Consider the following 72089-nt stretch of genomic DNA (forward strand, 5'->3'; position numbering starts at 1 on the left):
GCCTAAAATCAAGTAGTACACTAATTAAGTTAATAAATTTTACCTATTATCCACATGTAGTTGGTAAAATTACCGACTAAATTGCTGACCAACTTTTTAGTCGATAATTGATAGATATATGATCGATATTATCGCGGGCTAATTGTAAGAATGAGAAAATTAGCTGCCATTTACCAACCATTATTTAGTCAGTCATTACTGATTAAATTAGGATTGTCAGTAATTACCAACTAAATAAATGGTAAATAATGTTTTTATATTAATTTTTATTTTAAATAATATAATATTAGAATAAGGTAATAAAAAAATAATAACTATTGTAATTTAGTTGTTATTTTTTATAGTTTTTTTAATTAATTTCTGATCAATCTAAATGGTCAGTATTTTTTTTATTTATAGTTTCTTTTAAAACTTTCAAATTTTAAATAATTTTATTGATTTGAAAATTAAAAATTTATCAAAACTACTAATAATACCCATATGATGATGATGTTAAAATGGGGGTAAATTTTAACAATTGTCATATAGTTGTGATACTATAGTCCTTCAATTTAAAAATGTAACACAAAATCCCCCTCAACTTTTAAATTTTACACAGTAAAATCCCTCTAACCTCCAATCATCGGTTTTCCAATTAGATCTTGACCTAGACAGTTCCAACGTAACACTTAGTCATCATTTCTCGTTCCTTTCTTAAGCCATGTGCAAATTGAATCTTTCTACTCTTTGTAGAGAAAATAATTTTTCATATGCAGAGAAAATAATTTTACACTTTGCATAAGAAAGGAAAGAAAAATACTGACTAAGTGTCTCACTAGATCTGTTCACATCAGCATCTAACTGGAAAATCAGTAATTAGAAGTCAGAGGGATTTTACTGTGCAAAATTTGAAAGTTGAGGGGGTTTTATGTTACATTTTAAAGTTGAAGGACTATAATGTTACAACCATATAAGTTCAGGGGCAGTTGTTAAAATTTATTCATTAAAATGGATTTATACAACTTGATTTTTATTGAGATGCTAATGGTTACAAAGAAGTTGATACAATACAATGATTACAAAACTTTCCTAGCAATTTGCTATTCACATACACAAGCATAATTTTACAGAAGGTATCATGAAAAATATAGTTCAAAACAATCTTTTAGTTTTTGAAATGTGATAGCTTTGAGATAAATGATATAGCTCCCTAAAATATATACTTGACCTAGAAACTCTAGTTCTTGGATAACTTATGGGTTAAACCATATAAGAGATTCAGCCATAAGTAGATCAGCTAGTTCGGTTTAGCCATAAGTAGATCGGTTAGCTTGGCTTGACCACAAGTAGATTAGCCAGCTCGACTCAAACATAAGTAGATCAATTAGCTTGGCTTAGCCACAAGTAGATCGGTCAGCTCGGCTTAGCCATAAGTAGATTGATTAGTTGGCTTGGCCACAAGTAAACCTGCTTAGCCAAAAGAAGGTTGGCTAGCTTGGCTTAACCACAAACAGATCGACTCAACCACGTGCAAATAGAGATTAACCACGCATAGTTTAGATCAGCAAAACAAAGCTCGAGCTCATCCTAATAGGTAACTCATCCAGACAAATAGATCAACCAGACACATCACTAAAGATAATGCATATAATTATGCATTTTAAATGGAAATATATCCCTTTGATTATGCTAGCTAATTTTATGCAGTTGACTGTTTATAACCAACCACCATCTAAAACCTTTATAAAGGAATCACATCATATTAACAAGGTATGTTTTTCTCTCTAATCAATATGATACACTATTCTCTCATATCAGCTATAACTTTAGTGTTAAAGGGTCCTCACCGGGAACACCTCCAACGGACCGCTAAACCATTTATTATCTATTTTGCAGGTCCATACTCATAAAGAATTTTCATGGACCATATCAGCGGCACCATATGTAAAAAGAAACACAAAAAGCCATGTCTTTCCCTCTTTATCTCAGTAGGAAAATTAGATTCAACCACCATTCTACTTTTTATGTTTTGAGTTCAAAACAGGAGAAGGAACCAAACGAGTGGATGGCTTATGCTTAGTGACAACCTAACTATAAAATTTTGTTATCTTGCTCAAAAAAAATTATTTCGAGTTTTGTCCAAGTATGAACTAAAAAATTTATTCACAACTGTATCCAATTTATTGAAATTTTTTGGGTTCTCAAACCTATAGAAATATTATTTTTTTAAAATATTCTTTCAAGAAATTGGTGGATGCTTGTTCCCATACATATTCAATCTAACCATGACCAACCTTGGCTCCACCTAACAATACTACACATAGATGTTGTTTCTTGTTAAAAAAAAAAAAGAAAAAAAAAAGAAAGGATTATGTGTCTTTTAACTCAAAGAAGAAGATGGTAGCTCATTTTAAAGTTCCCATGTTTTTCATCTCATTTACTAAATCGTCATTGTCATATGCTTTTTTATTTATTTGTAAGCTTGCCACTATAGTGTGTGTCATACCTTACCTCTCCGTAAGGCATAACATGATCTCGTAGTACATCTAATGAATTACCGTACTTCGCCTACCGATAACTCATTAAATATACTACAAGGGATTTTAAAATAATTTTTGTTCATTTTGAAAGTGATGGATAAATTTTTCATAAATACTAAAAACTTTTATTTGACACTAAGTCATAAATCAAATTTTCAGGTAATTAAAATTTTAGCAATTTTTACAAAAATTTCGACAGAGCATGCTGTATTTTTGATAAAATAGTTCTTCAAAACCTACAAAGAAACACACTTCCAATATTTTTGCTCAACCATAACTCCATTTCAAATCATTTCTCAATACAATTCAATCTCAAAAATGTATAAATCATTTGCATCAACTATCTCAATTCATTTTCAACCTAAAAATCATCATAAAGGAAACCATACATAAATTCAAACTCAAGAAGAAATTAAATAGTACATTCATTAAAGTACTAAAATTAATATTACAAATAATTTTCATTTCAATTACACACTAAAATAACATTATAAAAGTTTTTGTACAACTGCTCAAATAATTTACATATATATAATTACATGCATACATCAAAATCTATGTACAAGGGTATACCTATGATATACCCAGAGCTAGTCCCAATGTGTCTTCAAAGAAGCTTACTCAACTACTTTATGCTCTTTTCACCTATGACAGCATGCAAAGCTATCGCTAAGTGATGAACTCAGTGGCGCACAACTATAATTTAAAATGTAATACAATATACATTGACAAAATTATATCAATTAATTTGGAAGTCTCGAAATTCAACAAAATTTCAAAAGTCAAAATCTTCGTTGCCAATAATATAAATCATTTGTTATAGTGACCTTGATCAAGAAATTCAATTTATTAAATCACAACTGAACATTTAAATTAATTCCAGCAATTTATGGAAATAAATATTAATTTTCAATAAAATCAAATATATATAAATCCTGATTGAAATCTTAATTCAAAAACCATTCTTTATCTCACTAACTCTGCAAGACTAATCCGAAAGAGCCATCTTCGGGACGATTCTAACTCCCTATGGTCGGAGAGGTCGAATCATGGTGCACAGTACACAACACAATAATGAAACTTCCAAAAGGGCCATAAAAAATTTAGATCTAACCTCTAATAAGAGGAGAATCTAAGCTTGTGCACGTACCATGGTAATCAAAACAAAGCTAACTCCATTGTCTCCTCAACAAATGAGAGAGACCGGTAATAACCTAGTCAAACATCTATAGTGAGATATAAAACAATATCATAAATCTCTTTATCCTTTTCATGAGCATAAATCACAATACAATTCAATTCAAAATCAATTCCAATATCCAATAATTTTTATGCTCATCATAATTCAAAACATATTTTATCACAATTTTTCCAAAACTAATTTATTCAATCCACAACAATGCTCAATAATTGTTGAAATACTATTTCACAAAGCTAAATTCATACATACTATAACAATTTCAATAATCATTGAATTAAATCCAATACTTGATAAACATAATACATAAAGAAAATAACGTCATTTAATCATATGAAATATTCAGAACAAAATCAATTAAAAACTAACTGTGTACAAACCTCTTATTTACTTCAATTCTTGTTTTTCCTTCGAAGATCTCTTTCCAGTCTCTTTTTTAACTGAAACACACAATTTTTAGTGTTTTAGTACCATATCTCACAATTAATCCAATTATTTATTTCATGCCTACTTAATTGTAGCCTTAAATTTGCTTAAAATTATATCCTTTGAATTTTGCATTTTGAGTCACTATTTTCTACTGTGCCATTGGTCTGATTATTGTGGGAATTTGGCTAAATATCCCTCATCAAAGTTGTTCCTTATTATCTTAACTTTAATTTCCTTTTTGAATCACTCCATTTGGAGTTGTATAACTCAAGTTATGGTCAATTAACCATAACTAGGTCAAATCTAAATTTTGGTTTCCTTAATAGGCAGATTTAATACTGAAATTAACTAATTTATTTGGATAGTTTGTAGTAATATTTAGGTTTAACATTCTTCATAGGATTTGTTATCCTATGTCGTAAAGTCACTCAGAATTTTTTGTTACAATTTTTCATGTTTTCTAGAATTAATTATAGCCAAGATATTGGACTTGACTCAAGTTAGCTAATACTCATGTGATTCTCAATTAGGTCAGTAGCTTTGACCTTCTTACATTCATAAATTGTGGGAGGTGTCTAAAACAATATTGTAGTTCTATTTCTTAGCTTTCCAAAATGGTATGGCTCATTCTAATTGAATTTCTCTAGAGGAAGATAAGCTTAAAACATCATTCTGGATTTATTGGTCAATTGTGCAAATTTCCAGAATTGGTATGCTGGCTTTACCTAATTAATTGACTTAGTTCTTTTGATTTCTGGGTTTTGGTCAAATTACCAATTTTGTAGGTCTATGTCTTATTGAAATTTTGGCACTGATTTTATGTCATTTGGAGTTTCCTAGACCAAGTTATGGTTATTTTACTAATGCTGGTCAAGTTGCACTTATTTGACGAATTCTGGGTCACTTTTAGGTAAATTTCAAGTCTGGTAGTTTTTATAACCCAACTTGGGCAATCAATTTGACTTAATAAATGGCATTTCTAGATTCTTTGATCTTCACAAAAGATGTAACCCTATGTCTAAGCTTTCCATTGATATAAATTTCAAGCCATTTGGACCTGTTTTGAGTGAGTTATAGCCAATTGAATGGCTACTGTTCATATGGTCAAATTTTGGGTTCTTATGTTAGGCAATTCCGGATTTGGTCATCTTTTTTAGGTCACTTCTAGGCAGAATTTTGGCATGACCTCTACATGAAAGTTAGCCCATTTTATGTCTAGTTTTGCCTTCAATTGGGCTCACACCAATTGGGGTCACACAAGTTCAATTATGGCTTAAAATGTACACTGCCCTTAAACACAATTCTCAAACACCAACCAAATGCACATTCACCTTGCTATAAGTTCATTTCTCATACCAAATTCTGAATTGGTATCATACCATAACCATTCATCACATGACACTTTGGTCACTTTGGGCAGAATATAACAATTCTTAATACACTAAATACAACTCAAAATTACAAAGTCTAATTTCAACAATACATACACATAACCACACCTAATTAACACATATACTTCCCAATAACATTTACATACACATTCCTCAATCCTTGGTACCATAATTCACCAAATAATTAAATGAAATTGAAGCTCTCTTACATACATTAAAGCTGCCCATTTGTACATATGTTTCTAATTTCCATATTCAATTCACAAGCTCACTTCAAATACCCAATTCAAGCATACACAAAACATCAAATTACTAATACATGTAATTGGCCTAATTAACTTCATTACCCACCAATTACATGTAAAAAGAAATCAAGCTCCTTCAATATCCAAGGCTGCCGAAAATAATACCTTGTCCATACTCATCAAATCCTCAATTTTTCATAGCAAATCAACTCACCTCAACCTTAATACAAAGTTTAATGAAGCAAGGGATGAAAAATTAGCACTAACCTTTATTTGGAGCTTGCTAACCTTAAGATTTTCTCTCCTTTTTGCTGCCTATGTGTTGCCCATGGTGTATAGATCAACTTTAATGAAGACACTTGCAAGAATTTATGGCTTGATCATGGAGAACTTGAGCTCCTTGCATGGTGCGGCCATAGAGAATTTTAGGGAAGCTTCTTCGACCATGGATGGTTTCTTGAAGAAATGGGATAAGTTTAGTGGAAAAATCTGTCCACATGCAACCTTAAATACCTCCACTATATTAAGTTTAATTATTATTATAATATAAGTCTCCATAATTGCATTAATGCCCTCACATTTCTTCAAATTACATTTCATATTTAATTTCTTATTTTCATGAAATTTCAATATTTAATACTACTCATTTTTAATGGACATTTAGGTCAAAAGTCTACTCTAGGTGTCAAATGACCAAAATGCCCCTCTTCAGGTTATATTTTCACTTTTACGATACTAGCGATTAATTCATTGACCCGCTGATTTCTTTAATTTTTGTTTTCGTTTGTGCTGACTTACTAATTTTTCTTTGACATTTTCAAATTCAAATACACCTCTATAGGCCTTTAATTATGTCCCGAAAATTATTTTCGAGGGTTCCCTGCGGTCCTGGGGTCGGTAATTGCCTTCGCCGTAACTTCCCGATGCGATCGCCCATCGCTACGGTGCCTGCTCATTTAACCTAGTTTCATTTCCTCTCTTTTATTTTTTCTTAATTTTTCTTGTATTTTCTTATTATTTATTTCATCATTTTATGCCTTCTCACTATCACTGAAATGTAGTCCCGGACATCCTGACTTGTCCGGATAGACATTAGGTCACCGGAGCAACAGAATGTACGGACTACGTAAAATGAGGACGTTACAATGTGGCTACTTTAAATTGTTTAAATTCATGAAAAAGTCCATAGTTAGTGCCATCATCTTTTTGCTCAAAAATTAATAAAAGCCACCATTTGCTGCTTGAATGAAGTTCTATAATTTTGTGTCTTTCATAATAGGAATTTTTCTAATATTTGCTTCCATGCTTTCAATTTATTGAAATTAATTTCAAGATCTAAATTAATAGTGTTAATTGGTTTTAGAAATATCAAGGGCAACTATACAAGTCCTATTAGATTAAATGATATATTCCATTGTTATTTACAAGATGAATGGTAAAATTAGGGCACCAAAATTATTCCGACATTGTTTTGGTCCTTGATATGGAACTTGCTTATAATGCTGTACACTCTATACTTTGATCAAAATTAATTTCAATTGATATCCATACACATGTGAATATATGTACAAGCACGTCATATTACTATAAATATTCTCTTAGTGTAAAGGCCTCTATTACTGATCAAAATCAGTGTATAAACCCCTTGGAAATGTACATTATACATTTGATTTATAATTTTATTTATTCAGATATCTTTAATAAATTAAAAACATGCATTATATGGATTATCTTCACAAATATGTTTGTGCAAGAATTATTTTGTAGATATTAAAAGCTAAATATATTCAGAACAAAGACTAAAGGCCTCCTGTCAAAGGTTAAAAACCTTCAAGTAAAAGCTCTTCTGAAGGAAATTTGCACCAAAGTTGGAATAATTCACTCATAAGTGCTAAGTTAGCAATTTGAAAATTTTTCAAAGCCTAAGTTTCATATAAACCATTTATACTATTGCAAAACACTTAGAATAGGTCCCAATCAATTGCTAACAATCCCAATTTGCCAATAGGAAATAAAATTTCCAAAACTACCAAATTAGGGTTTTGGAGATTAACTCACCTCAAAGGCACATAATCAAATTCACACACCAAATCTGGGGAGTTAGGCCACCGATTGTTGATCCTTTAGCTTGTCCACACAAGCCCCATGATCAAAGCACCGTGTCCAAGCCAAAACTCCTTAATTTTCTTTCCAAGTGGGCCGGCCAAGATAGGATAAAAATTTCTTGGCTTTTTCTTGGTTCTATGGTAGATGGAAATGATGAGAAACATTTTCTCAAGCTTCTAATTCAAGTGTTTAACACTTAAACATCTTGAATCAAGAAAGGAGAAAAGAGAAACACCTTTCTCATGGTGGAAGGATTCGGCCAAAGTGAGGAGGAAGACAATGAATCTTTGTCTTCTTCCTCACTTTATATTTTATTTAATTTCTTTTAATCAAAAATCAAGATGACACGTGTCCAAACCTCATTCAACCTTTTAAATGAGCTTTCAACATTTGATTGGTCCACATGTCACTCCTTAATCTTGATTAAGAAAATTAAACTTGATTAATTAGTATTCTCAATACTAATTCATTAACTATAAGCCTCCATTTTTTACCAAGCCAAACTCAATCCACATAAGCATTTGACCAAGTCAAAGAGTCAAATTTTAAAAAGTCAAACTTGTCAAAATTTGATTTTTTTTTTCCCTTTATGCCATATTTGATCAAGTTTATATTTAACGCTTTAAATATTAACTTGAATACTTCCATAAATAAATTTAGTTTCAAGCCATGCTAGGAACTTTGCAATCTCATTGCAAACTAAATTTCTTAATTCAGTTAATTAATTAAACTATTTAATTAATTAATTAAATTAGCTTTGATCAAGTAGCTCTTATGTGTATGACTTACTAGGTTCATTGCTAATTGGCAATAAAAATAATATTAACTCTTTAATATTATTGGATGCATTCCAAACTCAAATGAAATTCTCTTTTCATTTAAGTTCTCATAAGTCATAGTTGACATCTAGCATAATGTGCTATGACTACTCAATTAGTTCTGAATTAATTCTCCAATTCATGAACCTTGATCATACATACCATGCACTAAAATCTCTTCGTTATAAAATCCCGATTCCAGCTAGAGTCATGATTCCATGTGAAACTCTTATGCTTAGAATCATATGTCCTTTTTTTAATTTCAATTCTTGATTAATAAGATTTTCCGGTCAGAAACTCTTTTCTGACTAAGTCTATTTGTCTTGACCAAGAACTTGAATTTATCAAGAATAATTAAATGGATATAAGATTTTATCCCTATTAACTTAGGGTAATGGATCCCATCTTGACTAACACCTATCTCCATAAATAATTAGTCAGCGCCAACACATACCCATATACCCATACATAGTACAAGTATGAAAGTAGTATCAAACTAAAACCACCTATATACAAGATAACTGTGTTATCTTAGGTCAAGGGATTATATACACTATTATGATGTAGATGACTTTGTATTGACAAGAACAAACTCCATGTACAAGTCATCTCGTGTCACTGGTTCGGCCTGTAATGGCTCAGCCCACTAGTAATATTGTCCGCTTTGGGCCGAAGCCCTTACGGTTTTAAAACGCGTCACTAGGTATTACGAACTGCCAACTTATAAACTCAGCATCTCTCCCGTGTTTTGCAGATGTGGAATTTGCCTAAGGTGTTACAATCCACCCCCCTTATGGGACTCAGCGTCCTCGCTGAGGTTTGCCCTACCATCACTCAAGGTTGCACATGGAGCGGCTCGAATACCACAAATGTAACGTCCCGACCCACTAATGATATTGTCCGCTTTGGGCCGAAGCCCTCACGGTTTTAAAACGCGTCACTAGGGATTACGAACCACCAACTTATAAACCCAGCATCTCTCCCGTGTTTTGCTGATGTGGGATTTGCCTAGGGTGTTACAATCCACCACCCTTATGGGACTCAGCATCCTCGCTGAGGTTTGCCCCACCATCGCCCAAGGTTGCACGCGGAGTGGCTCTGATACCACAAATGTAACGACCCGGCCCACTAGTGATATTGTCCGCTATGAGCCAAAGCCCTCACGGTTTTAAAATGCGTTACTAGGGATTACAAACCGCCAACTTATAAACCCAGCATCTCTCCTGTGTTTTGCCGATTTGGGATTTGCCTAAGATGTTACAATCCACCCCCCTTATGGGACTCAACGTCCTCGCTGAGATTTGCCCCACTATCACTCAAGGTTGCATGTGGAGCGACTCTGATACCATAAATGTAATGGCCTGGCCCACTAGTGATATTGTCCGCTCTGGGCCGAAGCCCTCACGGTTTTAAAACGCGTCACTAGGGATTACAAACCACAAACTTATAAACCCAGCATCTCTCCCATGTTTTGCCGATGTGGGATTTGCTTAGGGTGTTACACGGCCTACTTATCATATAAGTGCCCACCATGTTTGTAATATGGTATAAGACTCACTATTATATCTCATTACTATCTTATACTAATCATGGAAACAAAGATAAGTGATAATCTATCCGGACAAGTCATGCCCAATGAAGTATCCTAAATTGTGAACCGAATTTATAATGCTTGAACTAGAATATTCTGTCACTCATATTCTTAACGACTTAAGAATAGAACATCTAACAAGTCATTAAAGGACATTTCTCTATAACATTCGAACCATTCAAATATAAGAGAAATTAATCACTACCATAATAGGGAATAAGTATTTATAATACACAACACAAAGGTATTGCTCTAAGGTATACCACTAACATTTTCAGTCATGAAAACTAAGGATAGACCTAAAATCCGAGCTACCACCTCCATTATAAGCCCATAAAAGGCCCACTAAGGCGATCCTCGAGCATAAAAGACCTGAATAAGGCTGTTAGACTTGAAAAAAGTAGTGAGACATAATAAGGCACTCTTAAAACCTGAATGAGGCAATTAGACCTAAATAAGTCACCTAAGACTTCAAAAAGGTATTCTAAGACATGAAAAAAGTAGTGAGACCTGAATAAGGCACTCTTAAAACCTGAATGAGGCAATGAGACCTAAATAAGTCACTTGAGACTTCAAAAAGGTACTCTAAGACCTGAAAAAGGCAGTAAGACCTTAAAAAGGTAGTAAGACCTGAAAAAGGCAATGAGATGAATAAGGCACTTTAAATACCTAAATAAAGCACTAAGACCCGAAAAAAGTACTTAGAAAATCTCTGCCAATATAAGACCTAAAAAAAACACTCAAAAGATCTCCGCCCACCTAAAACCTAAAAAAGACATTTAGGAGATCTCCACCAATATAAGACCTACAAGAAAAAAGGCACTCAAGAGATCTTCACCCACTTAAGACCTAAAAAAGGCACTTAGGAGTTCTCTACCAACTTAAAACCTAAAAAAGGCACTCAAGAAATCTCTGCCAATATAAGACCCATAAAAAAATAGGCACTCAAGAGATCCCCACCTAAGACCCAAAAAAAGCACTTAGGAGTTCTCTACCAACTTAAAACCTGAAAAAGGCACTCAGGAGATCTCTGCCTATAAACTGAAAAAGGCATTTAGGAGATCTCCACCAATATAAGACCTAAAAAAATGCACTAAGGAGAGCTTCGCCCACCTAAGACTTAAAAAGGACACTAAGGAGATCTCTGCCAATATAGGATTTGAAAAAAAGGCATTCAGGAGATCTTTGCCAACATAAGATAAGAAAAAAGGCACTCAGGAAATCTTTACCCATCTAAGACCTGAAAAAAGACACTCGAGAGATCTTCACCCACCTAAGACCTAAACAAGGCATTCAACAAATCTTTGCCGACATAAAACTTGAAAAAAAAAAAAAAGAACTTAAGAGATCTCTGCCAACATAAGACCTGAAAAAAACACTCAGAAAATCTTCGCCCATATAAAAGCTAAAAAAGGCACTCAGGAGATCTCTGCCAACACAAGACCTAAAAAATGGTACTTAGGAGATCTCCACCCACCTAAGACTTGAAAAATGCACTTAAGAGATCTCCGCTAACACAAAACCTGAAAAAAGGCATTCAAGAGATCTCTGCCCACCTAAGACCTAAAAAAAGGCACTCAGGAGATCTCCGCCAATATAAGACCTAAAAAAAAAAGGCACTCAAGATATCTTCACCCACTTAATGAAGGAGTAGAAGCATGAAAATTATTAGATTAGAACATTGAATTCAAAAATTTTCTTCTAGGGTCTCATGCATCATGCAAGATTTATTATGTACCTAATTGATTTCAATGTTCAATTGTATATTAAAACACTTTTAATATGTATTTGGATCTACATTTGCCATTTAAGATTTTAGAATTAACAAATTAATTCATTAGGACCCTAGATTAATATAAGAATATGTGCACTAACCTTTTGATGCACTGTAGATATGTTTGGTACCTTTGTGAAGCCCTTAGGACCCCAGATGTTGTCCCTCTAGCTTGTCCACACCAAGATCACCAATGGCAGCCCCTTAAACAGCTTCTCAAGCCTTTCCAACCAATTAGAAAATAGGGATTTGCCTTTAGAGAGGTTGTAGATGTATATAGGACACTAGAAACAACTTCTAGTAATTTTAATTCAAGAGAATATGGGCAATTCTCTTTGAATTGATGAGAGATGAAGAGGAAGAGAGAATAGGGGTGGCGGCACCTTTTTGATAAAAATCAGAATGTGTTTTATTCTCTCATCCTTTCCCTTTTATAATTAGGTCACCACTTAAAACCCTTGCCACATGTCATCTTCTGATTGCATCTTAGTTTAATTGACCCAATCACATTATGCCAAGTGTCAAAGCTAGATTTAATTTTGACTTTGATCATCTTACATGATTGGAAGACAAATGGCAAGCTTATATGGTGCCATGTGTCACCATCTCATGGTGCCACATATCACCCTATGAAATGACTAAATTATTCTTGTGTTTCAATTTTGAGTTCTCAACCCAAAATAATTATTTCTTTCTTCTAATCAATTTATATCAAATATAAATTAATTAATTAATCTCTTTTAATTAATTAATCTCTTTTAATTAATTTCTCATAATTAAATTCATATTTAAACACTTTAAATATAAATTTAACTTATACTATACATCCAATAACTTAGATTTGATTTCAAGTCATACTAGGGACTTTGTAATTTAATTGCAAATCAAACCTATTTAATTAATCAATTAAACTCTTTAATTAATTGATTAAATCACATTTAATTTGGTAATTACTTATGTATGTGTATGACTCACTAGGCTCATCACTGATTGGCAATAAGATATGATATCAACTCTTAATATCATCATAAATTTTTCTTACCATAAATGATTTCTCTAAATCATTTTAGGCATCTCATAGACCAAGGTTAACACCTAGCATAGCATGCCATGGTCACCCAATCAGTAATAAGGAATGCCTTAAACGAACCTAAAATCATATGTTATCATGCACTAGAATCTCTCTGTTACAAAATCTCAATTCGACCTGAAGTCATGGTTTATGTCAAACCCCATTTGCTATGAATATTATGTTCTCTTTTAATTCCAATTCTTGATTAAAAAGATTTTCTCATCAGAAACTCTTTTCTGATTAAATCTGTCTGTCCTGGCCAGAAACTTGAAAAATCAAGAACAATTAAATGAAGATAGGATTTTATCCCTATTTACTTAGGGTAACAGATTCCATCTTGATCAACACCTATCTCTATATATAACTGGTAGAAGCCAACACATGACTATATACCCATACACAGTATAAGTATGAAAGCAGTATCAAACTCAAACCACCTATATACAAGATAACTATGTTATCTCAGGTCTAAAAATTATATGCACTGATATGATTTATGATAATGCATTGAAAAGAGTAAACTCCACGTGCTTGTCATAAGTGTTACTGGTTTGGCCTACTTATCATGTATAAGTGTCTATCATGTTTGTTATATGGCATGAGACTCACCATTCCATCTTATTTATATCTCACACAAATACCTTGGGAACAAACATGAATACAATCTTTCTGGATAAGTCTGTCCTGTGTGAAGTATCCTCGATTGTGAACCAATTTATGATTCTTTGTGCTAGAAATACTATCACTCATATTCTTAACAACTTAATAATAGAATTTCTAACAAAATATCAATGGACCTTTTCTATTACACATAAATATATTATGTAAATGAAAAAGTAAAAATGCCTTTTTGTTAATAAAACATGTACAAGATACATACTAAATGATATGCTCTAGGGCATACTACTAACACTTAAGACCTGAAAAAGGCACTCAAGAGTTCTCTACCAACTTAAAACCTAAAAAAGGCACTCAAAAAATCTTTGCCAACATAAAACTTATAAAAATTCACTCAGGAGATCTTTGCCTACCAATTACCTGAAAAAGCATTCAAAAGATCTCCACCAAAATAAGACCTCAAAAAAATCACTTAGGAGAACTCCGTCTACAAGACCTAAAAAAGGCATTCAAGGGATCTCCACTAACATAAGACCTGAAAAAAGGCATTAAGGAGACCTCCGCCCACTTAAGACCTGAAAAAGAAACTAAGGAGGTCTCCACCAATATACGACTTGAAGAAAGGAACTCAAGAGATCTCTGCCAATATAAGACATGAAAAAGGCATCAAGAGATCTCTGCCCACCTAAGACCTGAAAGAAGGTAACTCCAAAGATCTTTGCCCACCTAAGACCTTAAAAAAGGCACTCAGGAGATCTTCGCTAACATACGACCTGTGAAAAGGCGCTTAGGAGACTTTTGCCCATATAAGACCTGAAAAAGGAACTCAGGAGATCTCAGCCAATATAAAACACAAAAAAAGGCACTCAAGAGATCTTCGCCCACCTAAGACCTGTAAAGGCACTCAGGAGATCTCCCAAAAAAAGGAACTCATGAGATCTCTATCTACTTAAGACCTGAAAAAAAGCACTCAAGAGATCTCCCAACATAAGACCTAAAAAATGCACTCGAGAGATATCCGCCAACATAAAACCTAAGAAATGGCACTCAGGAGATCTCCACCCAATATAAGACCTAAAAAAAGGCACTCAAGAGATCTCCACCCATATAAAACTTAAAAGGCACTCAAGAGATTTCTGCCAACATAAGACTTGAAAAAAGGCACTTAGGAGATTTCCACACAACTAAGACCTAAAAAAAGGCACTCAAGAGATCTTCGCTAACACAAGACCTGAAAAAAGGCACTTAGGAGATCTCCACCAATGTAAGACTTAAAAAAGGCACTCAAGTAATCTCCGCTAATAAAACACCTAAAAAAAGGCACTCAAGAGATCTCCACCGATATAAGACCTAAAAAAAGTACTCAGGAAATCTTCGCCTATATAAGACCTAAAAAAGGCACTTAGGAGATCTACGCCCATATAAGACCTGAAAAGGCACTCTGAGATCCAAGACCTAAAAAGGCACCCAAGCGATCTTCGCCCACCTAGGTTCTAAAAAGCTAACTCTAAACGATCTTCACCCAAAAATACCCTAAAAAGGCTAATTCAAAGTGATAGTTCGTCAAGATGATAAGCTTCAATAGCCAATCTAAAAGCAATAGTCTGCCACTTGAAAATTATTGAGGTAATAATCTATCACAATTTGTCAACATGATAGTTTGCACTTTCAAAATTTTTAAGGCAATGGCCAAAGCTTTGATATCTAAATGAACCTAAAGATTCATGCTCGAGAGGGGACTAATGATACAGCTCCCTAAAATATATGTTTAACCTAGAAACTTGGGGTCTTGGATAGATTATGGGATAAACCATATTAACGGCTCGAGCATAAATGGATCGACTAGCTCAGCTTGGCCATAAGTAGATCGGTCAACTCGGTTTAGCCATAAGTAGATTAATTAACTTGGCTCAGCCATAAGTAGATTGATTAGCTCGGCTTAGCCACAAGTAGATCGACTAGCTCGGCTCAACCACAAATAGATTGGCTCAATCACATGTAGACAGAGATCGGCCACGTGTAGTTCAAATCAACAAAATAGAGCTCGAGCCCATCCAAACAAGTAATTCATCCAACCAAAGCTCATCTAAATTAGTAGCTCATCCAGATAAGTAGCTCATCTAAATAGGTAGCTCATCCAAACACATCACTAAGGACAAGGCCTATAATTATGCATTTTGAATAGAAACATATCCCTTTGATTATGTTAGCTAATTATTACACAATTGACTTTTTATAACCAACCACCATTTAAAGCCTTTGTAAAGGAATCACATCATAATAATAATGTATGTTCTTCTCCCTAATCAATCTGAGACACTATTTTCTCATATTAGCTCTAACTTAAGCATAGGAGGGTCCTCACCAGGATCACCTTCGATGGACCTCTGACCCATTTGTTATCTATTTTACAGGTCTATATCTATAGGGAATTTTTATGGATTACATCACATATTGTTTGCATAATATTCCTCTACACTTTTTAACAATGCATTTGTAGTCATTTACATTTGGCAAACTAAATTTATTAATGAACGTAAACAAATTCATGTACTAATTAAAAAGCATATTTGAAGTCACATCTTTCTAATATTGCAAACAAATTCAAGTTTTAGTAATTTAGAAAGACTTGGTAATTATATTTAGGGCACTATAATCTGAGACCAAGATCTTGAAAGATTAATCCTTTAATAAATTAAATTTTTAAAAGGCCTATTGACTAAATAAATCTAAACCTTTATGTTGGTTGTTGATTATATCCAAAACTTTTAATTTTGGATAATTTAATCATAACCTTCAAAATTGAAGAATTTTTATCTAAAATTCAAAAACCAATTTGGGAATTTTGACTTTTTACAATTAAATTGTCATGTGGCATGCCATTTCACATTTTTTAATTTCATTTATTTGATTCATTTCTCTCTCTCCCTCTCTTTCTTTCTCTCTCCCTTGTAGTTCTCTGTCTCTCTCTCCCCCTCCCCTCTCTCTCTCATTCTCCCCCTCTCTCTCCCTTGTTCTCTCTCTCTCCCCCTCTCTTTCTCTACCTCTTTCTCTCTCTAAATAAAAGAGTAGCAATTTCTCACTAAGTGAGCTCGATTGTTCAGAAAAGAGAAAGAAGGCGAGAGAGAGAGAGAGAGAGAGAGAGAGAGAGAGAGAGATGAATCAAATAAAAAAAATTAAAAAATATGACGTGGCATATCACATGACAATTTAAGCGTAACAAGTCAAAATCCCCAAACTAGTTTTTGAATTTTGGATAAAAATTTTTTAATTTTGAAAATTGTGATTAAATTATCTAAAATTAAAAATTTTGGATATAATCAGCAACCAAGGTAAAGCATTGAATTTACTTCGCCAAAAGGCCTTTTTAGAAAACTTATACATAAAAAAGCAATCACATGAAATCCAGAATAAAAAAACAATGAGAGAAAATGACAAATAGAAAATCCTCAAATCATACATCGTATTACTACTCAAAATAATATGAGATAAATGGCAACTTCAAGATAAAATTAGAAAAGGAATCTACAAGATTACTGGACCCCCAAATTATGAATCCCAGTACGATAAAGGGGAACTAGAAAACCAATTTCTAATAGATAAATATCTTGAAGTTCATATTTATCTCAAACCAATTTCTTATAGAAAATAAATTAAGAATTAGATAGAGGAACAACATGAAACTAGACAAAAAGGGAAAGCCTATTGAAAAATACAAGCAAACTTCTAAATCATAGCTACACCAGAATTGAACAAGAACCCTCCATTAACCAATATAATAAAGAGTAGAATGGTTATTGACCATTTTAAAATTCTTATCATTTTAAAATTTTATTTTTTATTTTCTATTTAAATTTACTATTAGAATTATGACTTAAAATCCTAGTGAAATTTAGAGAGAGACATTTTCTTAATTTGAGGAGAAGAAATATTCATCAATAAAATGGAGAAATATTTCCTATATATAAGGGTGAGCACTTTTCAGTTATAACTGAAAAATCGAATCGAACTGAACCAATTCTGTTATTTCATTTCAGTTAATTAATCTATTTGGTTGGGTTCGATTATTAATTTTAGGAAATCTCAGTTTTCAGTTCAGTTTAGCTCTGTTTGGTTAATTAACCAAAATTAATGGAAAAAACCAAACCAACTGATTTAACTCAATAATTAAGTATTGCGTTTTGAGCAGGGTATATATGTATATTAAACTAAACCCTAAGCCTAATTTTAGGCACTCTTTGTCTCCTCCCAACCTAGCAGCCCTCCTCTCAAATTCACAGCACCCTTCTCCTCCCCCTTTCCTTAAGGCCTCTTTGGTTTAACTGTTAGAAGTAGCTAATAACTGATGGCTAATAGTTATTACTGTTGACTGATAGTTGATGGCTTATAGTTGATAATAACTTATTTACGTTAAGTGTTTAATAAAACTATATATAACTGTTACTATTAATGAGTAAAATGACTAATAAGGGTATATATAATATTTTTATTTTACTATTAAAATAAATTATTATTAATTTATTATAACATATAATTTTTTATTAAAATAATCATATAATTATTAATTTAATATATCATATTATTTATTATTATTAAAATAAATATATACTTATTGATTTATTATATCATATTATTTATTATATAAATAAATAAAATTAAATAATAAAAAATATAAGTATAAAATAATTCATTATTTTAAATGCACTATATATAATTTAAATTTAAAATAGTAGTAAATAACATTTATTATTAAAAATTAAAATCATTGTTGTGGATTCGCAGGTTGAGGTGTTCAAGGTATCAAGATGAATACATTTTTATATTTATAAATTATATTTGAAGTATGTATCATTAAACTCATTCCAAAAATATAATAATTTTTTTAATATCTTAAAATTTGGTTATAGAATTGAACATCATAAGTTTTATTGGACGTATGGGTAAAGGTTATTTTTGTCAAACAATGAAAAGAATTATACAATTGTTCATAAACAGCTCTATAATTAGAGTTGATACAAACAACAGCTGATAGACATCCTATTAGTTGTCTATCAGCCAACTATTATGTTTTTTTAAATTTTACCAAACACCTAAGTTCAACTGTTTAGATGTCTATCAGCAATCAGCTGTATCCAGCGGCTGAACCAAATACCCTTTTATTCTTCTTCTTCTTCTTCTTCTTTGATTTGTTCTACTTAAATTTGTATTGCCAACACCCAGTTTCAGTCAACAATGTTACCACAAACTTGGACTCTTAGTCTCAGTCACTGTCGTCATCATCACACCAATCGCAAGCTTACAGCATGTTTGAATCATGAATGATTGAGTAGTTGTTGAGATTATTGTTTGGCATTTGTATTGGTTCTGATTGTTTGGGTTTAATCTCAATTTTATTTATTTTTTTATTCTAATATTATTATCGAGATTCTGGGTTCTGATTGTTTGAGATCTTTAGTTGGGATTTGATTGTTTACTTCTATTGTTTTGAGATTATGAGATTGTGGCCATCTTTATTACTTTGGCTGATTTTTCTTTGGTTGGTTCTCTATTTGTTGCTATGAAATGGCTATTTTTCTTTCCCTTTGGTTGATTCTAGTCATCTCTTTATTTGTTAAGTGTTATTGAGGGTAAATTTCAATAACTATCCCTGAACTTATATAGTTATAACATTACAGTCCTTAAACTTTAAAATATAACATAAAACCCCCTAAACTTTCAAATTTTGCACAGTAAAATCCCCTCTAACTTTCAATTACTGATTTTTCAGTTGAAAACTGATGTGAACAGCTCCCGCATGGCTCTTAGTTAATATTTCTCTCTCCTCTCTTATTCAAATTGTAAAATTATTCTCTCTGCACCTGAAAAATCATTCTGTTTACAGTGAGAAAAAAGATTCAAATTACACATAACTTGAGAGAGAAAAGAAAAATATTGACTAAGCTCCACACTAGAACTGTTCAGGTCAGTGTCTAACTGAAAAACTGATAATTAGAGGTTAGAGAGATTTTACTGTGCAAATTTTGAAAGTTGAAGGGGTTTTATGTTACATTTTTAAGTTGAAGGACTATAATGTTATACTGGATAAATTCAGGGACGGTTGTTAAAATTTATCCGTGTTGTTGATGTTGAATTTGTACGGTATGGACAAGTATTTTTTTTTTTAAACAGTATGTACTGCTTTTATATAGTATGTTGATGTTGAATTTTGATAAATTCAGTTTTTTTTAAATTGAATTGAACCACTGATATTTATCGGTTCGATTTGATTTAATTATTCCTTAATTATCGGTTCAGTTCGGTCTAGATTTCATAGCTTTCAGTTTTTTGGTTTTTCTTGTTCATTTCAGTTTAGAACCGAAGCAACTTTCTAAATTGAGTAGGACTCCTAACCAGATTAGGATTGAAGGAATTAATAATATAAATAGGAGAATGGTAAATAGGTTATTTGGCTTTGCCCATAGGGAGTGGCTTTGCCTATGGAGAAAGGTTGCCTTGCCAATTGCTGAGAGTTTAGCTCTGCCCATTGTAGTAGAGAGAGACTTCGGCCTAAAGTGGAGAAAAGACATAAAATTCAAGAGGAAGAAATTCTTGTTCATTAATGAGATGGCTCTTGCCCATGTAGTTGAAGACATCCTTTGTGATATAATAGTTAAAGTAATAAATATATTGGGTTATGTCTAAAGGAGACTGAGAGAACTAACTTATGTATTTACTATGAGCAGTTATTTACTGTGGGTCCTTTTGGGTGTAAGTGGGTTGATGGGTAATATAATTTTGAATTTGTAATAATGATTTATTATTGATTATAGTGGAAGATAGCATGCTCATAGACGTAACCCTCTATTGAGAGGGTGAACCACGTAAATATTAGTGTTTTGTGTATTGCTTTATTTTTTTACAATTTACACACTTTTGTGGTGCACAACAATTGATATCAGAGCATGGAAATGATCTTGGTGAGTTTGGTTGAAGGTGGAGCAATTATGACATGTAGAAGTTACACATGCAACATGGAAGATGCAAGCTCAAGGTAGTGAAAAGTTAAAATTAAGGTGGAGCTCTTAATGCAAAATCAAGAAAATTGATGATGCGAAGATTTTTTGAAGAAAGAATCAAGTTACACTCAAGATGAAGATTGAGGAACGGAGATTTGAAATATTCAAGCTCAAGCATAAAGATTTGATGACATCCAAGAATTTGAGGTATGCAATGGTTAATGGATTTTGAGTCAAGATGGAGATTATTAGAATTATAAGTCAAAATCCTAGTGGGATTTGGAAAGAGATCTTTTTCTAATTTGAGTGGAAGAAATATTTCTCAATAGGATGGAAGAATATTTCTTGTATAGAGTAAAACTCTTATTTTAGTATTATTCCTAATCATACCCACACAAAATAAAGAACATAAAATTTAACTTAGTTTGACATAAGCCTACTCTGCTAACAAATCCACCATAAAAAAAAATAATAATAATTATATAACCACTAAATTATTTTTCTCTCTCATAAAACACTCAAAGAAACTCACAATTTGCCTTACTCAATTCGTGCACTGCATCTCTTCCTCTACACAACTTATGGCCACGTATAACACCTATTCATATGGCCCATATCAAAGTCCATGTGGGAACTGTCTTCCACATCCTAGTCAAAATCAATTTTGACCGAATTAAAGCAAGTTCTTCTTTTTTTTTTTAATTTAATTTTCTTCTAAATAACATTCTAACTTCTAATTAAATATTAACTCTAGACTTCCTATTTAATCTAAACTTCTAATTAATTTCAATTCCTAATTCTAATTAAACTTAGACTCTAACATTTACCTACTAAATTCTTTTTAGTCGATATATTTTATCATTGGCTACTATTTTTGTTATCATTCTTTGGTGCTAATTTTACCCACTAAATAATGTAGTCGGTAAATTATCTGCCGGTAATCAATCAGTATTTTAGCTGGTAAAAATTAATTTAAATTTTAGTTCTCTTAAAACTCCTTTTTAGTCTATAATTACCAACCAAAATTATGTGGTCAGTAATTTTCATAGCTATTTTTTTTTTTGGACGAGGAAAATGTTTCCCACCTCGCATTCTCATAATTCGCATCGCATAATAATATATTATTTTTTATTAAAAAAATAATTTATTTCTATGTATTTATATATTTAAATATTATAATTTTAATAAAAAAATATAGATATATTATTAAGATTATGTATAAAAACTATATTTCTAACTCATAATTTGCTTTTTAATAAATAAATTTATAATACACATTAATAAATTAAAATAAAAAAATTAAAAATTAAAAATTAAAGTCTTTCAGGAAAATCTGTCTCGCCCCACTCTTTGGCGAAAAAGTCCTGCCTCGACCCCAAACTTCTTTGGAGTGGGAATGATCCCTACCATTATCATTCCTATGAAAAAGTATTCAATAGCTAGTTGTTCGTTCAGTAGAAAAATAAATGATGGTTTCGTGGACATTGTTATGAAATATTTTGGAATTAGATTGGTCCCTTTTATTGTATTTAATATAAAAGCATGGAATTATTTAATTTAAATTTGTATTAAATTGCTAATAGGCTTAGTTTAGTTAATCTTTCTACACTTTGTTAATCTCTCGATTTAGAGTGTTTCAATCTACTTCTAAAATTATTTATTATTATTGTGAGAAAAAGAGAGAACTCTCGCTGGCTGTGTGGCTTATCAATAATAACGGGCTCATTATGTCTCCATTGAATTAAAAAAATTGTATTGAATTATTAATATTATTTAATAATATTGTAGGAGTAATTTTAGTGATAGCCATTCTATAAAAAGATTTATTGTAAGTTTTAGTAACTTTAAATTTATCCAAATTTACATTAAAAAAAATATATATCCGAATTTTAGAGTCAGTGCAGCCCATAAATAATGATCAAATTGATAAAATAACAGTTTTTTGTCAAAATTATATATATAAGCAAAATTTAATTGTAATAATTAGATTTCTCATTATTAAATTTTTTTAATTTGTAAATTTAAAATTAAATAATACCTATTAACTTAAATCATCAAATTAATTAGGCTTTTAATTTAAAATCAATTAGTCAATATCTCTGATTGTCAGAAAATTACACAAACACACTCTTAGTGTAACGTCCTCACTTTAGCTAGTCCGTACATTCTACTGTTCTAGTGACTGATGTCTGTCCGGACAGTTAGAATATTTAGAACTATATGTAAATTAGAGTGAGGAGTCATAAATAAATCAAATAATGACAAGAAAAATTAAGGAAAATTTTAAGTAATGAAATGCACTAAGGTTAAATGAGCCGTGACTCCAGCGATAGGTGACTTAACGAGAAGCGATTGTAAGGACAATTGCCGACCCTAGACCCGTAAGGAAACCCTGTGAAATAATTTTTGAAACTTCAGTGAAGAATTATTGAGGCTTAGATGACAATAGAATGCCAAGAAAAGCTAAGAAAAAAAAATTAAAAGAAATGGATAAATTTTGACAACCGTTCCTAAATTTATCTAGTATAATATTATAGTTCTTTAACTTAAAAATGTAACATAAAATCCCTTCAACTTTCAAATTTTATACAGTAAAATCTTTCTAACCTCTAATTATAGGTTTTTCAGTTAGACACTGACTTGAATAGTTCTAGCGTAGAGCTTAATCAATATTTCTCTTTTATCTCTCAAGTTATATGTTAATTAAATCCTTTTTCTCACTGTAAACAAAATGATTTTTCAGGTGCAGAGAGAATAATTTTACAGTTTGAATAAGAGAGGAGAGAGAAATATTGACTAAGAGCTATGTGGGAGCTATTCACATCAGTTTTCAACTGAAAAATCAGTAATTGAAAGTTAGAGAGATTTTACTGTGTAAAATTTGAAAGTTTATGGGGTTTTATGTTATGTTTTAAAGTTTAAGGACTTTAATGTTATAACCATATAAGTTCAAGGATAGTTATTAAAATTTACCCTAAAAGAAAGACTTTTTAGATATTAAAGAAAAAGGCAAACCAAAAACTCGGTAAGATTGAAAATTCGGTCAATGAAATTTTGAAGTCCCACATTGACTAATAATGAAATTTATTAAGTCATAAAACTAAATTAGTTTAATTAATTGAGATTATAAAAATTAAATATAATTAAATAAATAGTAAAACTAAAATGATTAGGAAATTCAAGGTAATTACAAAATTGTCATTTCTCTTTAATTACAAGTATGCCATTATGTTATTAAATAATATAAATATCATTAAAAAGGCAAAAAAATCAGAAAATTTGGTCTTCTTCCAGCAGCTAGCCATCCATAATTCTCTCTCTCCCTCACCCATTTTCTTTCCTCCATTGTTACACAATTCAAGCTCTAAAACTCTAGTCTCCCACCACCAAACTTGTAGGAAATTGAGAGAAAAACTGATCTTGAGCATCAATTTGAAGAATTCAGCCAAGAAAAGAAGGGAATTTGGAGCATTTGGGCAACAAGGAATTCTACTGAAAGAGGAACCAAGAAGGGATTCAAGCTTTGGTTGATTGGAAGGGTGAATTGAGGTTGATTGAACCTAGAAAACAAGTTTAGTTCTATTAGATCTTTTGGATTTTGAAATTTTAGCAAATTGAGTTAGGGTTTTCTGAATTTGGGGATTTGAATTCTTATGATTTAGTTGATGTATTTAAGCCTAAATTAAGAATATTTGGCATGTGTTTGTTGATATATATTGATAAGATAACAAAATAATTAAAGGTATGTAAGGTTGTGCAATGAGACTGATTCTGGATAGCTTGTGTCCAAAGTGTTCAATTGGTCATAACTTGAGCTATGTTACTCCAATTGGTGCAAGGCTAATTGGAAGTGAAATTTAAGACCTTAAACCACATCTTTTATGAAGGGACACTACCCAGAAAACTAACTTAAAATGACCTAAAATCTGCCCGAATCTGGGTAACCAAAAATCTGGAGCTGGAAATTGACTATATAAATAGTGTTAGTTCATATGGCCATAACTCTGTCTAGAGAGGTCCAAGTGACCTGATTTTTATGGCCATGGAAAGCTTAGACAATGTAGAATAACTTTTATGAATAACAGAAACCCAAATTTTAATCATAACCTATTCGAATTTTTAGTCAAAGTCAGGACACTAAAACTGCCAAAACCAAATTTACCCAAAAATTCTGGGCAATAACTAATCTGGTCAGCTTAGTAAAAATGGAATAACTTGAGCTACAAAGCTGCAAATGGAGTGATTCAAAAAGGAAATTAAAGAAGACACATTAAGAAACAACTTTGATGAAGAGAGTTAAGCCAAATTTTCACTGTAGAAAGGTCCAATAGAATAGTAAACATAAGTGACCAAAACTGAAAATTTGAAATAACTTCCATTGGCCTTTGAATTGAATTTGGCAACCAATGCCAACACATATAACATCAAAATGTGGTATATTGGTGTAACTAGAATTAGCAAACCTATTATTTAAGAAAAAATCAATATTTATGTATGAATAGTAAGGCGAATAGTAACCACCAAACACTAAGTGCAAAGAACTAAAAAAAAAAAAACAACTTTGTTAATATGCTCTAGTATGCCTAGAATGATTGGTGTAGATAGGTTGGTATGTCAATAGGGTTCCGATAGCTGTATTGCATATGGCTTTTATGCCATTTCGTGATTCATGGCTTTAGTGCCATTTAGTGATGTTATGGCTTTTGGCCATTTTGATACTTTTGATATATTTGGCTTTACGCCTGATGATTACTATGGCTTGTTAGCCATTCTGTTGCACACCTGGAGACACTTTGTGACTGATAGTGTGATGGCCCGAGGTACTTGGTATCATTTATCCAATCCAGTCAACTAGTATAGATTACTTGGGCAATGAAAATAAGTCTTGATGAATTTGTAACCATGAAATGAACATAAAAGTCATAAAATTAAGGATATTACAAATAATTATCAAAAATTTCAGTCTAGATAAATTATCAGTATAATTTCTTGTATTTATTTATTTAGTTTATTTTTATTTTATATTGGCACCACTAAGCTTTATGCTTAGCGCGTCACTGTTTGCCACGCGTAGGTACTGGAGATTTGGACAGAGAGCCCAGTAGACCATAGACTGGGAGTTAGAAGTTTTTTATTTGCATTCAGGTCCCAAGTATCACTTTCTCAGCAGTGCATATTTTGGTAGAATCCACCAGCTTGTATTTTATTTTTTTATCTTTGTAATTAAATTTTGGACATGTAAGGTATATTATCAAAATTTTACATGTACATTATTGTAAATTAATGAAGTTTGTAATTATATATATAAATTGTATATGAATGAAAATGTGATGGAGATTCCATATGGATTCTGGTGATTGAAATTTATTGATGTTCTGAATGAGAAAATGAATTTGAGAATATATATGGAAATAATTGTTTCACACAGGTGGGGAATCATCAAGTATTAATAAATTAGAGGAAACTCCATCAATTTCTCCGGTAAATAAATTGATCCAAATTAATAAAATAAATGTAAATAATAAGAAATTTAATAAGTTAAGTTAAGATGCTCCGGCACTGAGTGTGATATACCTTACTCGACTGCACTGCAGACGGGTGAGGGGTGTCACACTTAGTGTTTTGATAATATTATATATTGAATCCCTAAGATAATATTTTGAACTACATTTTAGTTCTTAAATTCAAATAAACAACTTTTAATCCTTGAAAAATTAAAAATGTTATTTCATCTAAAAGATGATAAATTAAAATGTAATAAAAAAATTAAATATATATTTTATTCAAATTAAAATACTAATGTAATTTATTTTTAAAAAAAAATTGTAAATGTGTATTTTATTAAAATGAATCAGAATTTTTCTATTTAATCTCTAAAAAAACAATTTGATAAATTAACAGAAGTATCATTCTATGCATAAATTAATGCTATATTTGGATTGAGGGATTTGAGCTATAAATTTAAATATAGACTAAATACATTATTTTAATATTTTAAAAAAAATAAATTTAAATTTATTCTAAATTTCATATATTATTCATGATAAATTTAAAAATTAAAAATTAAAAATAACTGATTTTACTTGTTATTTCAAATGTTTGATTTAAAATTTAAAAATTTAAAAATTTTTTATTTGATTAACAATAAAAATTTTCACAAAAAAGCCCAGAAGCCGCATACTATGTATATTTAATTGTGGTAGAGTATATTTAAAATAATAAGTTGCAGTTATTTTAAATTTTTAGTTTTACTATTTTTTTAAAATGTGCATTGCATGTTTTTTGCATCGTTGTATGTATTCATAATTTAATATTTTTATATATTATTAATTATTAATTTTTTTTATAATATAATATTATTATAATATATTAATTTGTATTATGATAATATAGTAATTTTTTATTTTTTGTGATATTTATGTTGTATATGCACTTATATTTTTAGATTAAATTAATAAAAATAAAAATATATTGATGCAAATAAGAAATTATACATGTAAAATTTATAATGATAGATTTATTATTATAATATAATTTTATAATTATAAGTGTTTTATAAATATATAACTTTAACTATTTATTATTTTATTAGTCTATAAGTGTTGAGCTTATTAAGGCTAATTAGTTTTTACTATTTATAATTTTTATAAAATTAATATAATTAATGTGAAAAATTTAAACTTTTTTCTATACACATAACAGTAAAATAAATTCAATTTGGTATAATTTCATATAATATTGATTTTTTTTATTTTTAGTTATTTTTTATTTTATTTTTTTATTTTATTTGATAAAATTAATTGTACATATCTATATCAATAAGTATCAATATTATTAATTTTTTATTTGATATATAATATTTTACATATTTTTATATTTTTTATGGTATGTAGAAAAACTTTAAAATTAAAATTGAAAAATATATTGATATCGATAAATTATTTATAAATAATAAATTAATAATTAAAATTTTTTTATAAAAAATCGATGCTAATAGAATAAAAACACTGATATTAATATATTATTATTTTTAATTAAAATAATTACAGTGAAAAATGTATAGACAATTATTCGATTTACAATAAAATCTTTTGTCAAACTAACTTATAATATATTTTTAAGTTAAATTTTTCATAATTATTGTATTAAGAGTAAATATCAAATTTTAATTAAAAAAAGTTGTTAAATCCATATAAATAAAAAAAAATTTAAATGATGTAATGCAATTATTCATATAAAAATTGTGACTTTTGTTAATCAAATTATCAATTTATGTTTATATTTAAATATAAATTTATTAAATTAAAATAATAATTTTATATTTAAAATATAATTTCTAATTCTTTTTATACATATTCGCTATTTACCAAATTAGTATAACATTATAACATTAAAAAATTTAATTTTTTTATAAATATTGACATTAATACTTTTAAACTTTTAATAATGTAATATTTTTAAATAAAAAAAATAATATTATATCATCCTATTAATTGTATTAATTTTATAATTAAATTCAAATTTAACATATTCTATTAGTTATTAATTTTTTAAATAATATATTTTTATCTCTTTAAATATTTTTTCTCATATATATAATATAATTTTTATACTTTATACACAATTATATATTATTTAAAACATTTAAATTTATATAATTTTAATATATATTATATGCTAATTAAATATTTTTTTACAAGTCAACAAATATGATTTTTTTATAAGCTTTATATACATAGAGAGAGATATATATATAAAGCTTATCAATTAGTAGTATTTACATAATATTCATAAATTTAATTTTAATTAAAACTAATTTATATATTAATTTAATAATTAAAATTTTCAAAAATATATCTATAATTAAGAAAAAATATAAATTTATTTTATATGAATTTTTTTAATAAATATAAATATTTTTTAATAAACTTATAAGAAATTAAATTAAATGAAAATTTTAAAAATATTAATAAAATATTTTATATATTTAGTTGGCAAAAATTAATTTTTTTTATTTTTTTATTTAAAAGAAAATATAGTTATATTAAAATAATTTTACATATTCATTAAAAAGTTATTTATATAAATAAAATATTTTTTTATAAATAATATAAATCATAAAGATATTTTTATAAAATTTTATTTAAATTATATTATAATAAAATTTTAATTAAATAGATTTTAAATATAAATAATATTAAAAATTTTAAATTTATATAAACTTTAAAATTAAATTAAATATTAAAAAATATTATTATAAATATCATAAATAATAAAAGAAAATTTAGTTAAAACTCTACACATTTATATGTTATATAGGTTGTTTGGATTTAAATTTAATAAAATAAAAAATAAAAACAAATAAAAAAACAAACAGTTTATTAGGGATTGGGAGAAGAAGGTTTGGAATATATTTAAAATCACACGGCCGCAGTTTCTGTTCTTGGGACTCAGCAGAGCAACTCAGAGGAAGGAGAAGGCCTTTAGAAAATGGTAAAATTTCTACATCTCTTCGTTTCGCTTCCTCCTGTACTTGAAATTCATCCTTCCGTTTCCTTTCATCATGAAATTTCTTATCTTTTGCTGAGAAAATTTATGACTAATTCTTGAATCTTGTAATTACTTGATGCTTTCGTTTCTTGAATTTGTTTCTTCTAGGATGGATTCTCAAGTATTTTGTACATTTTGTACGTTTATTTGAATTATTAAACTGCTGGTTCAGTTACTGATTGCTTGAAAATTTATTAGAATCTTAAACTTACAAATTGCTGGAAATTTCCATTGAATCTTTACTTTCTTGTGCATTTCAGGCAAGAGGGCTGAAGAAACACTTGAAGAGGCTTAATGCCCCAAAGCACTGGATGCTTGACAAACTTGGTGGTGCATTTGTATGTTGACTAAACCTTGTGCTTTTTTATGATTGCTGCCTGATCTCTCTTTCTTTGAATTTATATTGTTTTATGATTTGCTGTGCAGGCCCCCAAACCATCATCTGGACCTCACAAGTCAAGGGAATGTTTACCTTTGATCCTTATTCTGCGAAACAGGTTGAAATATGCTCTCACATATCGTGAAGTTATTGCTATATTGATGCAGCGACATGTTCTTGTTGATGGGAAGGTTAGGACGGATAAGACGTACCCTGCGGGTTTCATGGGTCTGTTACTTCATCTTCATCATTATAAGCTATTTTTTTAATTTACTTTTATTGTTCAAAAGGGAGTAAACTTTAATTGCTTTTCTTTATGAATTGGGGCTTGGGGGATATCTGGTTATAGGCAATGAGTGATTTGAGCTGCTAAAATGTTTGGCCTAATAAGAAATTTGAGATCTGGTATACAGACTATTCTTTGTTTGGAGGTGGTTATTACATGTGATTACCATTGAGGGCACCATTTTGTCCATTCTGTTAAACTAATGCGATCACTTCTTTATGCATTTTCCTCCTTGAATGATCTAATCTTCTTTTGTATCATATTCTGTGTTTTGTCCTCTATTGACAGATGTTGTGTCAATTCCCAAGACAAATGAGAACTTTCGCCTCCTTTATGACACTAAAGGCCGCTTCCGTCTCCACTCCGTTAGAGATGATGAGGCCAAGGTTATTTTTCTTATTGCTTATGTGTGAATTTTTTTTTTCCTTTAATTACATTTTGCATTGTTGTTTTCATTATCAAAATGCAATGAATTATATCAGTATGTGGTGTTTGTCACGTTTGCGTGATGGACTGATAGTGCATGACTTCTTGTCAATGCCATTTATTGGTTAATGTTTTGCAGTTCAAGCTTTGCAAAGTCCGATCTGTTCAGTTTGGCCAAAAGGGTATACCCTTCCTAAACACCTATGATGGGCGTACCATCCGTTACCCAGATCCACTCATCAAGGCTAATGACACCATCAAGCTAGACCTAGAGAGTAACAAGATTACAGACTTCATCAAGTTTGATGTGGGAAATGTTGTCATGGTCACTGGAGGAAGAAATAGGGGACGTGTTGGAATTATAAAGAACAGGGAGAAGCACAAGGGGAGTTTCGAGACAATTCACATTCAAGATGCCACTGGTAATGAATTTGCCACTCGTTTGGGCAATGTCTTCACTATTGGAAAGGGTAACAAACCTTGGGTGTCTCTCCCCAAGGGCAAGGGTATTAAGTTGTCGATCATTGAGGAGGCTAGGAAGAGGCTTGCAGCAGCAGCCCAAACTGTCGGGTAAAAATTGGCTAAATTATTTTGTCTTGGAGCTTACTGATTTTGGATAAGGAAAATTTCTAGTTGCTTTCTGCTAGGTGCACAAGAAGTAATGCTTTAATTATGGGACAATTTAGAACTATCTTTGTCTCAATTTAACTATATTTGAATTTCAATTGTAGTCGCAATTATTTGTCTTGTTATTGTGCTGAAATTACCCTATATGTTTGTGAGTATTACTGGAGTGTGTTTGAGATTACTGTTTAAAGTACAATTACAATCTGAAAGACGTTACATAAGAACCTAGCATAAAATGTTCTGTGCGAAATAACAAGTTTGCAACGGCAATTTATGCACAAAATTCATTTTGCAGCTTATGGTGTACATTTTCAATTAAAGTATATGCAGTGGTAGATGTCTTCGGCGTTTGTAATTCTTCTTTTTGGCAATGGAGTTTAGACAGTATTAAAAATTAATTTAAAATTAAATTTAATCATTTTTAATCATAAAATTATAATATTTATTTCAATAATATTTGAAAATACTATTTTTTTAGAAAGAGTTTTTTTTTTTTTCTCTCCTCAGCCACCATTTCAAATATGATTTGCTGGCCAAAATAAATATTCCACAGAACCTTCAAGAAGAAAACATGCATTATTATATTGTGAAATTCAATTGTTAATCTAATATTTGAATATTTAGTTTAAATAAAAATTTATTTATAAGTTTTAATAATAATTTTATAAAATTTATAATAACTAAATTAAATTTCATTAAAATTAATAGAATTTGTAAAAAAATTTTAAATTTTGAGTTATAAAATTATTTTCTTATTATATATCATTCTATTTTATTTTTTCTTCTCATTTACGTTTTCTTATTTATCTATATGATAGATATATACAGACACAAATAAATATAGATACATGTATGGTCACAAATACTTAAACATTGATACAAACACAAAAACAAGCACACGCACAAACACAAGCAAACATAGACATGGACGCGAAAACAGACATAAACACAAACATACACAAACATATAGATAGACACGACATAGAACAAGAATAGACACAAACACGAACACAGGCATAAATACATACACGAATATATCGAAACATACACAAACGCACCCCATACATAGAAGAATAAGACACTGAGAAAAATAAGCAAACACAGATACAAATAAGAACAAAAACAAATACAAAAATAAACATAAAAACAAACATAGACAAAAAGATAAACGCAAATAAATACAAACACAAACGCACACAAATATAAATAAACAAACATAAATGCAGACATAGACAAACACAGACAAGACAGACAAGCACAAATATACACATAGATAAACATGCATAAAGATTAGTATAGACACAAACACAAACATAAATAAAAAGAAGCAGACACCGACACATACAAACGTAGATAGATAAATACAAATACAGACATAGATATAAATATAAAAGAAAAATATTGACAGACATAAATACAGAAATAGACAATACAAATAAATACAAACGTAGATATATAAACACAGACGAAAATACAGACAGACATATATAGACATAGACAAATAAATATAGACACAAACAGACATGCATACAAACATAAATACATATATGAATGTAAACAAATAGACAGATAAAAATACAAACGCAAATATAGATAGACAAACGTAGATAGATAGACAGACTGATAGATAGGCATAAATACAAATATTAACATAGATACAAACATAAATAAAAATATATATATATATATATATACACAAATATAGAAGACAGACATATAAAAACGAAAACAAACACAAACATAGAAAGACAGAAAACATTACAATTGTTGTAAATATTCATACTTTTTAAAAAAGAAATGAAATGGATGGAATAATAATATTTATAGGAGGGTATTTTTAAAAAAATAACATTTTGAATTAAATTATCATTCATACCAAGCACAAAATTTATTTTATTTAAAATGAATTTCATTAGTAAAACATACCAAATAAAAAATTTCTATCTTGAAATTCATTTGAAATAAAATGAGTTTTATCACATAATCAACCTTTCTTTCCGTTGCTTTTCTGGGCAATGATTTACTGCACATAATTTTTAGGCTAAACTTGACATTTTAAACTCTCAATGATTCATCCTTTCTGGTGCTCTTCTAAATGACTACAACCTCGGTTTAAAGAGTTTTAACTGTTGAGAGATTCAAGTGTACTAATGCTTTCTTACAAACCAATTACGAAACGAATTTAAAATTTTCCAATATATTTAATGACAATGGAAACAAGCAAACAACCTCTATGCAAAGAAAAGATAAAGACTGCATACATCAATCTTCAAAACCCATTAAAATTTTATGGCAATTCGAATCCATGCATATTTCACAATAGAGAGAAAGCGGTTCAAAATGCCGATTAGTAGAATTTAGCACTCTTGAAAAGAGATCAATCAAAGCCAAGGCCTCATCTGTATCGGTCAATCTAAGAGCCTCATTATATTAAAATAAGCGGCTACCCGAAGAGAAACATAACCATGCTTTTCTAATAATTATGAGCAAAGGAGAGAGCACAAGCATGCTCTTCTGACATACATGAGCTAAGGAAGACACCGTTACATGAGATGTGGCTTGCGGCTTCGCTGCCAGAGTAAAATACCTGCCACAGTGCCTAGCATAGCATTTGCAATCCCTAAAAAATTCCTTGATTTATATTGAATAATTACAATAAATATCATCTGAGCCTATTTCCAGATTATCATCAGCCACAGCAACAAGACAATGCAAGTAACAATATCAATTATATGCTGAAGGGCGAGGTCTTGGCAGGAAGTAAAAAGAATTGCCAAGTTCTATTGAAGTTTGCAAAAATGGGTTCCATCTATCAAATACAATCCGTCCCCCTCGGCCAATTCTTCCATGAAATCTGAAAGGAGGAGCAGATGAACAATTCTTTGATGAAGAATCTACTGGTGGCACAATGCCTGCAGCTGCCAACTTTTCTGGAACAAGAGGTTTTGTGAACAAAAGAACTGGCTCTAGAGGATCCTGCATTTACCCCAAGATATAAAATTCAGCCATGAAACTGCTATTCCAATTCACTAAAGTAAGGTTAGGTGACACCAAGCCAGTGGCAAGCAACAAACCGTTGGCAATTTACAGCAATTAATTCCTTTGAGTTAGGTGTACCATTTTAAAGTAATCTTTACAATAGAAAAGCCATTTGAAATTGCATACCATTTTATTAAGCCAACCATATGGTGTATGCCGCCGCCTAAACTCTTGCTTCAAGCTTCCTGCAGGTGCCGTAAGGATATTATCAGTTAGAGGATTATGAACTGCAGCAGGTTGGGTACGTGGACGGCTGTTTGCTAGGTCATCCGAATCCACAAATTCCTCTTCACTTGAAGCAAACTTGGAAGACAGAGGTGCGAATCCAGGAAGAGCCAAGCTGTCTTCAAGAAGCTCAGTTTCATTCTGAGAATAAGCCATGCACCAATTAGCAGATTTCAAACAAGACAAAAGGCAATTAAATAGCACACTGTTAAGTTGACAAGCAGAATAGCTGAGAAAAAATAAGTCCACATCCACCATCAATCATCTCTTGCCTAAGATCAATACATTGGCTATGTGAAAAAATAACAGAGTTTGTATACAGTGAGAACATTATTTGGAATTGGGCAAGCATGAATTATTAGACTATTAACTATAAAAAGAATCCTTGCCATGCAGATTACTGTTGTAACAATCACACAGCATAAATGCATTAAATTTCAAGAATCTTGATATTGATAAATGCAACTAACATATGACATTAAATGCATATATTATAAACATCATATATTCATAATTCATATTTATAGTCAATTATCAAGTTTAAAGCAAAGTAGAATAAAATAACATAATCAAACCTGGTCTTTCAAAACTATAAGGTCTGTCCATTTTCATACAAAAATTTGCCCAAGCAGAGTAAAAATTAGCAATTTTTGCTTACATTTGCTATTTTGTATAGGAATCAAAAAATGAATAAAGCCTTGGGAGCTAGAGTTTTGCTTTTGGCAAGCACAATCAAATTGGATTTTTGAATGAATTTTTTTTGTTTTTAGTATAAAATGTAATAGATGCAAAAAATCATGCAAGAAAATTGCTGATTTTTTTTCCAGGTTGGAAATGAAAGAAACTAAGTAATGGTGACCATGGTTTGCAATTAACATCATTAAAATACATGGCAAATATACAAAAATCAGAGCAACAATTGTCAAAGGTGCACAGGTTCACAGACGCAGCTATGCCTTAGTTCATGAGCCTTTGGTAGTTGCAAGCTGGGAATCGATAGCAAAACTGAACTAAATGGACCAAAAATATATGTTCATAGGAGAGTAGAATAAATCTAAAATAAAAAAGGGTAATTACAAGTTAGTCCCTGAGGTATGTCAAAAATGAAAAGTTAGTCCATGCTTTTCTTATTAGAAACAATTTAGTCCCTAAAGTTTGATTTTGTCGACAGAATGGCCCCTCCATCTAAATTTAATGCTATGTAGCATGGAAACAGAAAGGCCGATCAGGGAAACGCAAAAAAAGACACGAGGAAATGGCATTTTTAAAAATATAGGAAACGGGTAAATATAAAAGATATAGGGACACATTTACATATATATATATTATGAAAGATATAACAATCAGAACTAAAATTTGAAATCTAATAGTTCTGAAGGTCACTCTAGTACCATTAAACCAAAATGTATTGGTCAAATTTTTAGATAAATTACATTAATAGTCACTAAAATAATTATTAAATTCCATTGTTATAATACAAAATCAATTTATTACAATTAATTTATTAAATTTTAATTTTATTTTAATTAAATCTAATTGAATTAATTTCAATTAGCTATTAAAAAATTTAAAATAAACATTTTTTTATTATTTATTAAACTGATTAGGGTTAATAGGACTAACACATAGTGATATTCCCTTATGCAGTTATACATTTCCCTAGTAATGAGAGGATAAAATACTATAATGGTTTGATATTAACTTTAGAAAACAATATAAAATAACCCATTATAAATTTCTATTTACGCTGTATCAAAAACGAAAATCTATTCACGGATTGATGGTGCAATCCCACCCAATTCCTACCCTCTACTATCACCTTCCTTCCCTCACTCCATCTGATCATCTCTCTCAACAGAATATGAGAAACGCCATGAACAAACATTTTTGTCTGTAGAACCCTTCAATTTTGGGTCTTCTATTTCTCTCCTTATTGCTTCACCACACTCTCCTCATCTCTGGAAACTTACCATCTCTTCTTATCGACAACATGCATCACTCTTGATTGTGGCTCGACCAGGGAGAGAAGTGCAGGAGATTGTTGAATCTGGACTGCAAATGCCAATTCAAAATTCTTGCTTCTAGATCCAACAAACACATCAAAAATCTCTTCAACTCTTAGATCTCCTATGAATGTTGATCCTGTAGCTGACCAGGTAAGTCTTCTCTTCTTCTCTGTCTGATTGTTTTTTTTTTTTTCCAAAAACACATTTCCTTGTCAGAAACGTGTTTCCACCTTTCAGAATTTCCAGACACGGCCCTGAAACGGGTCTATGCCGTGTCTTGCCATTTCCACGTCAGAAACGTTTCCAACACGACGAAACTTCAAATATTTTTGTTTCCATGCTTTGCAGATTTACTGTTATTTCCCTTACTCTCTTTTCAATTTGAAATAATTACATCCCTCAAACTTTATTTTGCTAAGAAAGTGGTTCCTTCATCCAAATTTTATATTTAGCAATCATTTATTTTAATTATATAATTGCTTATAATATATAAGTATTTAAATATAAAAATATTAAAAAACAGTTTATCAAAAAAATATTTTTCAAGTTCCAAATAATATGATTTTCTAAATATTTAAATTAGTTAATATATGCTTTTTCAAAGGAGAAGGGTTGCGGTAGGTGACAACCAGCATAAAAACTTCGTCACACCTCATGATATGGATTCATACGATATAAATGTTCGGACGTCCTCTACTTACGATGCGCTACATCAGAGCTCGAGTGTAGTGAAAAATATGCAAAGGTGTAGGGCGTTCACTGAAAGCGACGCGCCATGCCGGCGCCCGAGTGTGGTGTTAAATGAGCAAGGGTTTTCACATCCTAGACGAGTGTGGGTAAAGAAGTTAGTCCATAAAATAGATAGTAGAACGGAGAGTAGAACAGAACACAAGATAGGCATAGAGAGCAATAGAAGATATCATAGAAGGAGATCAATTAGGAAGAAACAGGATAGGAGGAGAATCAGAGTTGGTACTTAGAATGTTGGATTACTTATAAGAAAATTAATGGAGCTTGTGGATACTTTGAAAAGGAGAAGGGTGAATACTACTTGCATTCAGGAGACTAAATAGGTAGGAGAAAAAAGCAAGAAAGTGGGTAATTCATGATACAAACTGTGGTTTACCGGAAAGGAGAGGAACAAGAACGGAGTGGGCATAATCATAGACAGGACATTGAAAGATGCCGTAATAGCTGTGAAAAGAGTATGAGATAGAATTTTACTAGTAAAGCTAGTACTAAAAGAAGAAACAATAAATATAGTTAGTGCTTATACCCCACAAATAGGACTAGATAGTGAAAGTAAATAAAGGTTTTGGGAAGATATAGATGATCTAATGCAAAGCATATCGAATAAAGAGAGTGTTCTCATCGGTGAAGATTTGAATAGACATGTAGGAAGTGCTAGATAAGGTTATGAGAATGTTCATGGAGGGTTTAGTTTTGGTAGCCGAAATAAAGAGGGGAAAAGCATATTGGATTTTACCATGGCATCCGACCAAATGCTAGCAAATACCTACTTTATAAAAAGGAAGTCGCATTTAGTGACTTTTAAAAGTGGACAACATAGAAACCAAATTGACTTCCTCTTAACCAGAAAGACAAATAGAGCTCTATGCAAAGATTGCAAGGTTATTCCGGGAGAGGCTTTAACAAGTCAACATCGGTTAGTGATCTTGGATATCAAGTTTATAAACAATTCAAGTAAGGTTAGAATAAATATGATAGTTCGAACAAAGTGGTGGGAGTTCAAAAGAGTGAAGCAAGTGAAGTTTAAAAATGAGCTTCTCGAGTCTGAAACATGAAAGCTGAATGTGGATGCTAATAATATGTGGATACAGATGGCATCAAAGATTAGAAAAGTAGCTAGAAAAGTACTTGGAGAGTCTAGAGGACATGGACCACCCTCAAAAGAGAGATGGTGGTGGAATGAGGAAGTACAAAAGGCAGTGAAGAGAAAGAGAGAATGTTACAAGAAATTACCTAAGTGTGATAATAATAAAGCTTATGAACAGTACAAGATAGTAAAGAAAGAGGCAAAAATTACGGTTAGTCAAGTGAGAGCACAGGCCTTTAAAAAGTTATATGAGAAACTTGAAACTAAAGAAGAGAAGAAAGATATTTATAGCTTAGCAAGAAGGAGAGAAGAAATGTCAAAATCTCAATCAAGTTAGGTGCATTAAAGATAAAGAAGGAAAAGTGTTGGTGAAAGATGAGGACATTAAAGAAAGATAGAGAAATTATTTTGATGATCTCTTTAATAATAATCAAAGTGGTAATAACGTGAATATAGACTACAGAGCAATAGAAAAGAATGTGAATTACACTAAAAGGATTAAATTTTCAGAAGTAAAAGAAATACTTAAGAGAATGAAAGTGGGTAAAGCCTATGAACCCGATAGAATACCAATTGAAGTGTGGAAATATTTGAAAGATATGAGAGTGGCATGGTTTACTAGATTGTTTAATAAGATTCTAAACTCAAAGAAAATGTCTAATGAATGAAGGAGTATTTTAATTCCTATTTTTAAAATTAAGGGAGACATACAAAGTTGCTCAAACTATGGGGGAATTAAACTCATGAGCCATACTATGAAGTTGCAGGAGAGAGTTGTGGAACATCGACTACGTCATGACACTTCTATCTCTCCCAATCAATTTGGCTTTATGCCCGATCGTTCAACTATGAAAGCGATCTTTCTCATTAGAAGCTTACTGGAGAAATATAGAAATGGGAAAAAAGATCTACATATAGTTGTTATTGATTTGTAGAAGGCTTATGATAGTGTTCCAAGAGATGTCTTATGGAAAGTGTTAGAACAAAAGAGGGTATCTATTACGTACATACAAGTGTTAAAAGATACGTATGAAGGAGCAACTACCATTGTGCGCACAGTAGAAGGGAACACAAGAGATTTTCCTATCTCAGTTGGATTACACCAAGGTTCAGCTGTGAGCCCTTACTTTTTTACATTAGTTCTAGATAAATTGACGAAACATATACAAGAGAGTATCCCTTGGTACATAATGTTTGCGGATAATATAGTTTTAATAGATGAGACGCAAGAATGAGTCAATAGAAAGCTAGAGTTTTAGAGAAGTACTCTAAAGTCAAAAGACTTTAAGTTAAGTAGAACGAAGATAGAATACATACATTGCAAGTTCAGTGAAGGCCGAATTGGTGATAGGTAAGGAGTTGGTTTGGATGGAGTGGTATTGCCCTAAAGTAATCACTTTAAATATTTCGGTTCAATCCTGCAAGTAGATGGGAGATGTGAGGAGGATGTTAGCCATAGGATTAAAGCCGGATGGTTGAAACAGAGACGTGCCACCGGAGTTTTATGTGATCACAAAATTCCCAATAAGTTAAAAGGAAAATTTTACCGTACAACCATATGACCGGCCATATTATATGGTAGTGAGTGTTGGGCAATGAAGGAGTCGTATGTGTCTAAGATGAGAGTTGCGGAGATGAGAATGTTAAGGTGGATGAGTGGCCATACTAGATTAGATAAAGTCCGTAATGAAAGTATCAGAGAAAAGGTAGGAGTAGTGTCAATTGAGGATAAGTTAAGAGAATGAAGATTGAGCTGGTCTGATCATGTGAAGCGTAGACATACGGAGGCTCCAATTAGACAAATAGAGCACATTTGGTTAAAGAATAGAAATAAAAGAAGAAGAAGAGTACAACATAACCTAGAAGCATTACACATTTCCGAGGATTTAACCTAAAATCGTTTAGAGTGGAGAAAGAGAATCAGTATAACTGACCCTAATAAATTTTTGGGATAAAAGCATAGTTGAGTTTAGTTTTTCATTTTATGAAAGAATTTTATTTATGTTGATAATTTACTATAAATAAACAATTACAAAAATTCCTTTAACGTGATTTTTCAAATTATGTTTTAATTTAATTTCCATTTTATTTATATAAATATATAAATTATAATTAAATTGGCCATTTTATATTTATTAATATTATTAATAAATAATTATTAAGATAAATATTGCTTCAAAAAAATTATTAATATAAATATTTTCATTTAATAAATATATTATTAAATAATTACATAAAGATATTTTTATCTAATAAATAATTATTTAAATTTTTATATTTTATATTTAAATGATTATATGAGATAATTAAATATTTAAATAATATTTTATATTTAGATAATCATATATTGTAATGAAATCTAATAATTAGAACATATAATTATTTAAATATAAAATAAGTAATTACTTAAATATAATATTTAGATGAAGCGACCATTTTGTTAGAAAAATAAAACTTGAGGAACGTAAAAAGAGAATTATCAGTAAATTTAGACAAAAGGACCATTCTGTTGATGGAATCAAATCTCAAAAATTAAATTGTTTCTTATACAAAAGTGGGGACTTGTGATTTTTGACATACATCCGGGACTAATTTGTGATTTTCCCATAAAAAGATAAATAATTAAAGATGAAAAGCTCAATAGCACATTTTCTTTAAGTTCTTGTGCATTTGTAATTCTCTATTTCACAATGCATATGACATATGTCGAACTAATCTAAGTGGTTATCTTCTTGGTAGTATTAATATTTAATTATGAATTTTTGGCATTTAATTATTAGAACTCACAAATTAGCAATTACAATCTATGAGACACCAAGCCTTCACAGTACTTGTGCCTTCAGTTACACATAACTTAAAGCAAATAAGATGTTATAAGGTACAGTCACATTCTCTGGAAATTTATGCTCCTTCCACCTCTCCAAAAAAATAGTTCCTTTTATTTTTCAAATTCATTTCATATAATGGTTTTGGATTTCATAGTGCTATACAACTCCTACCTTTCTACTGACATCATAGACAAATCTTTCATATGCCATTCAGTGTACAAAAAATAAATAAATAAATAAATAAATAAAAAGAAAAAAAATATTTGTAGAGTAATATACCTTTATAAAGTCAGATAAGAATAAAAAACCATGGGCAGCATTATTCATTATTATTAACAACTAACGATGATCATCATTTACCATTTTTTGATAAGCATTTACCCAAAAATTTTGGAAAATAAATGGATGATCCAATAAAAGAAAGGGAAAATAGAAAAGAACACGAATCAAAGATAATGTGGCAACGTAAACAGACCTTGTACTTCATTTGGATCCTTTGTAGGCTCACTTCACTCTCCATCGCCTCTCTTTTTTTCTCCTCCCGCTGTATACAAATTTATGTGCAGCCAATTAGTGCTTCTCTTGACAGTGAAAATCATTTAAAATTTTGAGATATTCAGTAAATTTCAACAAGGGATCACCTTAATCAGAGCCTCAAGTATTGTCTTAGCTTGGTCGAGGTTTCGTCTCACCTTAAAATATTAAATTCTCAAAGAACATTAAAATGCAAATCTATAGCGAGAATATAAGAAGTGATCCTATTTATCCCATTTATTTATTTGGATAAGTAAATTTATCATTAACAATCACCAATTGGTTGAGAGAGAATCAATAAAATCCACAACAGCAATTAGGAGCTTTTCCTCATCCTTAAAGCTTCTTCCCTTTCAAACTCCAAACAAATCAACAAATGCAAATGGGATCAAAAGAACAACTTTTATTTTTTATTTTTCTGTAGAAAGTGCTGAAATAGCAAACAATTGACGCACTGTCATTGGAGTGGGAAGTGAGAGAGAATTTTACTTTTTTAGATATTAGTATTTAGCAAGTTAAAAATGATTTTGGTCCTAAATGGGCATCTGCTAGAAGGAATATAGAATGACTATGGTTAAAATCTTTCTCAAGTACTACTGACATCAGAAAAGGAGAAATGGAAAATTGCAGATGAAAACACTCTCAAACTAGTCCATTTTTCAAACTACCTCATTATATGAAATATTACTTGGGAAGTACTATGCTTTTTGCTGAAAAACCAGATGTTCTTCAGATGAAAACACTGATTATCAAGTACTATACTGATTTGATTTACTCATTTCAACATATTATTTAATACATCAGTAAAATCAAGATAAAAGTGAATAAAAATAAAATGAAATTTCAATCTTAAAAAAAAATGCTATCGTATGAACAACCCTTCTTGCTTCCACTTGGTGGTGGTGGCAAGGGCTTTTGTTTGGGGGGGGGAGGATGGGGTGGTGGTGTTGGTGTGGGGGGGTTTGGATTCAAAGGCCTATTGAAAAGGAGGATGAATCCAATCCTAACAAGAGTTTTTGGATTCAAGTTCGAAGACAATCGATTGAAGCAAGAAGATAAATAGTGTATCAGAACAAATGAATAAATCAAGCTTCATGAATTAACAGTTTATGCATAATCAATTTCCTTCAAATAGTGACTGCTTGCTATTGAGGTTGTAACTGCTTTCTGAAATAGCACCATTTCAGATGTTGCAAAATGTTGTTTGAAACAGATGTATTTGTAGTTCTAAAGTTTTTATGACGAAATCAAAATCAATACAAAAACCAATTTGTTTAATTGTGTTAATCAAGATAATCAAAATGGCACTTTTCTTAACAGCAGTTAAGATAACAATATTGCCCATCCTTTAATATGAGAAATTCATTTAACATCTTGTATTTCAGATAGTAGACGACTGACAACAACACACCAACTAGAAATATAATGTACAATACAAACAAGAGACTGCAGCTATATCCATGTTACTTTAAGAAAACGTGACAAAGTGATGCAGGAATGACTGCAGGTCTTAGAATCGACATTAAAATTTGAAGCTTTGTTAAGCTAAAATGAGCAGGAATTTGCCAAGAAACAAACCCAAGTCTCTCAGGTAAGAGCCGAGTATCCTAACCGACTAGAGACTACAATGGAATTATAGATGCAGCCAAGGAATTCAAGAAAACTCAATAGTCAAATACTCAAAAAAGCTTAGGATTATGGTTCAGTTTTAATGTAGAGTTTATTGGGGAAATTATAGAATACTTTCTAGTTCTTTTAGAGTTTTATTTTGTGTCTATTTAAAGATACTAGTTGTTGGTCCTTTGTTTAAGTCATGAGGATAAATTTAGAATTTCTGGAAATATCTAGATTTCTGTAGGAGTCTTTATTTAGAGTCCTTGTTGGTTAAAGATTACTTAAAGGTTAAGGATTACTTAATAAAGTCCAAATCCTTCAAGGTTTAGGATTAGTTTTTAGAGTCCAAATCCTTGAAGGTTTAGGATTGCTTTTTGAGTCTATAAATACCTATGTTTGCAATGTTATTTTGAATGATGCAATTCAACACTAGGTGTGATGCCTAAACGATTCTATTATTTACTTTGCCTAATCCAGTACTGCAAACAAGCCCCAAAAACCTGCTTCTTGTACTAATTTTACTTCGCAAATGGTTTAGAAGGGTATAATTTTGGGAAGCAAATTAGTACAATCAGGGTTTGGGGACTGTTTGCAAGACTAAATTTAGGCAAAGACAAAGTGAACAGCAATAGAATAGTTTAGACTTCACACCTAAACTTCCTTAGGCATCATACATCTCAAACCATAATTGCTAGAATTCGTATTGATCAAAACTTCAAAACAACATAGGTATTTATAAACTCAAAAAATAATTCTAAACCTTGAAGAATTTGGACTCCAACAAGTAATCCTTCACTTTTATGTAATCCCAAAAAGTAATATTTAAACAACAAACAAAGAATCCTATAGATATCTAGAAAATCTAAAATTACAAAATTATCACTGTGACTTAAATAAACAACCAATGCTAATATATTTAAATAGACACCTAAGTAAAACTCTAAAAGAACTAGAAAGTACTCCATAATTTCCCCAATAAACTCTACATTCAAACTGAAACATAATCTAACCTTCTTGAGTATTTGACTATGAATTTTCTTGAATTCCTCAGCTGCATCACAAAACAACTATTGGTAGCAATAAACACAAAAGACAAAGCAAATAATCCTTCCAATCTAAATGAAAATTATTATCCATAGGGATTTAGTGCTCTAAATCATGATTAAGAACCAACAATGAAGTAAAGAAGAGATATCAGTTCTTACCAGGCGAAGCTTTTCAAATGACTGCACATTATTTTCCCTCCTTTGCATCTGTAAAAGAGAACATTGAGGACTTCAGATATCTATAAATGCAACGCTTAAACGAGTATCTATTTGTCAAAATTCACCCAAAGATTTAATAAAAAGCAAAAACACTTACCCTTCTTGTGTGGAGTCTGTGAGCTTTCTCCCTTGGCCTGAACACATTGTATGGATTGGTGTCATTAACTGGTGGAGGAGGCTGTGACAGGGGAGACAAAGAGAGAGAGAGAGAGAGAGAGAGTAAATAAATACATACATGTAAATGCAGAGAAAGCAATAAATGTTAATTTTTAACATCTCATAACCAGGCCCAACAATTTTTGCTAACAAGATATTGAGGTCTACTAGCAATTGTGACAGTTATGACTAGATCCCGCAATGGATTATGGACATTAGGCCACATTAATCACAAGTGAATTTAGCAAAATCCTAAAATATTATTAAATAAAGTTTTATCAAGCAAGAAACACCAAAAATAAAGATAGCAATTAAGTGGGCATCTTGTGTGGGTGCATATCCAGTGTTTGACATATGTAATTTATAAACTCCATAGGGACAAGGGCCTATTTGGTTCAGTAGTAGCTATCAGCAGTGAGAAGCCAACAAGCAGCGGCCAGCTACATTTGTAGTCCACAGTACAAATATTTGGTAATTCAGCATTTGAGATAGCAATCTTATCATAAAATTACCAACAAGGATATTTTTATTTTTGTATATAACAAAGAATTCTCTATATTTTTTTTTTATCAGAAAGAATTCTCTATATTAACTTCTTAGTAATAGAGACACAGACATATACAAAATTATTATTTACTATTTTAATGTTTTAATTATTTATTTTTATAATTTTAATGAATTAGTTTGTGTTCAACTACTTAAATATATGTGTATATTAAAAAGGTAAAAAATGCAAATGAGGGGTGTGTTCTATTATTAACAAGTATGTTCGTAATTATTTTGAAATTTAATGGCATATTTTATGAAAGTCAACTTTTGAGTCCAAAACCTAGGATTTCTAGCTATATCACTTTTGCAGCTTTTAGTTACAAAATAAAAGCCAGTTTTATGATTTCAACTGCCAACTTTTGGTTTTTGGTTTACCAAATGCCTATCTTCTAGCAATTGAAATTTCAATTGCCAACCATTGGCTCCAAAACCTAAACCAATCAATCTCTAAGCAAATAGGGTCCAAATATTGAATTGAAATTAGCATGTAGATATGTTACATAGTCAAATAATATTAGGATGTGCTAGAAAATTTCCACCATTATTTAGAATGCACATGTGCATACACTTGCAAACACATTGCAATTGACTAATAAATTAATTAAGGCTCTTTATGTTTTATGGAAAATATTTTCCGAATTTTTTCATGTTTAGTTTCACAGCAAAATTGATCACAAAGTTATTTTTCTAAATATGAGGAAAACTAAGTCATTTTCCTATTTGAAACCATTAGTCATCAACTGCCACCAGCCATCATATGTCGCTTGTGACCACTACAATTTGCCATTTACAGTGTATTTTTCTCTTATTCAGCTAGAAATGGAGGAAGAAAAGAAATCGAATTCACATAGGTCAAAAAGTTTGCATGATTTCATCATTATATCAATTCTTTTTTTCTTTTTGCTAATATATTCCGTATGCTGGAAAATAATTTCTAGCTGCTTTTTAGTGTCACGATCAAGTGGTAAAAATATTTCAATTTTTCATAGAATGTGTCCAACAGAGAGAGAGAGAAGGAAAGAGCCTTATTGTATTTTCCTACAATTAGCAATCATGCTACTACAATCTAATAACATAAGATGTCTTAAATAATGAAACATGTACCAAAATCACATTTTGAACAGCATTCCAATTGTGAAATGCAATACGACAACAATTATTTACAAATAGCCAAGCCAAGTGATGAAACTAACCTGCAAGCGCCGCAAAATAGGCTTCTGCCATCTTTCACGCTGGGCAAAATAGGAAAAGAAAAAGCACCACAAAATGATTTTGTTTAAAAATAAAAAAAATAAATAAAAATTAAACAAAAAAAAGAAGCGCACAAAATTTTTAGTTTACAATATAGACAATAATGAAACCTGAGTGAAGCAAGAAATCCCTACATAGACCACCAAAAAGTAGTGCAGACATAAATTAAGAAAAATAAATAATAAATGGAAGAGGCCCAACACTTCCACCCCATCCCACCATGAAAAAAATAAGTAAATAAATTAAACCTCTTCTGTTCAACTTGGATACTATGCAAAAAGGTGCCTACTTCCATGTTCATAGTTAGAATGGTAAGCATGTGTAGAAGTTTCACATATGCGTAGAAAAAGATGGTGGCTATACAAAAATCAGAGGTATGGCGTTTACTTATGTAAAGTATGGAACAATAGGAACTATTTGAAGTTTGGACACACGAGAATGAGGTTGAAGTTGAACTAAAAAGCTCATGTCTCACCTTCAACCAAGTGTGGTTGAACTACCAAAAGCCATAATGTTTTCATAAATAATCAACACATCACTTCATTTGCAAGCTCAAGAGGACCACTAAATTACTAGAGCTATCGTCTAAAGAATGGCCACCCTTGCAAACAGTATTGTGAATTATTAACTGTCAACACATCAAGGACCTCATTCCATGTCATCACTTTCCACAAACAACGTGTAACACTCAACTCAAGTATGCTGAATGACTGTTTGAACATTTTACAGCTAATACAACCAAATATGCAGTATGCCACCAGTACTCTCTCTGTCTCCTTGCTCAACTAGAAGTCCATTACTACATCCCTTTCAGCATCATTTAAATTATCAGAGAAAAAGTCCCTTTTTTTTTTGTGTGTAAGATTACATGGTTCAACAACTAACCTCCATAGCGCACACACGCACCAAAAAAAAAAAAAAGCAAAGCAGAATATTGAATGTAACATTGAATCTTCCTTAAGTTTACAAAACTGGCATGTAATTCATACCTTTTCCTTCCAATAATTATAAACAGACTGGAAAACTGCATTTCGGGTGGACTGAGATTGAGCTTGCAGGGCCTAACAATGAATTAAAACAGAATGCATCACTCAAATGATTTGACAAATTATCATATCATTATGAATGAAAGCATTAATTGGCAAACAACCACTACCAATAAAGTGTTAGAAGAAAAACAGGGATTTCAATATCAAGCTCCTTTATTAACTTATAAACCCATCTTTTTACAGACTTCAAAAACCAAAATGCATGAAGCCACACTTTGGATACGGTGTAATATGAATATGAACATGACCAATTTGTGCAACATGGTTATGGACAAGAATCAAAACAAAAGACAGGAACATATTCCTATCTTCTTATGAAATCTACATAACTACTCAAATCCCTGCCTACAACTACATTAACAAACTTTGACCAGCGAGGTAGTGAACACAGTGCCAATAGGGCTGTAAATGAGCCAAGCTGTTCAAGAACTGCTTAAGGCTTGGCTCTATAGAAGCTCAGAGTTAGGCTTGTTTCTAAACAAACCGAGCTCAAGCCTTATATTTAGCCTTGTTTAATAAACAAACCAGGCTCTCGCAAGCTAGCTCATAAACAAGCTCGTTTAACAGGTTTGTGAGCTAGCTCGTAAGCTGGATCGTTTAGAAGTTTATTTATATTAGTTATCACATTTCCTAATTTTGTTTATAATTATTTTATAAAATAATATATTACTAACTATTATTTGAAATTATTATAAAATATTATATGTTTAAGTTATAAAAAAATTAATTATTTCTAATTTTAATTTTATTTTATACGAAAATTAAGTTATTCTTTGTATGAAATAAAATGTTAAAACATAGATGATAATTTTTTATAAGTTTTCAATACATATTTGAATTATAAGAACATATTATAATCATTTTATATATAAAAAGATTAATACAAAAATGTTTAACTATAAAGTAACACATGATTTATATTTACGATTAATGTTTATTGCTTGATTATAATATAAAATATAATTAAAAGATTTATGCTATTTGTTATAAATCCTCTACTAACGACGCGCTACATCGGAGCCCGGGTGTAGTGATAAATATGCAAGGGTGTAGGGCGTTCACCGAAAGCGACGCGCCATGCCGGCGCTCGGGTGTGGTGTTAAGTGAGCAAGGGTTCCCACATCATGGACGGGTGTGGGTAAAGAAGTTAGTCCATGGACAGATAATAGAATAAATAGTGGAACAGAACACAAGATAGACATAGAAAATAATAGAAGATATCATAGAAGGAGACCAATTAGGAAGGAGCAGGATAGGAGGAGGATCAGGGTTGGTACTTGGAATGTTGGATCACTTACAGGAAAATTAATGGAGCTTGTGGATACCTTGGAAAGGAGAAGGGTGAATATTGCTTGCATTCAGGAGACTAAATGGGTAGGAGAGAAAAGTAAGGAAGTGGGTAATTCAGGGTACAAACTGTGGTTTACCGGAAAGGAGAGAAACAAGAACGGAGTGGGTATAATCATAGACAGGACATTGAAAGACGCAGTAGTAGATGTGAAAAGAGTAGGAGATAGAATTATACTAGTAAAGCTAGTACTAGACGGAGAAACAATAAATATAGTTAGTGCTTATGCCCCACAAATAGGACTAGACAGTGAGAGTAAACAAAGGTTTTGGGAAGATATGGATGATTTAATGCAAAGCATACCGAATGAAGAAAATGTTTTCATTGGTGGAGATTTGAATGGACATGTAGGAAGTGATAGACAAGGTTATGAGAATGTTCATGGAGGTTTTGGTTTTGGCAGTCGAAATGAGGAGGGAAAAAGCATCCTGGATTTTGCTATGGCATACAACCTAATACTAGCAAATACCTACTTTATAAAAAGAGAGTCACATTTAGTGACTTTCAAAAGTGGGCAACATAGAAGCCAAATCGACTTCCTCTTAACCAGGAAGACAAATAGAGCTCTATGCAAGGATTGCAAGGTCATTCCAGGAGAGGCTTTAACAAGTCAACATAGGTTGGTGGTCTTGGATATCAAGTTTGGGAACAATTCAAGTAAGGTCAGAAGAAATAGTGTAGCTCGAACAAAATGGTGGGAGTTCAAAGGAGTAAAGCAAGTGAAGTTCAAAAATGAGCTTCTTGAGTCCGAAGTATGGAAGCTAGATATGGAGGCCAATGATATGTGGATACAGATGGCATCAAAGATTAGAGAAGTAGCTAGAAAAGTACTTGGGGAGTCTAAAGGACATGGACCACCCTCAAAAGAGAGATGGTGGTGGAATGAGGAAGTACAAAAGGCAGTGAAGAGAAAAAGGGAATGGTATAAGAAATTACCTAAATGTGATAATAATGAGGCATATGAACAGTACAAGATAGCAAAGAAAGAGGCAAAAAAGGCAGTTAGCCAAGCAAGAGCACAGGCCTTTGAAAAGTTATATGAGAAACTTGGAACTAAAGAAGGGGAGAAAGATATTTATAGATTAGCAAGGAGTAGAGAAAGGAAATGTCAAGATCTCAATCAAGTTAGGTGCATTAAGGATAAAGAAGGAAAAGTGTTGGTGAAAGATGAGGACATTAAAGAAAGATGGAGAAATTATTTTAATGATCTCTTTAATAATAGTCAAAATGGAAATAGCGTGAATATAGATTATAGAACAATAGAAAAGAATGTAAATTATACTAGAAGGATTAGATCTTTAGAAGTAAAGGAAGCACTTAAGAGAATGAAAGTAGGTAAAGCCTGTGGACCCGATGAAATACCAATTGAAGTGTGGAAGTATTTGGGAGATATGGGAGTAGCATGGTTAACTAAATTATTTAATAAGATTCTAAACTCAAAGAAGATGCCTGATGAATGGAGAAAGAGTATTTTAGTACCTATTTTTAAAAATAAGGGAGACATACAGAGTTGCTCAAACTATAGGGGAATTAAACTCATGAGCCATACTATGAAGTTGTGGGAGAGAGTTGTGGAGCATCGACTACGTCATGATACTTCTATCTCTCTCAATCAATTTGGTTTCATGCCTGGTCGTTCAACTATGGAAGCAATCTTTCTCATTAGAAGCTTGATGGAGAAATATAGAGATGGGAAGAAAGATCTTCACATGGTTTTTATTGATTTGGAGAAGGCTTATGATAGTGTTCCAAGAGAGGTCTTATGGAATGCGTTAGAACAAAAGAGGGTATCTATTAGGTACATACAAGTATTGAAAGATATGTATGAAGGAGCAACTACTATTGTGCGCACAGTGGGAGGGGACACAAGAGATTTTCCGATTTCAATTGGATTACACCAAGGATCAGCCATAAGCCCTTACCTTTTTACATTAGTTTTAGATGAACTGACGAAACATATACAAGAGAGTATTCCTTGGTGCATGATGTTTGCGGATGATATTGTTCTGATAGATGAGACACGAGAAGGAGTCAATAGTAAGCTAGAACTTTGGAGAAGTACTCTAGAGTCAAAGGGTTTTAAGTTAAGTAGAACGAAGACAGAATACATGCATTGCAAGTTCAATGAAGGCCAAACTGGTGATAGGGAAGGAGTTAGTTTGAATGGAGTGGCACTGTCCCAAAGTAATCACTTTAAATATCTAGGCTCAGTCCTTCAAGTAGATGGGGGATGTAAGGAGGATGTTAGTCATAGGATTAAAGCCGGATGGTTGAAGTGGAGACGTGCCACGGGAGTTCTATGTGATCGTAAGATTCCCAATAAATTAAAAGGAAAATTTTACCGCATGACCATACGATGGCTATGCTATATGGTAGTGAGTGTTGGGCACTGAAAGAGTCGTATGCATCTAAGATAAGAGTTGCAGAGATGAGAATGTTAAGGTGGATGAGTGGCCATACTAGACTAGATAAAGTCCGTAATGAAAGTATTAGAGAAAAGGTAGGAGTGGTGCCAATTGAAGATAAGTTGAGAGAAGGGAGATTGAGGTGGTTTGGTCATGTGAAGCGTAGACATACGGAGGCTCCAGTTAGACAAGTAGAGCACATTAGGCTAGAGGATAGAAAGAAAAAAAAGGGGTAGACCTAAATTGACTTGGAGGAGAGTAGTACAACATGACTTAGAAGCATTACACATTTCTGAGGATTTAACTCAAAATCGTTCAGAGTGGAAAAAGCGAATCCATATAGCCGACCCCAAATTTTTGGGATAAAGGCTTAGTTGAGTTGAGTTGAGTTGAGTTGTTATAAATAATAAACTTATAATTATATATGAATAAATTAATAAACTAATATGTTAAGTGTATAAAATAACATATAATAATTAAATTAGATTTTTATTTAAATTAAGTTAATAATCAAAACTACCTAATTTTTAAGGTGATGTGATTTGAATATTGAAACTTTAAAACACACACATACACTCTCTCTAAATTTTGAACCTTTAAATGGTAGTTCAAGTTTAAATTTTTTCGATTTTAATAAAGATTTGGAGATGGAACACATCGGTGAGAGGCACTAGCATGCGCCTTGCCATAAAAATGAAGATAGCAATCCACTTGTTAATCAAACCCTTCCTCTACTTAAACAAGATGGACCGAGGAAAAAATAGGTCATCCTATTCCTGAAAGAATGTTCAGTGAGCATGAGATAAACACAAAAATATGCCAACATCCATGTATTTGAATGAGGAAAACAGCATAAACTATAGGGAAAAAGCAACCCAGCAATAATATGGGGGTATGTCTGGACACAAAGAACACTAGGACACCATGAACAATACCCAAAATCAGCACGCTGTACCACGAGTAACATTTTGAAACCCGATGCCATCAAAACTCTTTTTTTCCTCATAACCTTTCAGCTCCAGATATTTAACTCTCTGGATATTTTATGGAAATGAGGCTCCAAAACTGCCTTAAATTTAGGAATCTCTTGAACAACTACATTATATTAAAATGAAAAGTATACAGACAATGTAGGGAACTCTAATGGCAGTCCAACCATCTGATAACCTGCTTCATGCTGACACTGACATCCAGGTAGAACTTGGAAAATTAAAGGAAAAATCAAAATCATTCTTCCACATCTACCAACAATTAGAATACAAAGAGCTCCAGTACCTATAATATTACTAACTCAAAGAAAGAAAAATAACAGTTTGACTTTATCTAAGATTCCAGTTCCCACAAAAATAAATGAGGACTAAAAGTCAATAGTGGCCAAAAAAAATATTAGTCCAGTTAAAAGTATTGGCTGAGTTTCCTTCCCACACTTTTATTGAAATTCTAGATAGTGACCTCTGGCCCTTATTTGGCAACATCAAAGTTCTTAATGTCAATTAAATCTGAAATCCTCATAATCAATCTGAAGCCTGCCCAACCCATGGTTGAAATGTGATAATCCAAAATAATACTTTCACAATAGAATACTTCCAAACTAAGGAAGACAAATTATATGTCCTCTGCAAAAAGAATTTATTAATAAGTCAATGTTTAATCATTGCTACTATAATGCAGTCATTATCCAGGCCGATGTCATGCTTTCTCAAGACCATAGGAATATTATAGATCTTGCTAAGCCTAAAAGCTAAGAAGCATAAATATGGAGACTTTCTCTTCTTTTTGAGATAACAGTATCTTCAGTAAGAGAAAAACAGCGACAATTTCAGTAAACTAAGGAAAATCAAGCCTGTATGTTTTTCATTGCCAGACCTATTTATAAATGGCCAATTTAAAAGATAGGAATCAACCATTCTAGATATTGTCAATAAAAAGGCTAAAGAATGAAAAATTAGCAAGGATCCACTCAATGAAAATAGCAATTCATCTCAATTGCAGAATCAAGTTGTAGAAATACAGGGATTGGTGAACCAAGGGCGGGAGTTATAACCCTGCTATTTCCCAAGCTTTAGGGTCCAAGACCATGTGAAATAATATAGATCTTGTTAAAGCCTAAAAGCTAAGGATCATAATATACTGAAACTTTCTCTTCTTTCTGAGATGACAGCATCTTCGGTAAGAAAGAAACAGGGGAAATCTAGATAAAAAGCAAGAAAAAAAAAAGGGAAAATCAAACTTGAATGTTTTTCATTGCCAAACCTAAATATAGATACTAGAAGCTCAATTTAATGAAATAGGAATCAACCATTCCAGATATTGGGCATTTAAATGATTTGACTGAAAATTAGCATCAAAATTTGCAAGCATCTACTCAATGAAAACAGCAATTCACCTCAACTGCAGAATCAAGTTGTAGAAGTACAGGGATTGGTGAACCAAGGGTGGGAATTATAACCCCTGATCTTTCCCGAGCCTTATGATCCAACACTTCCAACTTGAAAATAAAATTTTCAAACCTACAATAACAAATATACCTACATAATTATCAACAATGTAATGAAGTAAAATGTAACGCCCCCATACTAAGTAGTCTATACATTCTACTATTCCGGTGACTAGTGTCTGTTCGGACAGTCAGGATATTTAGAACTATATCTAAGTCATTTAGAAAAGCTATAAATAAAAATTAATAGAAATCATATGAAGGTGATATGAAAATAAGAAAAACAAAGCATAATCAGTTAAATGAGCCGAGGTCCCGGCAATGGGTGACAGACCCGGGAAGTGACTGCGAGCTCAGTTGCTACTCTAAATTCGTGTGGGACTCTATGACACCCCAGGCCTAAGAATAATTGTGAAACTAATAGTAATGTGAAAACCACAGAAAAGAATAAAAAACAAGTTCAAATGATTGAATCAGTATTCAAAGAGCTACCAAATACTATTAGAAAAATGGATTGAACCGGCGAGAGGTATTTTGGTCAATTCACCCTTAGAGGTGATTTCTGACCTACATGTCCATTAAAATGTGTAAAATTAAAATATTGAAAAATAGATTAAAAGTAAAGAGGTATAGTGAAAGAAAGGAAAAAGAAAAGAAAAATTCAAATTTAAAGTGTTTTATGACATCATTAATATGTAAATATGACACAATAAAAATTTATAATTTAATTAAATCATTTTTGGGTAAAAATAAATAAGATATTACGTGATTAAAAATTAAAATAATCCATCATCTTCCACCACAGTTGCCGACTTGCTCTCTCTCTCTCTCTTCCTCTCAAATTCCTCCATTAATATTTGCTCTAAAACCTTTCAAACTCTAAAATTAACCCCTAATTTTAGTAGTTATTTCACCAAAACCCTTAAAATTAGCTTTGATAAGAAAATTGAGAGGAAGAATTTCAAGGAAAAGTGAAAGATTTGAAAAGTTGAAAGGAGTTAATAGAGGTAAGTCTCTCTCTCTTCATTTAAGTTGACATATACTCATGAAAATGATATTAACTAAGTGAAAATAAGTTGGGAAATGAAAGAAAATATTATTGTATGGGGAAAAGGGAAATTCGGCCAGCCATGGTGTAGTGAGGTTTTGATGTGCTCTAATCCAATTAAACATGTATTCAAGTTTAAATGATTAAATATATGTGATTAGTATACTTGAAAGACATGATTTTGAATGAATTATGAAAAAGAGAATTAGAGTTTGGTGAAAAATTAGGGATTTGAGTGTTGTTGACTAATTGATGTGTATAATGCTCAATTTTGGTCATTTAGTGTGTTTTGAATTGGGAATTAAGGAATGGGATTGAAAGAATTGAGGATTGTGGAATTGTTGAATTCTGGACCAACGAGTCCAGCAAGGGTAAATGGCCATAAGTACAGTTGTGTTGCTCCAATTGGTGTGAGGCCAATTAGAGATGAAACTAGGATCATAATGCCACATTTTTCATGAAAAAACTCTGCCCAAAAACTGACCATAAGTTAGTTTAAAATTAGCTTGAATTCGGAATTGGCGTTCTGATTCTAGGCAGAATTGATCAAATGAACAGTACATGTTCAAATGGCCATAACTTTGTGTAGAGAGGTCCAAATGACCTGATTCTTAAATCCATGAAAAGCTTAGAGATAGTAGAACAACTTTTATAAAAAAAAAAAACCCAAATTTTGACCATAACCTAATCAAATTGCTAACCAAAGTTAGCTCATTAAAACTGTCAGAACCACAATTTGTCCAGAAATTCTAGACATGGACCAATCCGGCCAGTCATAATAAAAATGCGAGCTACAAAATTTCAAATGGAGTGATTTAAAAAGGAAATTAAAGTAGAGACATTAAGAAACAACTTTGATGAAAAAAGTTTAACCAAATTCTCACTGTAGATTGATCCAATGGAACAGTAAACATTGGTAACAAAAACTGAAATTTTAAAATTTCTTGTAGGAATACTTGAATTGTAATTGGCAACTAATGTCAACAATTTTATAACCCAAAATGTGGTACTAGCATGAAATTAGAAATTGTATACCTATTATTTATGAAATAGTTAAAAATTTGCATGAATAGTAATGTGAATAGTAACCACAAGAACATCAAATGCAAAAAACCCAACTTTATAAGACTTTACAAGTAAATTAAGTATGTAAAATTCAATTGTTAGATTAATTATTAGAAATGATTTGGATGGGTATTGAAACACTTTAATTATGTGTTTCAGTTGGAAAGGAACCCTTCAAGGAAGGAAGAAGAGTGGACTAAGTCAAGGCAAACAAAAAAGGTTTGTGCACAACAAATTTTAAATTCTTTGTTGCTACTTGAAAACTATTTGAATAAGTGTTGTGAATAATTTTTTATTATTATGACTTTGAGAATTTTATTTGAGAAATAGTGTGTTACCTACTTTGTAAATGAGAATTTGAAATGAAATATGATTTGTGAATTATATGAAATATTTGAATGATGTGGTTTAGACTTGGATTTTGAAATCACACTTGACATGACAATTCTATTATGCTCCTCCTCCATCTATGGAGTTGAGATTAATTATGTTCCTCCCTCTCTGGCTTGCCAGTTTGAGGTTGAGTTTGGATGAGTACTCATATAGCTAGCTAGCCACCTCCCTCATTAATCTCGATTAGTGAGGTTATAGATTGCTTTGTTGTAGTGTACAACACGACATTGACCATGAAATTTTATGTCATGACCTAAGTTGTGTTAATTATCGGCAACACTATTGTTTACAATTTATTTTGATAAATTGTTATTAAAAATATTGGCATCATTTTTGTGCATTATGATTGTGAAAATTTTTAAATTTTTACTTACCAATGAATGATTATATTTTTTGTGACTTTTAAAAAAATTATTTATTGTTGTGCACCACTCAGTAAATTACTCAGCGATGGCTTTTTCTTGCTGTCGCAGATAAGGAGAAAGATAAGGCAGCTGAGTGAGCTACTTATAGCTGCAGTTGAAGAAATTTTGGATTCTTTTTTTTTGGGTATAATATTTGTACTCTTGTAAATTTCTTTTTGATGTAATTTATTTGTTCATATGTATCTATAGAACCAAATGAGCAGTTGTACAATAAAATTTGTAATAAAATTATTTTCTCTCTTTTCCTTGAATTGAAAATTTTATATATGAATTGCACTAAATTAAATGATATTGAGATTGCTAGAAATTGTGTTGGTTGAGATTGAATTGTATTGATTTTATTGGAGTTGCGGACATTACGTATATTGGGAGTGTTTTTAACAAGTTTTGAAGAACTGTTTTCTCAATTTCTAGCCGGTATTCTGCCAAAATTTCTGTAAAATTTTCGAAATCCCGCATTAATCAAAATTTCAGTTCATGACATAAACTTCATTTAAAAGCTCTTTAATAATTATTTATCACTATTTCAGAATTTGAAACAAATTGAATTGATTTAAAATCTCTTATAGTATATTTAATGGATTATCAGTAGGCGAAGTTCGGTAATTTATTACGTATACTACAGGATCATGTTATGCCTTACAGAAAGATAAAGTGCGACATAAAACTAAAAGTTCAATAAGTTATTTAAGAATTAAAATTTTGGCAATTGCATGGAAGTAGAACTATAGAAATCTCAGTTTAGAGTCCCACAATTAAGGAAGTTGAACAGCAAGCCAGAATTTTCCACTTAACAACACATTGTCAATTAACCCCAAAGTTACTCATCCTTGCCTCCAGGATAGATTTATCCATTTGTAAGGAAAGGGAACAGTGAAAATGGCAGAAAGGCTAATTAGGATTCCTAGTACCAGTTCATGGACAATATATAATCACCAAGTTCCAACCACCAAAATGCTTAGTTTATTTTTTACCGAAGGACTAGGTTAGAAATTCCAATTCATTCAGTTGTCCTCATTCTCCACTCACCCTTTGAGGACAAAATCTTACTCAGTTCTCTAGCCTTATCTTCTTCATAATTAAATCAGTTAACTATTTATTAATATTTCAGTAAAAGAAAGATATCCCCATTTCTATGACACTTCAGTGTTCCTTTTCATTCTAAATAAAGGACCAGAACTAGACTAGAAAAAGAACACAAGTTTAAAATGTTGATTCCCTAATAAGTATATCCATATGATAAGACAGAGTGAGGAAAATTCCTAAAATTGCAAAGGCTAACAGATCACATAAAGAGCAAAATGTTCATTAAGTAGTTAAACAAAAGAAATGAAAAGGAAAGAACAAACCAAAAGTGAACACTGAAACCATAAATAAATGCATCAAAGATCACAAACAATACTGAAGAATCATATCCATTTATGTGATATTAACCACCACATAGGTAGAAAGAAAAAAAGGAAATATAGATAATAGATATTAATTACCTTCCTAACAAATTCTTTTTAATATATATATATGTATATGCAGAGAAATACAGATAATAGATATTAATTACCTTTCAGGTGAAAGATTCTTTCTATCTTTGTTGAATTCTTGAAGCCAATCCTCATCCTCATTGTCTAGATCATATTCAACAAACTCCCCAAGCTCCGCTCGAGCTGCAAATAATTGAATAGAGTTGTTTAAGCATTTCATACAAACACAAATATGAATAAATGATTCTTTCGGAATTCACAGACCTCCCCTGGCACGTAGGTAGGAAGTGGGTTGAGCGAAAGTGCGGGCATAGTCTCTTTCATAAGTATCAACAATAACAAACTGAGGAGTGGGTATTTCAGGAGCTAGTTTCTTGGTAGGGATGTGGTGCACCTAAAGAGAGATCTTGAAATTAATTAGAAGTAGGCATCCACATTGACAAGCAAATGGGCATGTTTATTACACAATTACAAAGGTAGTGATTTGGACAGAAAGCTGCAATAATTATTTAAAAGAAAGAATAAATAAGTACCTCATTATCAGGCTCAACCGAAGCAATGCGTAGGAGCTGAGAGTTGCGAGTAGAAGTGGAAGTCTCATCTTCTTCAAAATCTTTCAGAGACTTAACAATTGGGAGCTTCTTGTGTATATCTAATGGCCGTGGCCTGAATGAAAGTCTACTCATTATATTTTCTTATACATGTGTGTAATCTTCACTCTCATTGCCTATAAACTTCATGAAAAAGAAACAAATATCACAACAAGCAGGTAAATGACTAATTGTAGCTGAAACCAGGTAAAGATGAACAATTTTCTATACAAGCGGATGGAATCTGGTTTCCTGTGTGTAGGGTTCAACACAAGAAAGATTTCAGTTAAGGAAACTTCTCTGCAGTTTTCCGTCGTCTGGTCCTCTCGGCTAGGGTTTTTGCGATTTCAATCTTCTTCAGGAGTGTGTGCTAGGATTTGTGAAAGCCAGAAAGTAGAAAACAGATCTCAATTGCGTGCGCGAGCGTTGCGTGTGAGAACATTTTTTTGGGCCGGGTCTCCTTTCGGGCACAACAACCCCAGACTAAAATGGGCCTGAACCATTTTAGGCTTGTTTAGTTACATAAATTATATTTTTTTTATTACAGATTAGTATAATTGTAATAAAAATGTTCAAACCCCACCGATAGACTTTAACGTAAATATTTTTAACAAATTTTTTTTTTAATGAAAAATAAGAAAACCGTAAAAACTTATTCATTTACATATAATAAAAATATTATTTACTTCAAATAAAAAAATATTCAAATATTTCATAATTAAAAAATAAATTATTATATAATATATTTAAAATTTTATTTTTTTAAAAAAAAATTTTAATATGTATAGACACTATATTTTAGTTGATCTTCAAAAGTATAACTCGTATAATTAATATACACCTTAAGAAAACTATAAAAACTTGTTCATTTACATATAACAAAAATATTATTTACTTCAAATAAAAAAATATTCAAATATTTCATAATTAAAAAATAAATTATTATATAATATATTTAAATTTTTATTTTTTTTAAAAAAAATTTAATATGTGTAGACATTATATTTTTGGTCGATCTTCAAAAGTATAACTCGTATAATTAATATACACCTTAAGAAAACCATAAAAACTTATTCATTTACATATAATAAAAATATTATTTACTTGAAATAAAAAAATATATTCAAATATTTCATAATTAAAAAATAAATTATTATATAATATATTTAAAATTTTATTTTTTAAAAAAAAAATTAATATGTGTAGACACCATATTTTGGTCGATCTTCAAAAGCATAACTCATGTAATTAATATACACCTTTTAATAAGGATTATAATTTAGTCGATCTCCCTTTGAAGATGTTTACCCGATCTCAACCAGTTACCTGACCATAGGTCATTTTCCTGAATTGATAACCTCACAGATAAATAATAAATTACAAGTTTATTTGACCTCAGGAACGTTCAAATCAAATTTTCTCTGATCTCTCCATTTATTTGACCTGTTCAGATTGGCGTTGGATCTTCAGAACACATAATCTTACATTTTGTTGATTTCCCGATCTCTTTGTATTCAAAATCCCAAAATTGCATGTAAATTCATGGCCAGGCATCTCGCCCGAATCGTTCAAGTGTTTAACCAAGTTAATGTTTCATCCGATCTCTAAATAAGTGGTCCCGAACTTAACAAATTCAGACTATGACTCGTTCTCAAATTATTTTTTTTTTAATATTTCCAAGTTTTAATCGATTTTCGGTCACAAGGCTCTTTGATCTCGTATTCGCGAGTAATATTCTCCGATCTCTTTGAGCAGTCATGTTTTATGATCGATAATCGATCTTAAGTTCTGTGTTCAAGCTTATCCAACCAATTGGGAGTTGATTCAGTACTCATCCATGCTTAGTTGGATACTTTCCGATCTCATCAAGAATTGATCATAAAATCTTTAAAATTCATTGCAAGAAATAAAAATATATAAGTCATTCAGCAGGAAGGTCTTCCCCAGCCTGCTCTTCCGGTATATTTTCAATGTTCTCTCCATCCTCTCTCTCTTGCTCCTCTTCACTCTTGACCTCAACTCCCGGGGCGAGCTTTCTCTAACCAAGTGAAGTCTTCTTCAGGGTAGCGCTTCACCAGCTCGGCTAAGAGATCGCTGTGGGCATTCACAAAAGCACCGGCCTATTTCACTAGAGCCTCTTCCTCCTTGGCCTTGATCTCGTAAGAAAATTGAGCCAGGTCGGTAGATTGGCAAGCTCGAGAGTCTTCAAGTTCCTGCTCTAGCTACACTGTCCTTTCCTCATAAGACCTCACTTGGCCTTCTAAGTCTGTGATCTGATCATTGGGAACCGAGAGTTGAGTCTTTGCAGCTGCTGCATCCTGGATCGCCTTAATGATGTCCCTCCTTAAGAGATGGGCCTTCTCTCTAATCACCTATTGGTTCGCAACCGCCTCCAGGTCCACCATCTGCATTTGAAGAGACCGGAGGTGGGGGAGGAGGTTTAATAGGTTGAATAGGAGCCTCCGAGGTGACGACCTCTACTTTTGAGGTCGACCGTTCTTGAGGTCGAAATAGAGAGCTCTGCACTTCCACCACGGCCTATCTCTGAATAGCAGCAGCAGTTTCTTTCATCTCCAACACTTTTTGGGCAAGCTCCCTCTTCTCCTTGTGACTCTCCTTTGTGGATGTGCCCCCAGCCATACCTGCACATAAACTAAGTTAGTGAGTTTGCTAAGACTAGAAGACCTAAGGTTTAGGTTTTACAGGGGATAAGGTCAGAGAGTTGCAATTGGTAGTCTTCTCGGGCAATCACTCACATCATCCACCATTTTAGTTCGGCCAAAATCACATTCTAACATGAATATTTGTGAGTGATTGCTCGGTTCTTCAATTCCTTTATCATGGCATCCTTATCATTGTTCAGAGCGATCTTCTTTGGTGCTTTGGGGACCAAATAATTCCAGTTACGTGAAACACCCTCGAAGCCATTAGGATCTTTACTCCTCAGTATGAAAAACCAATCTTTCTAGTTCTTAAACAAGGAAGGGAGATTGGTGAAGAGCCTGCAGTTCAGCTTGACTTGGAAAAACCAATATTCATCGTCTTTTCGCAGAGCAAGCCTATGTGATTCCGCAAAAACCTTCACTGTGGGCTCAAGTCCCTTAGCTCTGCAAAGACTTCTGAAGGCCACTATAGTCTGCCAAGAATTCGGATGCACTTGAGCTACACTGACTCGGTGGAAATTCATAATGCCTTTATAAAATGCATCCAAGGGAAACCGAAACTTAGCCTTTAATTGTTCCTCATATACCATGATTTGATCAGTTTTGTCAAAGAAGTGATTAGCTCAAAGACCCCCATGGCATCTAATTAGCTCGAAAGAGTCGATCTGGAGATTGTATTCTTAGCAAATGGATTGGAGTTTGGTTTTTTCAAGGATTGACAGCAGTTCATCTACAAGTAGATTTTCTTTCCTCGTGGTCGAAGCTTGTGCTTGTTTCTACTTAGTCAGCTGACTAGAGATCAAGATGATGTCCATAACAGGTTCAGATTGCCCACTTGGGCCTGTCACCTCACCTTTTTCTGAAGTCCTTGAAAAATGAACGGAAGATGGACTCGTAACTCTCTAACCTTTGGTATCGTTCATTTTCGAAAAGTAAAGATACACTTGATCGGAAAAAGATTAAAACCCTTACCAGAGTGTAAATCAGCACCGAAAATGCAGAAACTGAGAGAGAACGTTGGATTTCTTGGAAAAAAATTGAAAATGGCATAAGTGTGCCAATGGCTACCCCCCCCCCTTGCTATTTATACTAGTTTGAGTATTAAATGCTCATGAGGCCCTAGTGACGCATCGATTGGCTAAAAACTCGGTCATTTCAATTTCGCATCAAAGGAAAATTCCATAAGTATAGAGAGGAGAGTGGATAGGTAAGGTCTGTCGCGAAGAGATTAGTGAAATTTGGGGTCAATTAGGGATCAGATCGGACAGAGTTATTAGAGATCAGAAAAATAATCAATGCCATGATAAAATAAAAGCAGAATAAATGAAGTCAATTTTAATAAGTAAAAGTACATTTCATTTTCAAAAGATTAGATTACATCATTTGGGGGATCTCTCAAGATCAATAATTACAAATGTCCCTTACTCTACCCTACATTCTACTTATCTCGCTCCCACAGTTCGGGCTTCTCTCGATCTCAAGATGTCATTCAAGAGATGAGTGGAGATCGGGAGGGTAGCTCTCGTCAACTATGGTGAAAACTATGGGAAGCTCGGTGTCATCGTCGATGTCATCGACCAAAACTGAGCTACAGTCAGGATCCCTGAGATGGTTGAAAGCCAAATGAACTTCAAGAGGCGGTCACCGACATCAAGATTGAAATTAGCAGTCCCCTTGCCCAAGATTGGTTCGTGGCTCAAACCAATAAGCCGATCAAAAGCTAGACCGGTAGTCATTTTGGACCTTGATCGATCAATTAGTCTGGTTCCCTCGCCATCATCAGATGACACTCTCACAGTTCTCCGGTCGCCGGTATTATCCATTTTCAAGCGATGGGCAACGAAGGCTATCGAAAAAAGATCAAGGCGGTTGTTATGATGAGAATTCTCATCGAAAAAGTAAGGATCGGAAAAGGAACACATTGAAAATTCACCAGAGAAGGAAGAGTGTGGGTGTGAGAATGACAGAATTCCCTCTCCCATATATATAGGGCCTTGGCATTTAATACATGCAGAACTCGAAGTGGCTCATCGGTAATTGAAGAATTTAATGCTTCATTATTAAGAGTTCGCCAATACAGGTTGGATATTAAAGAAGAGACAAGAAAAAATTGGGAAGCAGGAAGAGATCGGACGCGGAAAGAGTCAGATTAAGAGATCGGAACAAGAGGTCCCAGAACCAACAACCATAATGAAAGATTGGGTAGACTAAGGAATAACCAATAGAGATCGGAAGGCTTGGGGAATCGAATCACTTTCAATCATGACCCTTAATCCATAAGACTAATTCCCCCACCTTCAGATATGAGTTGGTTAAAGCATTTGGGGTACGATCTAATCCCCACCACCAAATCCCATTTGTAAGGATGAACTCCTCACCATCGAATCTCAAACGGTTAAAGCACCCCAGTACATCTCAATTTACACCATTGACCACACTTATAAAGATGGATTTGAGACCATCAGATCAAAAGTAAATAACTAATTCGGCACTTTCCATTCCCAGCCCTTGGATCTATTCTGTAATGCAAGACCCCTGACCATTGGATTAGAGAATGATGGACAGAAATTCTAAGCCAAATCCCAAACTTCAATTTTGATTCTCTTTAATTCCAAGATATCAGATCGTGTCCTTTTAAAATCCAGACTCTTCATCCCTTCCTGTTGAAATCCTGACCCTCCATTTGGAGCACCCATCCCTTCCTGCTGAAATCTTGACCCTCCATTTGGAGCACCCGTCTCCTATAAATACCTACATGCAATACTGTAGAAAAAGGGGAAGGATCGTGGTGCCAATAGAAACTTCTGAATTTAAATATCGCTATAGCCTTGTTGCTTTCATTTGGAAGCTCTTAAGTTTTCCAGAGACTTTATAAATAAGTTTTCTAAAAGATCTTATCACTAAAGCTACAAATATAGCAATCCCATATACTTAGTATTCACGCGCTATCTCAAAGCCCCAATCTCAGTTCGTCGTCAAGACCTTATTTTCAGTATCTCCAGTAGCTCAAGTCATGTTGTCACCCCAGCTTTAACAGTTCCAACTTTGCGGAGCATCAATATTGACTCTCTCATCACTTTAGTTCTCCACAGGTAAGCGTTTTAGCCCATCATTCTCCAAATATGAATAATCTATATTCGTGATGTAAGTGAAGGAACGGAAGTGTGAAAAACAAAAGTTTATATCATTGAATTCAAAAATTTTCACCTAGGGTCACATGCATCATGCAAGATTTATTTTTTTCTATTTGATTTCAATGATAAACAACATATTAAAACTCTTTTAATATGTTTTTGGATCTGTATTTGCCATTTAAGATTTTAAAATTAATCACATTAATTTTAGAACCCTAGATTAAATCAAGAACGATTACACTAACCTTTTAATGCACTGCAGCGTGTCTGCGCCTTTGAGATTCATCTTCAGGACACCAGATGTTGTCCCTCTAGCTTGTCCACACCAAGAACACCTATGGCAGCCCTTGACCAGCTTCTAAAGCCTTTTCTATTAATTAGAAATTCAAGTTCTGCCTTTTAAGAGATTAGAGATGTAAACAGGACACTAGAAATAATTTCTAGTGTTCTTAATTCAAGAGATTGATGGCTAATCTCTTTGAATTGATGAGAGATGAAGAAGAATAGAGGGAGGGCTGCAAAATGGCGTGACCAAGGAGTGTGGCTGCTAGTTGTGTTTTATTTTCTCATAACAACACTTAAATAGCTAGGTTAACACATTAAACCCTTGCCACATGTCACCCTTTGATTAGCTCTAGGTTTAAGTGACCCAATCACATTGTGTCAAGTGTCAAACCTATATGTAATCTTGATTTTAATCATCTTACATGATTAAAAAACATTTGGCAAGCTTATGTGTTATGTCATGTGTCACCATCTCATGGTGCCACGTGTCACACTGCAAAATGACCAAAATGCCCCTGTGTCTTAATTTTGAGTTCTCAACCCAAAATAATTATTTTTCTTCTTCTAATTAATTTATATCAAATATAAATTAATTAATTAATCTCTATTAATTAATTTCTCATTAATTAAATTCATATTTAAACACTTTAAATATAAATTTAACTTATATTATACATCCAATAATCTAGATTTGGTTTCAAGTCATGCTAGGGACTTTGCAAACTAATTGCAAACCAAACATATTTAATTAATCAATTAAACTCTTTAATTAATTAATTAAATCATATTTAATTAGGTGATAACTTGTGTATGTGTGTGACTTACTAGGCTCATCACTAATTGGCAATGAGACATGATATCAACTCTTAATATCATCAGAACTCTTTCTTACCATAAATGATTTCTCTAAATCATTTTATGAACCTCATAGACCATGGTTAACACCTAGCATAGCATGCCATGGCCACCCAATTAGTAATAAGGTTTACCTTAAATGAACCTATAATCATATGTTACCATGCACTAGAATCTCTGTTACAAAATCCCAACTCAATTTGAGTCATGGTTTATGTCAAACGACATTGGCTATGAATATTATGTTCTCTTTTAATTCCAGTTCTTGATTAAAAAGATTTTCTCATCAGAAACTATTTTCTGAATAAATCTATCTGTCCTGGCCAGGAGCTTGAAACATCAAGAACAATTAAATGAACATAGGATTTTATCTCTATTTACTTAGAGGAACAGATTCCATCTTGATCAACACCTACCTCCATATATAACTAGTAGGAGCCAACACATGCCCATATACCCATACACAGTACAAGTATGAAAGTAGTATCAAACTCAAACTACCTATATACAAGATAACTGTGCTATCTCAGGTCTAAAGATTATATGCACTGATATGATTTATGACAAAACATTGACAAGAGTAAACTCCATGTGCTTGTCATAAGTGTCACTGGTTCGGCCTACTTATCATTTATAAGTGCCTATCATGTTTGTTATATGGCATGAGAATCACCATTCCATCTTATTTATATCTCATATAAATAACTTGGGAACAAACATGAATACAATCTTTCTGGATAAGTCATGTCCTTATTATGAAGTATCCTCGATTGTGAACCTATTTATGATACTTCGTGCTAGAAATATTATCACTCATATTCTTAACAACTTAAGAATAATATTTCTAACAAAATATCAATGGACCTTTTCTATTACACATAAATATATTATGTAAACGGAAAAGTGGAAATGCCTTTTATTAATAAAATATGTACAAGATACATACTAAATGATATGCTCTAGGGCATACTACTAACAATCTCCTACTAGCACTAGAGCCATTCATTACAATATCTTAGACCTATCTTCTCAAGATGTCGGTCTAACTGAGTCTGTGACATAGGCTTAGTGAATGGATCAGCTGGATTTTCAGCTGATGCTATTTTCTGCATGGCTACATCGCCTCGCCCAACTATTTCTCTGATAATGTGGTAGCGCCTTTCTATGTGTTTGGATTTCTGGTGAGACCTTGGTTCCTTAGCCTGTATGACTGCTCCATTATTGTCACAGCTTAGTGGAACTGCTGACTTAATGAAAGGAACTACTGTAAGTTCTGTCACGAACTTTTTTATCCAAACAGCTTCCTTTGCAGCATCTGATGCAGCAATATACTCAGCCTCTGTAGTGGAATCTGCAGTCGTGCTCTGTTTGGAACTCTTCCAACCGATCGCACCTCCATTACAAATGAACACATATCCAGAGGTAGACTTTCTATCATCGATATCGATTGGAAATCGAGAATCGGTATAACCATCCAATTGCAAGTCTCCACCTCCATAAATCAAGAATAAATCCTTAGTTCTTCTCAAGTACTTAAGAATATTCTTGTGATTATCGATGTTCCAAACTGGATTGGATTGATACCGCTAGTCAAACTAACGACATATGCAATATCCACCTAGTACACAACATTGCATACATTAAACTTCCAATAGCGAAGCATATGGAATCTGGCCATCTTATCTCTGTCTTCAGGTGTCTTTGGAGACATCTCTTTAGAAAGATGGATACCATGTCTCACTGGTAACAATCCTCTCTTGGAATCAAGCATGTTAAACCTCTTTAACACCTTTTCCAAGTATAGACTTTGGGATAAACCAATTATTCTTTTCGCTCTATCTCTATAGATGCGAATCCCAATAATATAGGTTGCCTCCCCTAAGTCTTTCATGGAGAATGTATTTGACAACTATACCTTTACAGTCGTCAACATACCTGTGTCATTACCCATCAACAGTATGTCATCCACATATAAGACAAGGAAAGTGATAGCACTGTCACTAACCTTCTTATATACACATGGCTCATCCTCATTTTTGATAAAACCAAAGGATTTAATGGCTTCATCAAAACGGATGTTTCAACTCCTCGAAGCTTGTTTCAACCCATAAATGGATCGCTTTAGCTTGCATACCTTGGAACCATCTTGGGATTCAAATCCCCTAGGTTGTTCCATGAAAATGTTTTCTTCAATGTATCCATTGAGAAAAGTTGTTTTGACATCCATCTGCCAAATCTCATAATCATAGTATGCAGCTATTGCTAATAAAATCCTAATTGATTTAAGCATGGCAACAGGCGAAAAAGTCTCCTCATAGTCGATTTCTTACCTTTGGCGAAACCCTTTCGCTACTAGCCTTGCCTTATAGGTCTCTACCTTTCCATCAGAACCAATTTTCTTCTTGAAAACCCATTTGTTCCCTATAGGTATAATACCTTCAGGTGGGTCAACAAGATCCCAAACTTGATTCTTATACATGGAATCAATCTCAGATTTCATAGCATCAATCCATTTTGAAGAGTCTATATCTGATATAGCTTCTTCATAGGTAAGTGGATCATCTCCATGATCTACTTCTTCATGAGTAGACAACTCTTGTTCTTCTTCATGAAGAAAACCATATCTCACTGGTGGGTGAGATACCCTGGTTGTTCTACGAGGAACTGCTGTAGATGTTTCATCAACGGGTATTGGTTGACTAGATGTATCTATATCCATATGATCTGTTGGTTGGTCAGAATTCTCCAATTCTAACTCTATTTGCCTTCCTTTGCCTCCTTCTTGAACAAACTGTTGTTCAAGAAATGTGGCATCTCTACTTATCACAACCTTTTGTGAAGTAGGCAAATAAAAATAATATCCAAAACTATCTTTTGGATATCCAACAAATCGACCTTTTACGATCCGGTCTCCAATTTATCGGTGTTGACTTTTGATATAATTTGGACAACCCCAAATCTTAACATGCTTAAGACTTGGTTTTCTTCCATGCCATATCTCATAAGGTGTGGAAGAAAGCGATTTTGATGGAATCCTATTCGAGAATATACAAAGCTGATTCTAATGCAAATCCCCAAAAGAAGATTGGCATATCAGTATAGCTAATCATACTACGTACCATATCCAATAGGGTACGATTTCTCCTTTCAGATACACCATTCAGCTGTGGCGTTCCTGGAGGAGTCAGCTGAGAAACAATGCCATGCTCTCTCAAGTATTCATCAAATTCAGTACTCAAATATTCACCTCCACGATTTGATCGAAGAGCTTTAATATTCTTTCCTGTTTAATTTTCTACTTCAGATTTAAATTCTTTGAACTTTTCAAAAGATTCATGTTTGTATTTCATCAAATACAAATACCCAAACCTTGATTTATCATCAGTAAAGGTAATAAAATAATGAAAACCCCCTCTAGCCATTTCTTTAAATGGACCACATACATCACTATGTATTAGCGCCAAAATATTTTCAGCTCTTAGCTCTTGTCCAACAAAGGGTGATCTAGTCATTTTACCCTGAAGGCAAGATTCACAAGTTGGAGTAGGCTCAGAGCCCAATGAGGATAGAATCCTCATTTTCTCCAATTTTGCAATCCTATCTTCTGCAACATGACATAACCTTAAGTGCCAAATATATTTTGAACTTGAGTTGGTTTTCACCATGGCATTGCATTCTTTTAGATCACTTGCATTCAATTTGTGTTTGTCATTATTATCCAAATAATAAAGACCATCATTCATATAACCTGAACCAACATATTTATTTCCAAAATAAATATTGCAAACATCATCAGTGAACTGAAATTCATAGCCATTTCTAGTCAAACTAGATATCGAAATGATGTTCTTAAAAGCATCAGGTACATATAAAATATTATCCAAACACAAAACATGTCCAAACATGTAAAAAGATTTAGATCATATGGCTAAAGCTTCTTGGTTGAGCCATTGCCAATCCAGGACTCTAATATCTTGAGAACACAAGTACTCTTTGTTTGCTAGTTCTGCATATCATTAGAAATGTGAGAAGCGGCACGATATCTAAAACCCAAGCTGTAGATGAACTATGAGTATCATCGAATCTAAATAACAAGATATGGACATACCTTAGAAGGTGTATCCTTCTTGTCCTTCAGAGAAGCAAGATACTCTGGGCAGTTGCTTTTCCAGTGCCCATCCTTTTGGCAGTGGAAACACTTTCCTTTGCCTCCATCAGCTTTAGTCTTCCTTTTCTGTTTAGCTATTTTCTTGGAAGGACCAGGAATCAGAGGTTTCTTTTTCCTATTGCCCTTCTTCTTGTTGGACTTTCCAGCAGAAGAAGATGCAACCAAAGCTACCTCTTTTCCTTTATTACCTAGCATATTCTTTTGGGCAATAACCAGCATGTTGAGTAAACCAGCTAAGGTGCATTCCTGTTTAGTCATATGGAAATTTGTCACAAAATTCTCAAAAGACTCAGGAAGGGACTGAAGGATCAAATCCGTTTGTAGTTGGAAATCCATGTTGAAGTCAAGATGTTCCAACTGCTCAATCAACCGAATCATCTTGTGGACATGATCCCCAACATTCTGTCCCTCAGACATCCTCATACGGAATAGCTGTCTAGATATCTCATACCTAGCATTCCTGCTGTGCTCACCATACAACTCTTGTAGGTGAAGGAGGATCTCACTCGCACTCTTCATGTTCTCATGTTGCTTCTGTAACTCATTACTCATGGAAGCAAGCATGTAATACTTAGCTCTCATATCATGCTCCTTCCACTTGTCCAAAGTTTCATTTTCCTCTTGTGTGGCCTCTGGAGGTAAGGGACCAAGAATATTTGAATCTAGAAGATATCCTATATGTTCAAGGTTCAGGACAAGTTTCAAATTTCTTAGCCAATCAGACAGATTAGGTCCAGTCAACCTATTGTGATCAAGTATGCTTGCAAGGATATTGGATGGTGGTGGTTGTTTTATGCTCATTTTTATCAGAAAATTAACTGCAGAAAATAACCAGATTAATTAGTAAATGTATCATGTAATTAACCAAAATGATTATGGTCTTTTAATCAAATTGGTCCTCCCACTAACTTAGCGAATCCTACACTTCCAAAGTAGGAAACGGAAATCCTAGTTGGATGGATTTCTAGTGGGTGATTGAATTCTTATAATTCTATTAATCATCCTCAAGTACATCCATTATTGGAATTACAATAAATTATAAGTAAGCAACTCCTTGCCCATCACATCTCATATGAGGTTCAATCCTTTACCTAGCCCCTAATGCTCAAAATCTCAGGTACATCCATTATTGACTTATCTTGCATTAGTTAAGTTGATCCCATTGAGCCAGTAATTATGCAAATAATTTTAATGTCCTCAGGTACATCCAATATTGGCCACCAAACCATTTACATATTTACAACATCTCATGCTTAATAATTATTCTTAAGAAAATCTCTTAAATTAATTGCATCTAATGCAACTATTTAAAATTTCTTAAAATAATTGCCCCAATGGAGGGCCTATGTTATAATTACTTTAATTATAGCATATCCAACTTTATCATTTGTTTGGAAGATTTTATGGTCATTCTAATTACTATTAAGGTCTCACTTTGCACATTTTCCATTTAGCATGCATATATCATATAATTGCATACATTCCCATACATCTCATGCATTCATGGATAAGCAGTAAATATGGTATGATCATGGACTTTCTAAGGGATTCAATTCTGAGCCACCAAGAATTGAATCAGGGCATTCCTAGGTGCATTTCATTCATTCATTTTACAAGAGTTGCTGAAGGAGTACATAATCAACACTTGATCTTGAATTCCTCCCACTGGTCCCACCAATGCTCTTGACCTTCTTGAACTTCTTGCAATCCAATATTACATAGTAATCCTTGGCATACCAAGGCGAATTTACAAGAACTTAAATAAATGAAATTACAATCCAAAAATTATTACAAACTTAATAATACATGCCCAAAATAAATTAAAATAAATTAATTAATTTACAATCCCAAAGAAATATAAAAGAAATAAATCCAATCACATTGGTCCTTTATAGTCCATGATCATCTATCATGCATATCACTATTTAACAATTAAATAAAACATACATACTTAAATTAAATTGAATATCTCATATTCAACTTAAAAATCCAGATTTGAATATGATTCAAATAAATTTAAAAATTCAGATTTGAATCTCATTCAAACAAATTTAAAAATTCAGATTTGAATCACATTCAAACAACTTCAAAAATTCAGATTTGAATCACATTCAAACATTTTTTAAAAAATCAGATTTGAATCACATTCAAACATTTTTAAAAAATCAGATCTGAATTTTATTCAATCAATTTTAAAAAATCAGATTTAAATATGATTCAAACAACTTTAAAAATTCAGATTTGAATCACATTCAAACAACTTTTAAAATTCAGATTTGAATCACATTCAAACAATTTTTAAAATTTTTGATTTGAATCATAATTTAATTGTGTGATTAAAAATCCTAATTAAACATTTTAATTAGTCATATGATGAACCTTTCATCATGCAACAATTGCAGAATTTAGTAACAACCA

General features: G+C 32.1%; 2 protein-coding genes across 3 annotated transcripts; one reads left to right on the forward strand and one right to left on the reverse strand.

The window, feature by feature from the left end:
- Nucleotides 1-29091: 29091 nt before the first annotated feature.
- Nucleotides 29092-31149, forward strand: LOC110632455 (40S ribosomal protein S4-1). The gene is made up of 5 exons (XM_021780690.2): nt 29092-29249; nt 29567-29644; nt 29733-29913; nt 30260-30357; nt 30537-31149. The coding sequence occupies exons 1-5, from the start codon at nt 29247-29249 to the stop codon at nt 30969-30971; spliced, it is 795 nt and encodes a 264-aa protein (XP_021636382.2). The 5' UTR covers nt 29092-29246; the 3' UTR covers nt 30972-31149.
- Nucleotides 31150-33478: 2329 nt separating this feature from the next.
- On the reverse strand, nt 33479-58973 carry LOC110632459 (uncharacterized). Of its 2 annotated transcripts, XM_021780695.2 has the most exons (12): nt 58510-58973; nt 58241-58370; nt 58057-58159; nt 53517-53640; nt 47318-47389; nt 46271-46309; nt 44470-44550; nt 44313-44360; nt 41601-41651; nt 41435-41503; nt 34190-34429; nt 33479-34000 (listed from the first exon to the last, which is right to left on the reverse strand). In XM_021780695.2, the coding sequence occupies exons 1-12, from the start codon at nt 58660-58662 to the stop codon at nt 33749-33751; spliced, it is 1362 nt and encodes a 453-aa protein (XP_021636387.2). In that variant the 5' UTR covers nt 58663-58973; the 3' UTR covers nt 33479-33748. The 2 variants fall into 2 exon arrangements, with proteins under 2 accessions (XP_021636387.2, XP_021636388.2); XM_021780696.2 differs by lacking the exon at nt 41601-41651.
- Between the last annotated feature and the right edge of the window lie 13116 nt (nt 58974-72089).

This window comes from Hevea brasiliensis, chromosome 4, assembly GCF_030052815.1.
Source record: "Hevea brasiliensis isolate MT/VB/25A 57/8 chromosome 4, ASM3005281v1, whole genome shotgun sequence".
NCBI lineage: Eukaryota > Viridiplantae > Streptophyta > Magnoliopsida > Malpighiales > Euphorbiaceae > Hevea > Hevea brasiliensis.

Bases quoted from the DNA above. Each gene is read 5' to 3' on its own strand.
- LOC110632455 (XM_021780690.2), top strand. The intron at 29,645-29,732 runs GTATGTTGACTA...TTTGCTGTGCAG, and splicing joins ACAAACTTGGTGGTGCATTT to GCCCCCAAACCATCATCTGG. The intron at 30,358-30,536 runs GTTATTTTTCTT...AATGTTTTGCAG, and splicing joins TTAGAGATGATGAGGCCAAG to TTCAAGCTTTGCAAAGTCCG.
- LOC110632459 (XM_021780695.2), bottom strand. From the start codon at position 58,662: ATGAGTAGACTTTCATTCAGGCCACGGCCATTAGATATACACAAGAAG. The intron at 58,160-58,240 runs GTCTGTGAATTC...AATTATTTGCAG, and splicing joins CTACCTACGTGCCAGGGGAG to CTCGAGCGGAGCTTGGGGAG. The intron at 34,001-34,189 runs GTATGCAATTTC...GGGTAAATGCAG, and splicing joins ATGGTTGGCTTAATAAAATG to GATCCTCTAGAGCCAGTTCT.